At 41.9% G+C, this 71,614-nt stretch overlaps 3 protein-coding genes across 3 annotated transcripts in view; all 3 read right to left on the bottom strand.

The window, feature by feature from the left end:
* SLC16A10 (solute carrier family 16 member 10) overlaps nt 1-4,761 on the bottom strand; it is a 142,794-nt gene extending 138,033 nt beyond the window's left edge. Inside the window, exon 1 of the mRNA XM_034765862.1 lies at nt 4,383-4,761. Within this exon, the coding sequence (XP_034621753.1) occupies nt 4,383-4,752 (370 nt within the window). The 5' untranslated portion in view covers nt 4,753-4,761. The remainder of the gene's footprint in view (nt 1-4,382) is intronic.
* A 31,543-nt stretch (nt 4,762-36,304) lies between these two features.
* RPF2 (ribosome production factor 2 homolog) lies at nt 36,305-58,820 on the bottom strand. The gene is made up of 10 exons (XM_034765863.1): nt 58,671-58,820; nt 56,564-56,696; nt 52,410-52,447; nt 51,520-51,559; nt 47,637-47,718; nt 47,466-47,542; nt 46,166-46,265; nt 41,221-41,323; nt 40,543-40,687; nt 36,305-36,962 (listed from the first exon to the last, which is right to left on the bottom strand). Exons 1-10 carry the CDS (start codon nt 58,691-58,693, stop codon nt 36,780-36,782), a joined length of 924 nt encoding a protein of 307 aa, XP_034621754.1. The 5' UTR covers nt 58,694-58,820; the 3' UTR covers nt 36,305-36,779.
* An 8,881-nt stretch (nt 58,821-67,701) lies between these two features.
* GTF3C6 (general transcription factor IIIC subunit 6) overlaps nt 67,702-71,614 on the bottom strand; it is a gene marked incomplete in the record, with an annotated part of 19,295 nt that continues 15,382 nt past the window's right edge. Inside the window, 3 exon segments of the mRNA XM_034765864.1 lie at nt 67,702-68,389; nt 71,011-71,124; nt 71,248-71,292. Coding sequence (XP_034621755.1) covers nt 68,085-68,389; nt 71,011-71,124; nt 71,248-71,292 — 464 coding nt within the window.

The raw sequence follows: 71,614 nt of genomic DNA on the forward strand, positions 1-71,614 counted from the left end.
ACGCTTATACAATGTTGTCTTCTTCTGAGACATATTCTGAGGTGGACTTGTTAACACACAGCAGTTGCAAAGAAGTCAATACTATTCATAAATAGTGCACACAGAGATCTAGAGGATGTGCAGAGGTATCTGTATAAGTGAAGGATTTCCCTTGGACCAGAAAATGGACAAGCTGAGCTACAGAAGCAGTGCCCAATACACTGTGGATGGTCACAGAAGGACTAATTAAATCAGTGAAACTCTTATGCCAGTCACTGCTGTCTATGCTGGCACTGAACCTGCCAGTGCTGATCAACATGGTGACAGATGTCACTGTTGGTCTTTTCAGAGCAAGTACAGCACACCCGTGCAGATACATGGTATGTTTCAGGTTCCAACAGTTGTTAGCATGTCAAATATCACTAATGTAGACAAGACCTAGATGTGACTCGGTAATTCACCTTGCAAATCTCTCTATGATGAATGTTAGCACAGGTACCAAATGGTGTTCTCTTATAATGCAAGATGGACTGGTATCCTCCACTCCTTTGACTTACGTCAAGCAACAACCATCAGATAACTGCTTTTTATCACTACAGACCTGCAAAAGATCTGAACTACAGACTAAGCATTAAGAGCCTCCATACTCCATTACCATTCCCCTTTTCCATTCCACATACAGATAACATGCAATTTCCAAGAAGAAGAAAAGGATTTATTTTAAAAGAGCGTTTTAAAGGATACTATCAACTTGAATTTTTAAATGGAATAGTATTTGTAAAATTCCTGTCTGATAGAGTGTCCTTTAAACAGTATGCCCTGATTTTATTTTTAAAAGAAAATGTATAATATTTTTCTGCATCTCGCTGATGCTTATAAAGGATCTTTACACAGAGGGAGAAAGTGACTGGATTATACAAGGAAAACCACAAAAGTGCTGTATGAAAAAAAAAAAATCACTGAATACTAAAAAACCTGAAAGACTTTCACCAGTATCTTTCAAATCATAGTAACAATGGGTATTATTTGAAAGTTATGTACCTAGCATACTTTTAATCAGAAGTGTGAAAGGTTCTTGATCCCTAGAAGCAAGGTGCATGTAAACTGTGGCACAATGGAACAAAATTTTGCAGGTAAGACACCTAAATTCTGGAGGAAAGTTAATCTGTTCATCTTCTTACCTCCTCAGGTCTCAGCTGCTGCTACATTCTCTAGGCAGCCTAACTGGCCAGCCTGCACTATTGGCTCCTTTCACTCCCTGGCTGCAAACTAAACTCAAGCTCTGGCTCCTTGGCACATACATCACCCAACCACCCTTGCCTGGTTCTATGAAACAGTAAGGTAGCACTATAATCCATTTAATTCGACTTTGTGGGAAAAGGTGCAGGTCAACAGCTGCTGCTTGCTATGTCCCAGCGGGGCAGGGAGACAACACAAGATGTTGGGTGCCCAGTAGCAGCAAAAGTGCTTGATTCTGTAGAATCTTGGAAAAATGCTAGATTCTACAGCCACACAATCAGAGTCCATGAGGTACCAAATGAGATGATTTGGGATGTTCACATCTCTTAGAACCATTGTTTCAGGTTCTTTGCAAACTCAGACAGGCATTGGATTGCACAGTTCACATTCTCAAAGTTATCTTCGAAACTATAAGGGCTAGATTTTTTTTTTTTTTTTTTTTTTTTATTAATTAAAGTAAAAGTTGAGATTCTGGAGCACAATTCTGTGGGAAGGGCTGAATTCCATTGCAAATTCCACAGTCACAGAATCCATAAGGACCTAACCATAGGCTCAGCCTCTAAATGCTATCTTAGAATTACACTTTATCTGGTCTCTTATATAGAGTGATTAGATATTGTACACATTTGCATGGTCTTTGAGCATTCTAAATTTTCTCCATCCCTTTAAAAGAGGAACTATTTTTATTCTTTGGTTACTCTTCCCTTTTCCCAAGCTGTCTTTTAAACACCATCTGACTTTCCTGACTCCAGTTCCCTTCTATGGCAATCTGGATGCTGCATCAGCTTGGTTATGCTGACTTCCTCTGAGGCCAGGCCTACACTTAAAAGTTAGGTCAACACAGCTACGTTATGAGGGGTTGGGGGGGGGGGGGAACCCACATCCCTGACCAATCTAGTTATGCTGACCTAATATCCAGTGTAGACACTGCTATTCTGAAGGAAGACGACTTCTGTTGATGTAGCTACCACTGTTTTGGGGAAATGGTATTCCTACACCAAACAAACAAAAAAGTCTTCCATCTGCATAGACTGCATCTACATGGCACTTAAAAAAAAAAAAAAAAAGATTGTGGGCTGGCCCATGCCAGATGACTTGGGCTCACAGGGCTCAGGCTGTGGAGCTGTTTAACTGTGGTGTAGACATTTGGGCTTGGGCTGGAGCCTAGGCTCTAGGACCCTAGGCTCTAAGACCCTGTAAGGTGGGAGGGTCCCAGAGCCTTAGACTGCAGGCCAAGCCCAAACATCTATACTGCAATTAAACCGCCCTACAGCCCAAGCCCTGCAAGTCCCAGTCAGTTGGCACAGGCTAGCAGCAAGTGTCTAACTGCAGTGTAAACATACCAGCGTAAGGGGTTATCCTTTGTGTAGTCATATCTTGATATCCAGAATTCTTCCTATTCTCACACCCTACTACTGCTGGCCTGAGAAGTAGGAGACTAGGCTTCAATTCTAAAACTCACATTTCACTGCTGGCACTTTTCTAATTGGACTCCCCAAGCCTTTCCTACTCACTTCAGACTATGCTAAGAAAATTGAGGCAAATGAGTTTTAGCACAAAGCTTTCTTCTTTTAAATGCTGAAATCAGGAAGAAAAAAGAGGAAGGGAGGGTATACAAGCGTGTCTCTCCCCCCATCCCAGTTTTGGTCCCAAATAATCCTAAAGTCAAGAGCCAGACCACTGCCAATTCTTTCAGCCAGAGATCCATAGGGTCTCTCTACCCAGCAAGAATATTCTGAAGGGCTTGCTCCTCAGTGGGACTCTTACTACATTAGCTAAAACTTATTTTAGTAAAGCAGAGTAACAACATTGGTAATTTAAGCAAGAAACGTTATCACTGATCTCTCTTTTAAAGGACATTCCAAAAACAACTACAGATTTCATTACAGTCAAAATAGAAGACTGTGTGTGTTCAGTTTATGATGTTATAGCACTGGGATTTCTCGGGAACCCAACATTCATTTGAAGCAATTATTCTTTCAAGTATTTTTTAAAGCACATTTCTATATAGAGCATTTCAGTTTAGTAACAGCAGATTTAAGAAATAATGTGATTGGAGGTGTCTGACACTAGCAATTTTAGTAAACACTGAAGAAATAAGTTTACGTTTGGGATTTTAGTAAGACTCATATGAAAATCCTGCATATCTCAGAGTCCAATATCAGGTATATAATTTAAATTTTTTTAAAAATCCTTTACAACCTCTGAGGCCTGGTCTACACACCTAAAATGTAGGTTGACACAGCTATGACACCCAAGGTTGTGAAAAATCTACACCTCCTGAGAACCATAGCTATGCCAACCCAATCCTGGGTGCAGACACAGCAAGGTCAAGGAAATAATGCTTCTGTTGACCTTGCGAGAGGAAATTGCTTGGGAAATTGGTGTTCCTACAGCAAAAAAGTCTACCTCTGATAGCTATGCCACTGTAGTGCCTGCAGTATAGACAAGGCCTAAGCCTAACCTCAAAATACTTCAAATACTGCTATACACTGTTTTGGATTCATTTATCAGTTGGTTTTGCCACTGCTAGATCAGCCAGAGTGAGGGAAATAATTATAACATTCACCTAAGCACAATTTGAAATAGATTTTTTTCCTAACGCAAAAAATCTCCAATAAAGATAATGAGAAGTGTCTAGATTATGATACCTACACCTTTCTCCAGCAATTTTCTCCCTGCCGCCTCTCACACAGACTCCTCCTCTCCCAAGGCTCATTTTATAGAGCCAGGACAGAAGGTACAATCTCTCTCCTTCTAAAGATGGAAGATTTTGCTCCCTGTTGTTTCAAGGGAAGAATATTTTTGGACATTCAAATTGCCAAATTACATCTCTCTGTCTCCACTAAGGAAAAGGTGTGTTTATAATGTGCCAACTAACGAGCCTAGTGTAGACAGGGCAAGTTGCACATTTACCTTATCCTGCCCACACTAGGTTTTTACAACACGTTAAAGAAAGAAGCTTTTTTGCTCAAACACTGTAGACAGACCCACCCTCAGATACTGATGCTCACATAGGTGGTCACTAACCATCACATAACCTGGGGACTGCCAGAGACGTCTCACATGCACACAGGGGTTCGCGTGTAGTGGCGGGGCGCAGCGAGGAGGGGGGTGGCAGTGGCGAGGACGGGGCACGGCGGGAAAGGGGCTTCCCCGCTCACCTGTCTTGAACACCAGCTGCTTGTCGTCCTGCGAGCCGAACTCTCTCAGCATGGAGACGAAGAGGACGCCGCACGAGTTCTGGATGCCGAACACCGCACCGTTGCACCACATGGCGGCCAGCATCACCACCCAGCCCCAGCCGCCCTCAGGGGCCTCGGCCCCCTGCTGCCCTTCCTGCTCCTCCGGGGGACCCGCCATCAGCAGAGCGGACTGGCCGCCGGGACACCCCTCTCGGTTCTCTTGCCTCGGCTCCCCAGCCGCCGCCTGGGCGCCCTGCTGCTCCCGCAGCGCCGGGCAGGGCAAGAGGGTAACAGAAGCGTCGGGAGCGCCCCCAACTCCCTGCGTCTCCAGCTTCTCGCTCAGCGTCATCCCCTCGCCCCGGCTGCGTGCGGCTGAGGGAGCCCGCGGGGACAGGCGACAGCCCCCTCCCACAAGAAGGGGCAGCGGCGGGTTCCCTCCGGCTGCCTGAAGGGGCTGCTGCGCTCCCGCTAGCCCAGCAGGGCGGCTGGGAACATCCCGCGGCGCCGAGCGGGAAGCCCCTTGATTACCGTGCAGCCCCGGCGGTACGAAACCGCTCCCTGCCCAGTCCCCTCACACACGCCGGCCCCTGGCTCGCCAGGTTATTTTGAAGGGGCACCTCTCGGGGGAGGGGGAGTCTGACAGCAGGATATCCCCCCTTACCGCGTCTCCGATTGGATGGGACAGGGGCGCGACCACGCCCCCTCCCCGGACACGGTGGGGGCGGGGCCGCTGCGTGTCACAGGCTCCGGCGGCGGCAGTGCTGAGTGGCCGGGGCGGGGGTGTGCGCGCGGCGAGATGGGGAGTTGGGAGTTAACGGTTGCCGCTCGCGCGTAGCAAGAGGGAGCCCCGAGGCCCTTCCCCCACCCCCGCGAGGAGGCGCTGGATTCACCTCAGGGTGGGAGGGAGAAATCAGGCCAGCAGCCTAACAGGAGGGAGGCTACTCGCCCCCCCCGCCCCCCATGAATTCCCAGGGTCAAGGATGCACCGCCTCTGGGCCGGGAAAATCGCAGCAACAACGCCACGGACACGGCCCCCTTAACACTAACCCAACAACTCCCCTCAGAAAATCAGGAAGTGCCACAGCTGCCTCTGTGACTATGCACGTGCTTCGCTCTGACCCTCCCTCTTGTCCCCAGGAGTTGTATCTCTGCCCGCCATGCTGCTTCCCATCCTCTCTATCTCTGCCTCCCTAGCCTTTCCTACCAGATTCCCGCCTCCTTCACGGCACAGGACTGAGGGCAAATGAGGCAGCCTCTTAGTATTTCCCTCTCTGTTAAAGAGCGGGGCTATGACTCCTCACTACGGTCAGCCACACTGTAGGCACTACTGCCACAATATACTGCGTGGCTGCTGCCTCTGTACTGCAGGGTGCTATACCACCTGCTGCCCACAAGAAAGGAACTGCTAGCGCTGTTTCACGCCCCTCTTTGGCAGGTGCCGCGGCTTCCTTGACCTACAATGACAGCTGGCACTTTTCCCTACTCTGGGGCTGGCCACAGCAAGGCCATCGGTCCCTGCTCTTATGTAAAATGTTGTGACATCACGCCTGGCATGCAATATTTCTCCTTAGTGCAAACGTGTCACTATTTCCTACACAGGGAATTTTCCTACACCTCACTTCCCTCACCCACCTTCCTCCCAGGAAGGGTTGGGGGCAAAAAGAGCAGAAGCCTGCACCTCACAAGAAGGTGGCAGGGCATGGGAGCTAGTGCTGGAGAGAGTTTGGGCTGGGGAGGATGTGAAGTTGTTTGGAGGGGGTTGATGGATTGAACCTGGGGAGGGTTTCTTCTGAGAGGTTAGGAGAACACAGAGTGGCTTCCCCTACTTAAGCCCTATCCCCTTTTGTTTTTCCCTGTCATCCTCTGCTGCCAGTTCTGCTCCCCACACTCTTACCTATGGCAGGTCTACACTTAAAATGCCGCATTGGCGCCGCTGCAGCACTTAAGTAAAGATGCTCTCTTGTCGGTGTAGTTAATCCACCTCCATGAGAGACACTAGCTATGACGACCGGAGAAGGTCTCCCATCAACATAGCACTATCTATACAGGGGGTTAGGTCAGTATAGCTACATTGCTCGGGGTGTGGATTTTTTGCACCCCCAAGCAGCATAGTTACTCATATTTAAGTCTAGTGTAGACCTGGCCCTAGTCTTTGTCCGCCATCCTCTGCCCCTACCTGCTTAACCCAGTCTCTCTTCCCTCCTTCTTACCCTGGACCTTCTTCTCTCACTAACCTCCCTTGCTGGTGGGAGCTGGAGCAGCTGGCTGCAGATGCCTCTGTTAGTTGCTGAATAAAGAGCTGCTAGTGGATGCCGTTTGCAGCACGCGGTAAGTTTTAATCGGTCCTACAACACCCAAGAACTATTGTATGTATTCTTGAGCACCATCCACTGGCACCTTAACTATTTACATATCTACAGATATTGAGCACTCCTGCATCAGCCTCTGGCTCCTCTTTCCAACTGCTGCATGCACAGTTGCCAACTTTCATGCGGTAAATAAGCATCCCGACTTTCACAATAAGCCAAAAATCAAGCTAATCCCATTTCAAAACAAGCCAATCCCTAAGAACCCAAACATTCTATGTGACTAGATCCCCACAGCGTGCAGTCTGGGATTGTGGTGGGCCCGCTATGCACCCCAACTCTCTCACCCCCCTTTGCCCCTTCTTGCCTCCCCTTGCTGGGAGCCGATTTAAAAAAAAAAAAAAAAAAAAAAAAGCAACAAGCTACAAGCCAAACAAGCAACAAGCCAAAAACTAGCCCAATTTCTGCATTTTTTTCATGGGTTTGGCATGTCTGGTTGCATGCTGGCTTGGATTCAGCAGAAGGAGCAGCACCAGTGAAAGAGGCAGCATTTTGCTGCCTGCAGTTCCTCTGTCACAGTGACCACTAATGGCCCATAGAAAAAAATGCTGAAAATTCTATAGCGTGACATTTGAGGGGGTCTGTAGTGAGACATGACCGGGCTGCCAAATGCATAGTTTAATGCAAGATGTGTGATAATTAGCAGGCCTGAAGCCCTACCAGGAGGCCTAGCAGCAAGTAGGCTACTGGCAGCAAAGGGGGCAAGTGCAGAGCAGGGAATACAGGCTTCTGTGATGGTAATTCAAATTAGACCCTTCAAAACAGATTATAACCCCTGCAATATTCCCAGTTTCATCCAGCCAGTCTGTGTCTGCTGCCTCAGCTCCTTGTTCTCTAGGCAAAACATGGATGGGAGGAAGAGAAGTGACTCTGAACTATGGGAGGCTTGGTAAGAGGGAGTGGGGTCCAGGTGTGAGGGAAGGGTTCTTCTGAGTCTGATTTTGGGAAGAGGGGTCAGGAGATTTCAGACTCTAAAGGCAGCGGATTCAGGTGGAAGAGAAAGGGTTCTGATCCTGGGGAATGATTTCCCAAATCTCAAGGTTGGGTGGAAGCAGGAAGGGTTCTGAGCCTGGAGCAGGTTGCTGGTCAAGAGCAAGAGGTTTTGTGGGGCATCTGTCCCAGATGGTTACATGTTGGGTTGACAGGGTTTTGCATGAATGGAGGGAATTGAGGTTGTAAGTGAATTAAGGTATGGAGAAGATAGAGAAGTAACTGAGACTGAGAAAGAACAATAAAGAAATCCTAGAAAGATATCAAGTATCAGGGGGTAGCCGTGTTAGTCTGTATCTACAAAAACAACAAGGAGTCTGGTGGCACCTTAAAGACTAACAGATTTATTTGGGCATAAGCTTTCGTGAGTAAAAACCTCACTTCTTCGGATGCACCCGAAGAAGTGAGGTTTTTACTCACGAAAGCTTATGCCCAAATAAATCTGTTAGTCTTTAAGGTGCCACCAGACTCCTTGTTGTTTTTCTAGAAAGATATGTACTCTTTTCTCCAAACCTGCCCTTTAAAGTAAAGTGTCCTAATTTTTCCATTTTGAAAAGGATGAATGTAGTTGACCAGGAAGAGTGCTTTTCTTCCTCACCTTCATGCCAACTTCTCTCTTCCCCCACCAAAACCCTGTGGATACTGATAGTTAACATCTTGGGAGCCACACTGATGTCCTGTTTTTTAAACTTTGAAAATATGAAAAACCTGTAGTAGGAAGGATAGGGACAAATTTAAAGTTTCTACTGAAAAAACTACTGCAGGTTTAAAGCTGTTCAAAATAATTCATAATACAAAAGGGGCACCTGCATTATGTCTTTGTATACAAGCTGTTTAACAACTTCCCTTCTAAAAAAATTCACTCAGGGATAACATAACTTGGCTCTGAATAGATGAGGCAGGAACAAGTAGAGCATTTTGAAATCCTCCTTTTAGATCAAATTATAGCCTTATTTCCCCCATTTATTTGAATTCAGTTTTGGGTTGCACATGAGTGAGGACAGAATTCTAGATTGGCCTTTAAACTGACTGATTATATAGGCTCTGTTCCACAAACCATTTAAACATATGCCTAACCTTAAGCATGTGGGTAGTCAGATTACCCATGTAATTTAAGTGTTTTGCTGAATTGAAATTGAAATGAACTGAATTCTCCATGTTCAGTTTAATTTGGGGCAAGGACCACAACACATTCTTCTATTTTTGGACAGTGCTCAAATAAAATAATTCACTTTCCAAGCTTTCTTCACATGAATATCAAATACATTTGTCTGGTTATATTTTGGTGTTTCATATTTCTGTTCTCTTAAACAATGTCATTGGTTACACCCATATTTTTCTCTAAAAATAAATTATAAATATTTTCCATAGTAGGCCTTCTAAAACCATGTGTGTGTGATTTTTACTTTGGTTAGTTATTTTAATAACTGAGATTTTCAAGTGGTTAGGTAAATTTGCTCTTCTGATTAATATCAAATAACTTGCTTTCCCTTCCTCACTATATTATGGTGGTTATCGAAGGTGATTTTCCAAAAGCAAGATTCTGTTAACTAAAGAAGAGCTGCTGAGATTAACAATGTAACATCATTTTAACATGTATATTAGAAAACTACATATTAAAAGCATGATCAAGATACGAAAAATATACCTTTCTAATAATTTGTATTGTTCAACCCTGCAATCCTCTATACCTTACTGGGCTGCTGCTATTTGTCTTAGTCTAAAATACTGCATAATTTATAATGTCAGAAGTTAGAATATACAGGCCCTTCCTTAAAATCTGACACAAAGTCATTCTAGAAGTAGTAATATGATCTATGTGGCAACTTTGTACCGGTAGCACAATGTACGCAAGAGCAACTAAGTCTCCTTTCTTCCAAGTCTGAGGATCTCAGGTATTTCTCTAGCAGTCCCAAGTTGGTGAAAAGTGGTCCTCTCTTTGCTCTTCTAGAATTAGACTATTCTTAGTCACTAACTTCAGCTGAAAATTTATTTTGCTTTACTTTGATCTCAGTCATTTTTAAGCTTTTTGTAATTCCGATAACTCAAAATAAAAATATTGGCATTTCAGTTGATTTTCTTGCTATCAAAAAGGCATTTTTTTCCAAGAGTGAAAATGAATGAGATTATTCAGACAAGACAGGAATGGGGAAAGGCCAGCCTTGTTGGAGACCTGGAGCTAATGGTTAATCCAGCCCAAGTAGCAGGTAAAAAGAGGAATTTAAATCTGAACAAAAACCATTACAAAGAACAGCCTTAAGTAGTAGGGACAGAGGCAACTACCTTGTCTACAAAAGAAAATTGTACTGATTTAACTAAATCTGTTTTAATAGTTAGAATTTAAAAGGAGTAAAAATAATTTAGAACCATTTTCGTTAAAGTCAGTACAATTTCCTCCTGCAGACCAGGCCAAGTGAAGGAGAGGTAGAAGAGGAAATCATGTGAGAATAGATAGCCTGAGACCTAAAAAGATATTTTCCAAGGGAGAATATGAGTGGGAAGAGACCACAACCTGGAAAACTAGAATTATTAAAAATAAAAGAAAAACAAAACAAAAAAACTCAAAGTCCGCCAGAAGCTGCATTTAGATCTTTGGGCTGACAAGGTTAAGGCACATCAGTTTCCATATCCGGTGGTACGTAAGGGAGTTATGTAGCTAGCACCACATCCAACTGCCTTTCACTCCCCTAACCCAATGGATCAGGTACCCACTTACAGGTGGGTGGACCGGAAGTAGCGTTATATCAAGCAAGTCTCAACACCATGACTTCTGGGCTTGTAGCCAAGCACCTGAACCATGCCTCACTAGAACTACAAAATTGTTTATTACAATGTAACATGGACAAAATTCAAATCATAAACATGGGCATAAATCACATCTTACAAAAGACTCATTTCCATGTAACTCAAGAAAATAGCTATTTAGTCTTTCCTTCTTCCATACTTAACAGTCCATCCTGTCCAGTTTATGTCTGTCTTGTTTAGATTGTAAACTCTTTGGGGCAGACTGACTGTATTTTGTGTCTTGTACAGCACCAAGTATAATATTGGACTTAATAAGTAGCTACTTATTTATACATTTTAACAGTAATTAAAAACTAGATCTTTCTTAATAATGTTTTGGTAAGATAGGTTTGATTTTTTTAAAATACTTTGATATTCTTGAGTCCACAGGGAGAATGAAATATGTTTTCTATATTATATACGCCCAAACTGTTTATCCCTATCAAATCAGGAAAACGTGGGCTCTCTTTTTTAAACAAGTATACTGAGATGAGGACACCAAAATTTTATCTTGTAAATGGCATTTCCCCAAACCCATCTGAAATTCCAGCCAAGTCACTATTAATGTTCATTAATTTTCCTGTTTGAAAATTTCCTATTTGAAAACAGATCAATAATCTGAAAGCTTTGACATGCAGAATCTCTTCCTGGTGTTAGAAAAGCTTCAGTGAACAGCCAATATACATTATTTAGTAAATATTTACATATCAATATAAGTAAATATAGAAACTGATATTTCAAAACAGGTTTTAGACAAGTCATTTTATGTATAGAGTGTTGTAAGTATGCATGGCACTTTACAAATCTAAAGAATGCAAAGCAATTCTTCAACAAAAAAACTTCAAAAACAGACTTTAATGAGAAACTGCAGAACTGGAATTAATTTGCAAACTGGACACCATCAAATTAGGTCTGAATAAAGATTGGGAGTGGATGGGTCACTACAAAAAGTAATTTTCCCTCTGCTGATACTCACACCTTCTTGTCAATTGTTGAGAATAGGCCACTTCCACCTTAATTGAATTGGCCTCATTAGCACTGACCCCCACACTTGATAAGGCAACTCCCATCTACTGCTTACTGTATTTTTCACTCCATGCATCTGATGAAGTGAGTTTTAACCCACGAAAGCTTATGCCCAAATAAATTTGTTAGTCTCTAAAGTGCCACAAAGACTCTTTGTTGTTTTAACTCTGAAGAGTACACATTTTGAGGACCCAGTTCTACCTTCACATATACACAGAACTACAGGCAATGTGAGGTATATGTATTATTGTTTCACTGAACCCAGAAAAATGTTAGGCTCTTTACAAAACACATAGAAGACTCAGTCGGTGCTGCAAAGTTTACAATCTAAATTTGTATTGTACTTATTGAGGGAAATTTTTGACAAATAGACAAGAAAAAGCAAAGTAAGGGAGGGGGGTGAAAGGAGGACAAGGGGCTACAACAAAATTGTGTCGTTCCTTAGATAGAGTCATGCATCCTCTTAATTTTTAAATTAAGACTTTTTGTAGTTGTTTTTAACTGATAATAATGAACCTATTCAACAGCAAGATTTGGCCCAACTCAGATAGCAAAGGTACACAGGATAACAGTTAATGCACAAAAACATGTGGCGTCACCAACTGTGTGGAGATCAACATTAGATAATGCCTCATTCAGTGAATGGTGTTTATGTATCTCTCTGTGGGAGGGAACATTTTACTGATACTTCAGACTGGGCTCCTGCTGAGAAGTAGCTTGAGGCAGAAGAACTGCAGGTGAGGGCAGCACACAGAGCCCTCTGCTCCCCCTCTCCCACAAGGAGCCAGGACAGGCAGGGAGCCTGCTTTAGCTTTGCTATGCCACGGGGCTGGCAATCCCGCAGGCCGGATCAAACGCCCTGACAGGCTGGATCTGGCCCGCGGGCTGTAGTGTGCCCTCCCCTGAAAGAGACAGTACTAACTGTAAAAGCACTCTTGACCCTACAAATCTTTCATTGTACAAGGCCACTTTTTTGGTTGCAGTCATTTAGAAACCAAGCTGAAGGAAATATTCAACTATTTTTGTTCAAGCCTCTTATAGTAGAAAGTCTTTGTTTTTACCAGACTCCAAAAAGCTGAGATACATCAGTCAACTGGACCTGTACACCCATGGGCAGACTGGAAAAAAAAGTGGTTATTGTCTCTAAAGCTCTTCTCACTTGTGCCATAAAAATGAGATGACCCTATTCTGAATATGTTGTACAGATTATCATAGCATGATAGACCATCTCCTTTTCTCAGCAGTGAAATACCTAAAAATGTTGACAAATGTTCAAAGTTAACATCTCATTCAGATGAATGGGGGCTGTTCATATCTCTCAGAGCTTTTGTTTCAGGCTGTAGATTTGGTTAGACAGCACTTAATTGATTTACATAGATTTCACATTCTGAAGGTCATCTTTGCAACCATAAGAACAACAACAACAACAAAACTTAATTTTGTTTTAAAGGAAAAGTTTAGAGACCAAGATGACAGTCACCAGAGAAGAGGACCAGCTTGTCAAATCATCTCAATGCAACCCTTGTTTAGGTCCACGGGTGTTGGTTCTTTGCCCAGCTGACCTTTCACATCTCAGGAAGTCCAAACAGCACAGAGCAACTAGCACTATTGATACTACCTAAGTGACAAATCAACAATAATAGACATAATCAGTGTTTTTATTCCATTGCTTATTGGTAATATCTAATTTCTCTTTAAAATTAAACTAAACTTTATTTTAATGGTGTATCCATTTCTTCTTTGTCACTTTGAAAGATGGTTCTATTGTAAGTAGGAATCAAGGACTATGCAGATGTTAGTGGCCTCATTTCACTAGACAATTTCCAGCATCAGCACTTTTTACTTAGGGTACATCTACACTACAGCGGGGAGTCGATTTAAGATACGCAAATTCAGCTACGTGAATAGCGTAGCTGAATTCGACGTATTACAGCCGACTTACCCCGTTGTGAGGACGGCGGCAAAATCGACTTCTGCCGCTTTTTGTCGGCGGCGCTTACTACCACCTCCGCTGGTGGAGTTAGAGCGCCGATTCGGGGATCGATTGTCGCGTCCCGACGGGACGCGATAAATCGATCCCCGAGAGGTCGATTTCTACCCGCCGATTCAGGCGGGTAGTATAGACCAGGCCTTAGTAGATGAACATGAGCGCATATCTAAATGAGGGAATACAAATATTAAAACTGTTACTCAAGTCTTTCATGTGGAAAATGTGCTAGGGTCTACAAACTACATATTAGACAGATTTTGTATTTGTTAAAGAAATACTAGTTATTTTTGGAAAAACACAAGAAATTATTTTAAAAAGTTAATGATATTCAATATATCAACCAATACTTCAAGGTTGTAGATGGACATACAACAGTCATATCTAATTTAAATATAAACTATATGTATTATAAACTTGTGGTTGTAATATATAATCTTGGCGCTGGTATGAGTTTCATACCATTAATCGACTCTAAAAATATATGTATTGTACAGGAGTTGGCCGGGGCTCGACCCGCTCCGGGGCGGCGGGGAGCCACACCGACTCACTACCTGCTGGGGCTTGAGTGCTTTGTCTGGCTGCAGGGTCTCGCCCGGCAGCCCCTGCAGTCCTGAAAGATACAGGAAACCCGACCCCAGCTCAGGGCGGGCACCAGCGTTAGACCCTTAGTCAGGGTTGAGCAACAGTAAACAAAGTATTGAGCCCAGGACCTAGGTCAGTGCGGGGCAACAAAAACACCTCCTGAGTTATTTATGACCTGCAAGAGAGTGAAAAATTATGAGTTACAATAATATAAGAGCCTGCTGGATGAGGCACAGGAAACTGTATTCTGTAGTTTTCAACTGAATTATCATCCAGGATAAAATATGATGGACAAGTTAGGTGGCTCTTTGTATTTTATAAAATATTAGAATCTAAGACAACGAGCAACCAAGATGGAGTCTCCTCTCCTTCCACCCCCAAATGTCAGGGTGAAATCAAAAATAATTTCAGAGAACCCATATGAATTCACCACAGTCTAGCAGGGTTAAAAAAAAAAAAGATTTTATTAGTTTTCAACCGTTTTCTAATCTCTCAGTGTAGCATATTTAAAGTCTTAGTCATTCTTCTCGGTAATCCTCCGCACAGAGTATCATCCTGCAGATGAAAGGCTGTGTGGTCAAGTTGTGAGAAATTAAACAGCAAGATATTAAATCAAAGCCACTTAATCTGCATGAATAATCCTTAGAAGCGTACTATACATCAGACTTATCTTGGATAAGCAAAGGATTCCTAGATTTTTTAAATATACTTTTCTAAATGTTAATGTAGATTACTATTGTATGGCAAGGCCATTTATGTTACATTTACATTACTAGGAACTGTAAAGCTATTGGTTGAAGTCCAAAGGCTGTGTACAGAGAATAGCAGGTTGTTCATTATCAGGCCATTTCTCACTCCTAGCTCAAAATCTAATTGCACCCACTATATTAATGATAATGTTAAGACAAATTCACCATTGCTGTAAGAAGATTAAACTACTAAAATCAGTGCAGTTACACCTACATTTGGCCCATTATGTATAATGGCGAGTCTATATTGGGAGATAATGATTTTACAGTAATACCTTTAATCTCAAAGCTTTTTGTAAACTATACCTATGCTACCACAATGAGATGCAGCCACCAGGAGGTGGAGGGTGGCTGCAAAATGGCTAACAGATTGAGGGAGTGAGAGAATACATTTTGGGCCAATACACTAGGGCAAACCCCTACGCTTAAAAAAAAAAAAAAAATCCCATAGAAAGAGTTGACAGGATTTCACTTTACAAAATAAGTCCTACTTTGTAAAGTGACTTATGGCTTCTCTACACATGGAGTTATTTTGGAATGCCTATTCCAGAAGAACTGCATGCACAGACACACTGAACCCAGAAGTAAAGTGCTTTTTTCCAAGTTAGCTTAATCCACTTTGGAAGTGGATTAAGCAAAATCAGACAATGGCACTCTTATTTTTAAATAGGAGTGTCCACACATAGTTATTACAGAATAGCTATTCACAACCTACCAGTACATTATTCTTGAATATTTTTTGTATGTAGACAAGCTCTGAGGCCTGTCTACATAAGAGTAATTTTCACCAGTGTAACTAGATCCTTAATATAGAGTAAACCCTTAATATATAGAAGTACTATACTGCACTGCTTATCTTGGGGCAGTTCATTGGATTAAGATGAACCAGTGAAAACCCCTCTTTAGATCATATAGCCATTTACATTCTGTTTTGTAATAGTGTAGCCAGTGATGAGCTGCCAAAATCATAATAACCGGTTCCCTACCAGGTCTTCAGCGGCACTTCAGCGGCGGGTCCTTCGCTCGCTCTGGGACTTTGGAGGCACTTCAGCAGCGGGTCCTTCAGTGCTGCTGAAGACCCGGAGCGAGTGAAGGACCCGCCGCTGAAGTGCCGCTGAAGACCTGGTAGGGAACCGGTTATTAAGCGCCGCCCGGTGAGTACAAGCCCAAGACCCCCTACCCTAACTGCCCCCCAGGACCCCACCCAACTCTCCCCATTCCCTGGTCTCCCGACTGCCCCGACCCCATCCACCACCACCCTGACAGACTCCTGGAACTCCCATGCCTACCCAACCCCCCCCGTTCCCCATCTCCTGACTGCCCCCTCAGAACCTCCGCCCCCTCCAACTGCTGCCTGCCCCTTATCCAACCCCTCCTTCCAGCCCCGGCCTGGCCCCCTTACCATGCTGCTCAGGGCAGAGTGTATGGATGCCGTGCGGCCCACTGGAGCTCGCAGCCCCACCCCCTTACCATGCCGCTCAAAGCGGCAGGAGCTGCAGAGCTGTCCAGGAGTGGTCCACAGCGCTGGCGAGGGCAGCATGGCACGCTGAGGCTCTGCGAGAGGGGGGAAGGCGGGGGAGGGGCTGGGGAACCCTCCCCAGCTGGGAGCTCAGGCAGGCCGGACAGGATGGGCCCACGGGCCAGAGTTTGCCCACCCCTTTAACAACCAGTTCTAAACCAGCTTCTAAATTTAACAACCGGTTCGCGCAAACCGGCTCCAGCTCACCACTGAGTGTAGCTATATTGATGTATTACATGTTGGTGCAAGTTTCTCAAATGTAGACAGAACCTAAGTAAAAATGGCACCCTTTTAAGATACGTCTCCACTGCAACTAGGAGCACGCCTCCCACCCAGGCAGACAGACTCACACTAGTTCTGCTTGAGCTAATGCACTAAAAATAGCAGTGTGGACATTGTGGCACTGGCAGCTCAGCTCTGGGTCTGAGCTTAGGTGACTAGCCCTTGCTGCCGCTCATGCTGCAATGTCCACACTACTATTTTTAAGCATGCTAGCATGAGCAGAGCTAGCACAAGTCTGTCTATCTGTGCTGGGAGGCATGCTCCCTCCAGCTGCACTGTAGACTACCCTTATTCAACAGATCTGCTTCCCTGCACATATTCAGTCTCCTATCTGCTTTATGGGATAAAATAAATTTTAAAATCACTTTTGACTTATGTTAGCATTGCTGATTCATTTTGATGCATGTATCATTAACAGAATTGTTACCCATGTTTTGATTACAGAATCTTTATTGTTGGTGATATATGAGCCAAGAAGGCAGCCTGGCTGTCAGTTTCCAGACTGAGTTTTCAAGGCTGGCACTTAAAAAAAAACAACTTTTCCACTTGTGAAATGAGTATATTTGATATAGAACCATTGAGATACAAATATGTAACTTCACAATGTAGCTTTTAGTCACTTTTCAGCGAAAAACTGATCCTTTGCAGGTTACCTCTGAAGTATTCTTTAAAACTTGAGTTTGTTCTTCTCTCTCTCTCTCTCTATATATATATATATATCATGAACACAAGGACAAACTGAAAAGGTTGATTTTTTTTCTTTTATAAAAAGCCATTATTTGCTTAGCAATATCAGGAAATATCAAACCTGGTTTTGTTTTGGGACCTCAAGGATATTTATTAAGAGCTCCAACTGTTACAGCCTGGCCAAGTTCTGCTCTCTGGTTAGACACCAGTCTGTGGTGACTGAATCCAACCACTGCATCCCACCTGATTCTAAGCCCCTTGGGCTTGGGTAGAAACTGATCACCATTCCTAGGCCCCTGGTCTCTCAAAAGCAGCCCACAGCCCGTTTGAGTCCTCAGTTGCTTAGACATGTCCCTCTTGCCCCCAGAGTCCACCTGGATGTAGGAGGGCTGGTTTCCTAGTTACATTCTCAGGGACAAAGTGGCAGTAAAGCAAGAGAATTTCTTATCCATAAACACCTAATTCAAAGTCCAAGAGCATTACAGATCCATGGAAAACAACAAACTCCTGAATACAATCGTCTGATCAGATCTCACCAGCCCTGTGAGTCCTGGATTTGGTTTGAGTGCTTAGGCCAGGCAGCCTTTCCAGCCTTGTTGGCCTGGCTACCTTGCTTCTGGGTGTGGAATGGCATCCCTTTCTTAGAGAAGCACCCCTTTTAAAAACCAACTTTGTCATCTGTTTCCCTATGTGCTACAAGATGTGGGGGGGAGGGAGTTCAGGCTCTCTATACATAAGCTCCACCCTCCACTCCACTCCTATCAGCTTCAAAGTCAATGGTCCCACTGATAGAAAACCCATTGTTCCAGTAAGGAAGAGTCCTTCAATGTTGATGGCCCTTGATTAGTCACAAAAAGCTTCTCAGATATAGAGGCTTGATACCCATCATGGATATCAAGCCTCTGCTACAAAAAAAACTCTAATCCACAGTGAAGGTTACAATAATAAACGGCATTCACAAAACAGAATTCATAATTAGGATTCATGTTCTCAAATCTGGAATTAGTTTTGTCATTACATTTTGTTCTACTTAGTTTGGTCATATTGATGTGACAGGAAGACAAAAAACATACTGTAAGCAGTTTGGGAGATTCATCGCCTAACTACAAAACACTATCTTCTTGGAAGGACTCCACATTCCTATCCCTACCACTTTTCCTTCTTTACTCTCTCCACCCCTCAGTCTCATGCCAGGGTCAACTAAACTTCCAGCCAAGCAAAGCAAGATTAAGCTTGCTTCCGATCCTGTTCATGCCTCTCAAGTCAGAAAAGTCACCAGAGTGTGAGGCAAGAAGCTTTTCACCCCTAATATACACATCTGCTACTATACTCTCAGGCTCAGCCAGTATGAGGGCTAAAGACTGAGTTGTAGTCCCAGATTTGGACTTCCCCTATACGTAGGGGGAGCTATTACTAGACCATTAAGCAAGTATTGATTTAAAAATATAATTAAATTCTGGAGGTTGTTAGTTCATCATGCAGACAAGGCACCTTTTTATTCTATTTTAAAACATTTTAGTTGGAAACTTTAAAGTGGGTCCCTTGCATGCTTAATTTTTCATACCTTATGATTTCTACCTTACCAGTACTGATTACAAAATCTTATTGAATTAAATTATATTTTGCACATTTTCACAACTACACAAATTATAATATGCATTCACAGCATTCCTTTAACACCATCATTGCCATACACTCTAAATAGCAGCTCAAGTGCAAGAACAATTAAAAAATAGGCTGAAGAAAGAAATTATCTCAGTATGCCATCCCTTTTATGATTAATCTCATTCCCATTTTACTGCTTTTTCACCATATCCTTGAATCATTCCCCTCATTCAACAACAAATCTAGCTCTCTCTGGGACATGCATTTTGGCAGTCTTCTCTGGCAATCCATTCCATATGTTTACTACAAATTGTGTAATACTGCTTTGCTTGAATGGTATGTTTATTTCTGGAGTTAAATTCTGCCCTCTAAATCAGTGAAGTTAATGGGACACATTCACACGCACCCAAGAGTTCAATATTTATCTTGATTTCAGGTGCTTTTGTTTAAGACTATACTGGGACCCTTCAAGGAGGCAATGGAAATGTACGGCTCCACTCAATACATTCTATAAACACTGTGGCATTATGATGGGAGTGTGAGGAAGCAAAGCAGAAATGACAACATATTGCAAGAGGGCTCGAGATTATAGTCAGTGTGTACCACGCAGTACCACAGCATAGCAAGTTGTGTTAAAGACTGAATGAATAATTGCCTTTTAACCTTGTTATAAGTATTGTAACATAGTTTTCTTTAACGAATAGTGATATTTATTTCAAAGCCTCAGCTATTCGGGAACGATAGGGAAGCTGAATTCAATTTTCAGAAGTGTCTTAATCTAAAAGACACATAAATGATTCTGATCGACTGTACTTATTTTTCCTAGGCTTAAAGCAGGGGTGGGCAAACTACAGCCCAGGGGGTGCATTTGGCCTGTCAGACATTTTAATACAGCCCTCAAGCTCCCACTGGGAAGCAGTGTTTGGGACTTGCCCCGCTCCGGTGCTCCAGCCGGGGAGCAGGGTCGGTGGCTTTCTCCGCTCCACACTGCTCCCGGAAGCAGCAGCACGTTCCCTGACCAGCTCCTACACATAGCAGCAGGCAAGGGGCTCTGCACGCTGTCCTTGCAGCTCCCATTGGCTGGGAACCACAGCCAACGGGAGCTGCAGGGGCAGCACACAGCCGTCCTGACCGTCCTGCCGCATAGGAACCGGAGGTGGGACATGCCACTGCTTCTGGGAGCTGCCTGAGGCAAGAGCTGCCCAGAGCCTGCACCCCTGACCCCCTCCAACACCCCTGCTCCTGCTCCAGCCCTGATCCCCCTCCTGCCCGCCGAACCGCTCAGTCCCAGCCCGGAGCACCCTCCTGCACCTCCAACCCCTCATATCCAGCCCCATCCCAGAGCCCGCACCCCGTCCCACACCCAACCCCCAATTTTGTGAGCATTCATGGTGCACCATACAATTTCCATACCCAGATGTGGCCCTCGGGCCAAAGACTTTGCCCACCCCTGGCTTAAAGTCTGTCTACACAAATCTCTTTCCGTTTCATAACATTGAATAAGAAGAGCAATAACTGCCATCTGCTGGGAGATCTGGGAGTTGTTTCTGACTCAGATTGCTTTGGGGGTTTTTTGTATCTAATTGTACTGGTTAAGCTTAGATGACGACTTCAGCCCAGGGAATAAGGAATTATTTATAGGAAACATTAAATTCTTCTCCATCCCAGGTACAACACGAAAGCAAGACAATGGGACTCAGAGCAACTGAACCACCAACACTGAAGGAGATAGAAGTTGGTCAGTTCTGCTCTGGAAGTGGGCAAAAGAAGTGGAAAGGAGGAAAATAATTTCTAGGATCTGTGACTTTGCCAGGAATTTTGTTGTTTTTTATTCATTTTTTGTTGATGCCATAGGAAACTGATTGGTCTTTTCTCTTCTGGAAATTAACTTCAACTTTTGTACTTTTGAAATATACAACAGTAATACTAGGTAGAAGCAGGAGTAAATTCATTTCAACTGCAACCTAAATTATGTTTGAACCCAAGTTTTCAGGGGTGTAAGAGCTACCATATATACCCTTTGCCTCAGTTAGAACTTGTCTACATAAGAAAACATTATTGTGTTTACAGAACACAGATTAGCTGATATGATGCTAAACACAGCTTGTTCTAGTCTAAACTGACTGCAAAAGGTCATCATTTCAGTTAACTTGAATGTTCTCAGTTCTGTTTAAACACAACAACATTTTCTAATGTAGACAAGTCCTTGGCTTCCAGTAACAGAGCTAACCCATAGGTAGCCTAAATATGTTGACTAGGGATCAAAAAGTGGCCTGAGCTTTCAGTTTCACCATTTAAGCTGCACTTTATTATTAACAATGTAGTCTTCAGCCATGCAAAGTGGAAAGATTTAGAAAGATTCTTTGCATTAAGACACGTAAGAGAATGTTTCTGTAGAAAAAGTAAAAACAGTGGCAACTATCAAATGTTGAAAAATGCTTTAACTTGGGTAGATAAAGAAATGTAACTAGGTGGTACACAAGAGAGATTTTTCCAAGGTTACAGTAACTGCTTTTCCCCCAAAGATAAAATAAAATAAAATAAATAATCTGGAACCATCAAGATGTCCGCATACCAAAGCAACCCTATAATTTTATTGTTTTCTCTCTTATTCTACTTTTGTCCACAGCTGTCTGTTGCTACAACTCACACACCCTGTTTCAATCAATATAGATCATAAACTTTTCAAAACAGAGAATGTATTGTACAGGTTTGTGAAGCATAATGTACCTTTATGGGGCTACAGAAATATCATCACAAATTGTTTCAGTGGAAAGAAGCATCCTTTTCATTTTGTTGTCATAGTCCAAAAATAGTACGATACCACTACAGTCCTAGATTTTTCATTATCTCTACAGGAGAGGTGCTGTTGTGCACAGAATTCCAGAGAAATTTAAAATATTCTGATCCATATGTGCATGCATATATTAACGCATGCACAAAATGTGAATTAATGTTGCCAGATTGCATAGCCCAAATACAGACACACCATGAAAGGGAAGGAAATTAGCAGTTTAATTATTCAAGACCCCTACTACATCTGCACTTCAGCACCCATTTTCAACCTCAACCATGTCCCCTCTACCACTCACAGTCCACATGTCACCACTTTCAACCTGAACCAACAGGCATCCTTGAACGCTGGTCTTTTTTACTGGCTATATACTTATATATGTTTTGATGGTTAATATAGGTGTAAGCAGAGTCAGGATGAGCTCTACCCTGACATCTGGTGGTGAATTATGGTGAGTGTGGAAAAGAACTCCAGGGGCTGATCTTGTTTGCATAGGCACACCCACTCACCTGGCATGAAACAACAGCAACTGAAAGTGGTTACTTTGGCTGGTGTGGGATCCCCAGTTTTCTCTGTTATTGGGGCAGGAAGAATAAAGTTTTGTTACCCTGATTCTGTGAATCAAGGCCAGTGGAACTGTTGTATGACAGAAGGACTGAGTGAGTCCTTCACCATTACCTAAGCAGCACTTGCTTGACAAGGGGCATGGGTTACAAAACCCAGTGAATTGAAAGAGGTTGGGGATAGGTATTTGTAGCTGATAGTATGGCTTCCCTCTGAGGGATTGAAACACCAATTGCACTACTGCCTCTCTCCACTGTTGAATGTCAGAGCTAATTTTGATTCCATTAGGAGTCTAGTTACAGGCTGCTGAGCTGAATTCACTTTGGGCTGATGGTGCACTAGCACTGGGGCTCCCCTACTATGAGCTGAAATTGCTGAGAGCTGAAATCACAAAAGAGCTAAAGTTATTAAGAGCTGAGATCACTGAGTGCTGTGTTAACTAGTGGGGGAGCCTGAAGCTATATTGCTAAGCAGCTGGCGGAGCAATTTGTGGAGACAACTGGAGGAGCAGCGAGCGGTGCGGGGCCGGTTGGAGCGGCCCAAGGAACAGCGAGCGGAGCTGTTTGCGGGGATGGCTGGAGCGGCTCACAGGTCGGTGAGCAGAGTGGAGCAGCTTGTAGAGCGGAGCGGTTTGTGGGAAGGCAGGAAGTGAACTGGCTCGTGGTGAAGGCTGTGGCGGAACCCCATGGAAAGACAGCCAGCCGGCCTCGGATCATGTAAGGTGCCCCTTAGCACCCTGCGTGCCTCCCCCCCCCTTTTTTACTCTGGGTCTGCACTGACTAGGGACAGAGACTTTGGGGTCTGTTGGACTTTTGGGACTTTGGGTGGTTGCTGGAACCAAGAGATTTTGGGGGTGTTGGACTTTGGGGACTCTGGGTGATTTTTGGGTTGCTGGATTCAAGAACCAAAGGGAAAGGTCACAGCCCAATTTGCTGGGGTGGGTTTTTGCTCATGATTTGTGTTATGAATCCTGTTTGTGGTGTTTTTCCAATTTAATGCTGATGTCGTTTACCTCATGTTATTAAACAATTTTCTGTTACACTCAGACTCCGTGCTTGCGAGAGGGGAAGTATTGCCTCTTAGAGGCACCCAGGAGGTGGTATGTAATTGTCCCAGATCACTGGGTGGGGACTCGAGACGGTTTTGCATTGCGTTATTGAAACGGAACCCTTAGATACAGAACCCGGCCCTTGTTGCTGCCAACTTAGATGGGCAGAAGGTTTACATAGGGTTGTTGTAATTCTCAGAAGTTACACCATGCATGGCCTAGGTATGTAATTTCATACTGATGAAAGTCAGATCATGGTGATCAGATTGCAAATAGTGGCCATGAAATATGTTTTTCTGTAACGTTCAGGAAAACTTATGTGAAAGGATGATCCATAGATACAGCCCTTTGGCACACCAAGCAAGAACCATACTCCTCGCAGTTGCAGTGTTTTCAAACTGTGGTGTATGATTCACAATTGGTCTGTAAAGCTGCTTCTGTCACAATGGTGACTCAGTCAGCCCTGAAACAGCTTTATCTAGAGCTGGTCAAAACTGCATTTTGAATAGAAAATTATTGGGAATTTTTAGCTTGCAGGAAAGTGTCAATTTTGATGACATTTTCAATGGGAAAGAGTCCAAATATTTAATTTCAACTTTATCATTTTCATTTTGTTTTGACTTATAATAAAATATTAAAATTAATATTTTATATATTTTGACATCAACATGAAATGTTTTGATGGTCCCAACATTTTTCAGAATTTTTATTGCATGGGAAATTTCAGGTTTTCAGTTCAATTCAGTGAAACAAACATTCAAAATGTTGGAATTTCCTGTATAACAGAAATTGCATTTTCTGACCAGCTCCAGTTTCACTGTAAACCAGCTGCTAACTGTCTGGGGTTATGTCCTTAGAAAGAGGGTTTATATCACTTATGAATGATAATCCTACCTAATGCAACTGCAGATATTCTTATTATTCATATAAATATCTAATTCTTTTTTGAATCCTACTAAGCCTCAATAGTAAGCCAATTGAGGCAGAGAGCTTAGAGGGATTATCTGGATCTAGATTTCTTATACCTGACAAATGAACCATAACTCTAAACCAACAAGCCACTTTGTCACATGAGCACTTCACACTGGAGACTCAGACTATATTAAGTAAACAGAAGCAACAATTCCCACACTTGCTTTCATTAAGAGCTCCTCTGGAATTTGAATCTGCAGGAGCAAAAAAACAACATTTTACTAAAACAAGCTGCATTCTAAAATTCTATGGGGACATTCTTCTATAATATACGATGGCAAGCAAACAGGAACACTCAAAAGTTAAAAGTACAACAAAGCTTGCTGTGAGGCACCTCACCTGAGACACTAAATTTCTGCGGCAAATTCCTTATGTGTCAAATAAATAGGAGTAATTATTTTTTAGACATTCAAAATCTCTTGAGATCCCCAAGATCATAGGACTAACATGCCCTAAGACAGTGTTGCTACAACGTTTTTGTAGCATGGACCACTAAGGTGACCAACAAACGGAGGGTGGGGCAGCTGTGCCCTTCTTTTTATATTGCATATGATGTACGGAGAAGGCCTAAAAGGCCTGTTCTCAGAGTGTTCTTGTTTGTTTGTTTGCTTATTTTTTGAAGCTGTGCTCGATGCAGAACACTGGTAACAACAGTGATACTTTTAATTGCCTATATGTAGCACCTTTTTAAGACCCCAAAGTGCCACGCAGAGACAATCATCATCCAAATTTTAAAGTTGGAGAAAACACGTCAGAAAAGTGAGGTGTCTTGTTCAAGGTCACACTGGCAGAGTCAGGAATGGAACCTAGACCTCCTAAATTAGACCCTTGCTCTAACAACTAAACATCGCCCCGACCCTCCTCAAGTCACATATTAACAATTTGTGTGTCCTTTCTTTGCACTCAGATTTGCTTTCTTGATTGAATTAAGACATATGGAAACTAGCTTTTCTACCCATCAGGTTGAAAAGTTTATCCTGTTCCTCTTTTTCATAGAACAACAAAATCTTCAAGTTTAGTTCCTGGAATCCACTATAAGTCTGGTACAGCTGGCTCTAACCAAATTCTGGCATAGTTGTACACAGTACAAAGTTTGACAAAAAGCTTTGCTTCTTATATACCAACATTTAACATACCTTTTTCCCAAGACTTACTGTTTGCTAGTATAATTCCCGCCCCCCCCCCCACACACACACCAGTGTATATTCCTTTTACAGAGTTGTGTTTACCCTGTATAGAGTATTTCATCTAATAAGGGCATCTTTAGGAACAAGATTCAGTATTTCAGGCTACATCTACACTACGGGGGGGGGTTGATTTAAGATACGCAAATTCAGCTATGCGAATAGCGTAGCTGAATTCGACATATCGCAGCTGACTTACCCCGCTGTGAGGATGGCGGCAAAATCGACCTCTGTGGCTTCCCGTCGACGGCGCTTACTCCCACCTCTGCTGGTGGAGTAAGAGCGTCGATTCGGGGATTGATTGTTGTGTCCCAACGGGACGCAATAAATCGATCCCCGAGAGGTCGATTTCTACCCGCCGATTCAGGCGGGTAGTGTAGACCCAGCCTAAGATAGTTCTTTTATTCCTTTTGCAGTCCTCATGCTGACGGAGCATATCACTTTCACCCTTTCCTATCGTTAAAAATATTTTTCTTTTAGCAGGTGTGGGTGTCTTTATTTTAAACTACCGCTCAATAGTTTTATCAATTAAGCTATATAACAGCTTTTTCATTCAGAAATGAAAAGCAACAAAATAATGAGAAACCAGAACAACCATTATTCCCTTAAAATAATCCATTTCTATTAAATGAAAAAAATACAATATTATTCATAACTGGAAAAAGCACAAATCTTTCTTCAGAAGACTTTAGAAGCATTCTAAGCTATAATGTTAGCTTTCCAAACATAACATATCACACTCAGATTCTAAATGCAATTAGTACCATCTGATTATACTCAGTCTATAGTAAGTACAGCTTAATATTTTATTCAAGTTCATTAAACAAGAACATTCAATTCAGCTTACAAAGCCTTATTCATAAGCTCTGTACGTGTCCCTTTTGTAAACCTACAGCAGCAGAAAAAAAAAGTCCATTCAAAAAGCTTAATAAGAGAAAAGATAATTTCAACTACAATATGAGCCACAAGAAGAGGATTACTCAAAAGAGGATTGCCAAATGGAAACTGGAATAATTTCAAAAGTTATACCCTTATATACAATAGACAGAGCTCTATGTCTAATATAAACTTCAAGGATTTATATCATGCCTATCCTGAATTAACACATTCCAAAGACAGAAATGTACAAATATAGCTAGAGTTCTCTAGTAATTTTTAAAACAGTAAGACATATGTAATAGATGGGTCTGTACTTCTTGAAGCCACATAACAGGCACAGGTGTGGGGAAAGGAAGCTTACCTTTGAGGTCTGTGAAGCCTCTGACAATGGCTTTCCATGTACTTCTACATCCCAAACAATAAAAGTGACTCTCAGCTTTCATATTTTAGAAAGTTTCCAGGACTTTATTTTTAAAAGTTTGCCTTGAAAATATAAATTGAGCACTGGGGACTAAACATGAGTCTTCCTAAAGATCTCATCAGTTAATTATTGTCTCCCTAATTGCCAATCAAGGCTGCATTTAGGGGTCTATGAAAATTAAGTCCATAGGTCCTAAGATTTTTGGGAGGATTAACGATCACAGCACTACAATAGACAGATCTGCTGCTACAAACTCCTTCTTAGCTAGATGCTGGCAGTTTAGCCAGTACCTCTGTTATGTAACTAGTGTAGCTCAAGCTGCAAAGAAGTCAGCATAGTCTAGTGCAGAGGCTCTCAAACTGGGGGTCGGGACCCCTCAGGGGGTCATGAGGTGATTACATGGGGGGGTCACGCTCTGTCAACCTCCACCCCAAACCCTGCTTTGCCTCCAGTATTTATAATGGTGTTAAATATATAAAAAAGTGTTTTTAATGTATAAGGGGGGGTCACACGCAGAGGCTTGCTATGTGAAAGGGATTACCATTAAAAAAGTTTGAGCCACTGGTCTAGTGGACTAAGCACAGGTTTGAGGACATGCAACTACCGCATTCTAGTTTTGACTCTGACACAAATTCCTTCTGTGGCCTTGGTCAAATCACTTAACTTTTGCCTTCACTATCCCATCTGTAAAATGGGGATTATCATCATCTGCCTCTCCAAAAGCTGTGCTGATTAGCTCTTTGAGGTTAAGGGCCATATATCACTAAATTTCACCAGAATGGACTTAAGAATTGATAGTAACCCCCAGACCCACATTCCACCCCACTCTTATGTAAAAATAAATATTTTCCCTGCAAAGGGTAGGGGGAAGTGTCCTTTTATTTTCTTCCTGATGGACAGAGAAGGTTTGAAAGGTTTTATTTAAAAAGGTCTTTATTCTGTGCTTACTTTTGCTGTAGCAATATGAAGAACATCAGAGCTGGGACATTCACTGGTTTTGCAAAGCACTCCTTGGAGTCTCAGGTGTGGGGGTAGATTTTCAAAGGCACCTCCCTGTCATTAAAAGTCAAAGGTGCCTAATTGCCATGCGTGTTTTTGAAAATCTCCCCTATGAGTTTTCTCATCCTTAACTGAAGAAGTACCTGCTTTTAATATTTAACCGAAACAGCCCCCCTCCCTCTCCACCTCCAACAGTTTATCCCCACTACAGAAGTGTCTCTCTCACCCCTGGTGTTTCTCAGGTATTTTAATTAAGCAGATTTGATAAACCACACTTCCCCACCCCACCCCCAAACAAAAAGGTTTTAAACAGCATGAACAAAACTCATTCCTGTCTCACTTAATCCAGTTTCTCTACTGTTCTAAGCCTACTAACTCTCCAGTTATCCACTGTATTGTCAGGGGAAAGCAAGATAGACAGAACTTGAATTTTCAATGTAAGAAATAAGTAGGAATAAACGTTGCAGGTCTTCTTTAAAACATAAAGAAACCAACCTCACACACACACACACACTCACACTCATTTTGTCCTCCTCTGCATGTCACCTTAAAGGGTTAAAAGCCCTCCTAGCATTTCACTCAAGTAGCCCTAATCACTGGAGAATTATTACTGTATGCAAAGTGAGCTAATAGGAGCTGAGCTCAAGCTGGTAGGAATTGAAAACTCATTACTTTTTATTTATGCATCCGAAGAAGTGGGCTGTAGTCCACGAAAGCTTATGCTCTAATAAATTTGTTAGTCTCTAAGGTGCCATAAGTACTCCTGTTCTTTTTGCGGATACAGACTAACACGGCTGCTACTCTGAAACCTACTTTTTATTGGCATACTTACTGCCTGTGCTTTTATCAGAATGTTTCATGGGTTCTTTACATTAACCCAATTTTTTTAAAACTAATGTTGGGAAGATGGGCTGTGAGGGGCACTGCATGGCAGAAAAAGAAAGATTCTTACTATGCTGGTGTTCTTGTATAGAAACATCCAGGAGCAGATCTACTGATATACTAGCATAACAGTTCCAGTCCATGCCCTACAAAGTACTGATCACTCTCAACTCCCCTAGACTCCAGCATGTTGCAGGATCAAGCCTCAAGATGCTGGGGCTGTTTCCCTTACACCACCTTGTAATGCCTTGTTGCACTGGGAATTCTCTGTTGTGTCTGAGAATGTGATATAGACAGCACAACATATTTAACTAGCCCTCATTTTCCTCTAACTCACTGCAGCACTCTCTTCCCAATTGTTCCCCAGAGAAGAAAGGGCTTTATTCCCTTACTTAAGAAAGAAATTGAATAACACAGCTTAGTTAAAACAGAAAGCCATGCTCATTCCATCCCCTTTTCTCCTTATGAAAGCAGAAAGTCTTGCCTGATGGGACAAAAATAGGAACAGTCCCTATCACTTCAGTGTGAGCTAAAGGAAGAGACTAAGTCTGTCATCAATTTCCTCCTGATAACTGCGGTCACTAGGCCTCAGCCTGCTCATCTGTGGCTAATATAAGACACCACAGGTGCAGCAAAAAGCACAGGATGTTATTCTGCTGTAAAACAAACAAAATGGGTTGCAGTAGCAGCCTGTGATTTACTTCAGGCAGTAGATTCAAGGAGACAGGATGGTTGAAATAACACCCTAGTAAAAAAGTACAGTTCCTGAAGTAATGTTATAATTTAATATTTAACCAGTCAGAATTATAGCCCCACTGTATTAAGTGCTGTGCATATGTAGAAGTCATGGTCCCTGCCCCAAAGAGTTTATAATCTAAGTCACGGAGCATATGAAGGGTGAGGAGAGGGAGATAATACATACATGCACTTTATATATACTATATAGACATTTAATATTATTAATTTGTTTTGTAATTACATAACTAAATACAGACTGACCACCAGCCTACCTGCTGTACACTGTCTGTTACTTTGTAGGTATCATGGCAAAAATAAGAATTGAATAAATATCTGAAAGGAGAAGGTTGTGGTATTACCGATCCCTTGAAGGAAGGCATTCAGTAAACAAGGGAACATGTAGAAGAAAGCATAAAGACATTTGTGAAGAAGTACTCAATCCAGGCTGGCATCGTGGGCAAAGTGGAAGAGGGGGAGCAATGAAATAAGTAAGATGAGGCAGAAATATTAAGAGCATTGAAGGGCAGATGTATTGAGTGTAGTAGGCTAAATGTGATATTTTGCCGCTGCATTTGGTAGAGATTGGAGATGAATGATGTGGAAGGTAGGGAGATCACAGAAGAAAAGATTGCAGTAATCAAGACAGGAGATAAGGGCCTGTCCAAAAATGTTAGCATTGTGGACCAAAAAAAAAAAAAAAAGGGCTGGACCTTAGAAATGTTATGGAGGAAGAAGCAACAAGATTTGGACATATCCTAGATGAGTGGTGTGAGAGAGAGAGGGAGTCGTCAAATGCAACTCCCAGTTTATGGGACTGATTGATCAGAAGGATGGTGGTAGCATAAATAATGACAGAGACTGTTGGGAGTGGAGGATGTACTCTGAATGTTGGGAAAATTATAATCAACCATAATTTTGTTGTTTTTCTATTAAGTTCTGGTCAGTATTTTACCTCCATTTTCTGAGTTATTTTGCAAATCTACCTCTTGGCTGGTGGAAAAGTAATGAAATCAATGCTCAAAGGCTGATAGAATATCACTGAAAGTTAAAGAAAACAGGAGTGAACAAAGAATGGTTGATGTACTAGTTTCTGGATGAGCCTGGACCTGTTCTACAATGCTCACTGCTTGCTCTAATTAGACAGTTCTCAATTTATTGAGTCCACAGATTCCTTAGTAATCTTCTTCAAAATATACATCCAAGTCAAAAAATTTCACCCCCCACCTTCAGTCTTGCTTAGGCTGTTGCAGGGGCACAGCTAAGCTATTTTCAGTGGTGGAGTAGCTGACACAAAGTGGGCCAGGACAAAATATCTCTAGGATTTTTTTCCCCAAAGACCTAACTTTTGATACAAACCCCTCCTCTTCAGAAATATCTTTGGGATACAGGGATATATCAGCATTGGTTGAGATATTTAGCAGTATCTGAACAAGAAGATAAGGCCCAGTGGAGACAGGGAAATCATCCACCCATCCATTATATATTATGCACATGTATACAAGCATATACTAATACGTATTTTGTACTATATATCTAATGCTTTCCATTCATCTCTATTTAATCATGTTTGAAATGCTAATTTATTAGAGCTTTTATTTACTTTTCCTACACTCTACTTTTTCCTTTCTGTTCTATAGATTGCAGCACTTGGAGTATTTGAATGAATGCACCAAGACCACATTGTCTTTAAAACTATTTAATGCAGCCAAAGCCCTGACACAGAAGTGCCTGTCTTCCCTGGGGCTAGCTACAGCCAACACTACACCCAAGGTGCCTTTCATAGTCACTTTCCAATTCTCCAGCTCCTCTCTAGCTCCACCCATCTGCAACCCAGCTAGTAGGGGCGATGAGGAAACCATTACATTCAAACATAGAAACACCTTGTGAAAACAAGCTAAGGTTGCTGAGAAACAATAAAACCAAACTCAAAGCCACAAAATCCAGGAAATATAGAACAAAGCCACCTATTATTTTTTCTGCCACATATACCATCCACATACCTTCCATTCCCCTAGCAAATCACCCTTAGTCAACCAGTCAACGGAGTGAACTTTCTGACTTTGGTCTGGAACTCAGTTAAAACTGGTAATGTACCGGGCTTCAGTAAACCTACTCAGGACAGGTCCCCAAAACACATGAATCCCAGAAAACTGGGTCATGTAGACACCCAACAATATCTGTCTCCTTCCTCTCATTGCCTTTTCCAAAATTTCACCTTCCCACTATTTGTCATCTAGTCAGTTTCTTTTCCCTAGAATGCCTGGTCTCCTTTTCAGTACTACCACCTCACTGGTTGTTCTTCATCTTGTAGATGTACATTTGATTTTTTTCCCCTTCTTAAATGAAGGACTTTGCACTTTTTAATTGAATTTTATCTTCTTGATTTCAGACCCATTCTCCAATTTATCAAGGTCATTTTGAATTCTAAACCTGTGCTCCAAAGTACTCACAACCATTCCTATCTTGGTGTCATCTACAAATTTTGTAAGCATAATCTCCACCCTATTATCCAAGTCATTACTGAAAGTATTGAATAATACGGGACCCCAGGGAGACCACTGAAGGAACCCCTTAAATATACCATCCCAGTTTGACAGTGAACCATTGATAACTAGTCTTTGAATTCCCTCTTTCAACCAGTTGTGCACCCACCTTATTGTAATTTCATGTAGACCATATTTCCCCCAATTAATAAAGAAGAACAAAGGAAGGTAATATAATTAATACCAATTGACTTGGCTTTATGGAAGATAGGTCTTATAAAACTCTTTTTCTGATGAGATTACAAGTTTGGTTGATAAAGGGAATAGCGTTGATGTTATATACTTAGATTTTTATATAGCATTTGACTTGGTACCACATAATATTATAATTAAGAAACTGGAATAGTACAAAAAAAATCACCAGGGGACACATTACATAGATTAAAAACTGGCTGATAGGTCCTCAGTGTAATTGTAAATGGGGAACCACCATCAACTGGGTGTGTTTTTAGTGGGATCCTGCAGAGAATGGTTCTTGGCCCTATGCTATTTAACATTTTTATCAATAACCAGGAAGAAAACAAAATTACTGAAAGTTCGCAGATGACAAAGATTGCAGGCGTGATAAATAATGAAGAGGACAGGTCACTGATAGAGAGCAATCTGGATAGTTTGGTAAGCTGGGTACAAGCAAACAATGTGTTTTAATAGGGCCAAATATAAGGTCAAAATATAGGACAAAACATAGCCCTACTTACAGGATAGGGGACTATTCTGGGAAACTATGACTAAAAAAGACTCAGGAGTTGTCACAGATTTGGAGGAGCTCTGCCTGTTTCTCATTCAGATTGCTGTGAGGGGATATCAATAAGCTAATGTGCCAATATTTAAAAATGGGGAACAGGACAACCTGAGTAATTGTAGGTCTGTCATAGACCCCAGCAAAATAATGGGGCAGCTAATATGGGACTTAGAATCAGAGAACTGTAGGATTGGAAGAGGCCTTGAAGTCACCTAGTCCATCCCCTCACACCTAGGGCTGGTCTACACTAGGGGGGTGGATCGATCTAAGATACGCAACTTCAGCCACGAGAATAGCGTAGCTGAAGTCGACGTATCTTAGATCGATTTACCTCTGGTCCTCATGGCGCGGGATCGACAGCCACGGCTCCCCCGTCGACTCCACTTCCGCCTCTCGCTCTGGTGGGGTTCCAGAGTCGACGGGTGTGCGTTCGGGGATCGATTTATCGTGTCTAGATAAGATGCGATAAATCGATCCCCAATAGATCAATTACTAACCGCTGATCCGGCGGGTAGTGACAACGTACCCACAGACAGAACGAAGGATAGATACCTAGACCAGTGTTTGCTTTTTGTTTGCTCCGGATGCAGCTGACGCCTCTTTGTAGAGGGGCCCTTCCCATGCCCCACTCCAATCAGCTAGGTCCCGAAACTACTTCTGTCTTCCCCCACAGCCACTCCAGCAACTTTTGCACATTCCCCAGCATCCCACCAAAGGTGGCAGCCTTTTCTCTTCAGAGGAATGCGGTAGTGAAAGCAAACAGAATCCTATGCCAAGTGGTCTAAGACACGGGTTCTGAACCTTTTTCTTTCTGAGGCCCCACCAACATACTATAAAAATTCCACAGCCCAGTTGTGGCACAACTATTTTTCTGCATATCCAGTAGATTAAAAACCAGGTCTGGCATTAAGGGGTAGCAAGCAGGGTGATTGCCTAGGGTCCCATGCCACAGGGGTCCTTGTGAAGCTAAGTTGCTTAGGCTTTGGCTTCAGCCCTGAGTGGCACGTCTCAGGCTTTGGCTTTCTGTCCTAGGCCCCAGTGAGTCTTAACTGAGGCACTGATCTCTGGTTTAGTGTGGCGGTCTCTCAAGGGACCCCAGGCCCCTGGTTGAGAACCACTGGTCTAACACACCATTACTCTTTGTCCAATAGCACAAGAAAGATTCTTTAGAAAACATTTATCTTGCATGCGATGACCCTTCTAGCGCAACATTAGCCTAGGAGTCTATCTGCATTCGGGTAGGCAGGGTTCACCCCAGGTTCATCAAGCTCCTGCAGCCACTCCCCCAGCTTGAGCTGGTGAAAATGGCCTAAGACCCCAATTAGATCAGCTCTTGTCTTTTTATAACTTTCCAGTACCTGTCTCCCTGATCAGTTTCCTCAGGTGGTCACAGACACTCCCCTCCAAGTGATTGCATTGCTAAGCAATCTTTTGCCTAACCAGTTCCCCTAGGTAGGAGTCATCCTTTTGTCTCAAGATGTTTCTTTTTTAACAGAGTTCCATCAAGATTTAATAACCCTCGATAACCCTTTCACTGGGCCACCCCTTGGAACTTCAGTCTAACATGGAGGTAAAAGGCCCAGAGAAGGCAAAGGGCTGCACATTCCAGCTTGATAAAAATACAGAGATCATAATTTCACACCAAATTCATAAGTTGTACAGATAGATCCCCCAAATCATCCCAGGGGTCATGGTGGATAATCAACTGGAACATGAGCTGCCAGGGTGACATGGTGGCCAAAAGGCCTAATGCAATCCATAAACAGGAATATTCAGGAGGAGTAGGAAGGTTATATTACCTCTGTAATTGGCATTGATTCTAATGCTACTGGAATATTGTGTCTAGTTCTGGTGTCCACAACTCAAAAAAAGATGTTGATAAATTAAACAAGGTTCAGAGACGAGCCATGAGAATGATTAAAGGATTGGAAAACTTGCCCTATAGCAACAGATTCGAAGAACTTGATTGGTTTAGCTTAACCAAAAGATTACGGAGTGATTTGATCAGTCTATAAGTGCCTGCATGTGACAATCAAAACTGTGTGATAATAGGGTTACCATCCATCTGGGTTTCCCTGGACATGTCCGGCTTTTTTACCTTTAAATGGCCGTCCGAGCGGGGGGGGGGGGGGGAAGAGAGGGATTTCTAATAAGGTAGAAATGTCCAGGATTTCCCCCTTCCCCTCATGCAGAGTGCGGTGCAGCTGACTGGACGGCTGTGCCTGATTGAAAGCCGCTCGCAGCCACTGGGGCCTCTAGCAGCTGGAGTCCCTCCCCCTCTCCCGCAGAGCAGCGCCTTATTTGTTTGGCTGCAAGTGGAGTCCGCAGCTCTCCCTCGGCCTGGTGGGGGGGGGCAGGCAAGGGACAGGGAACGGGGGGTTAGATTGGTCGGGGGTTCTGGGGGGGCTGTCAGGAGAAGGGGGTGGAGAGAGCGGTTGCGGCAGTCAGGGGACAGGGAGACTTAAATAGGGGGTGGGGGTCCTGGGGGCAGTTAGGGTGGGGGGGCACAGGTAGTGGGATTCTGAGGGGGGCAGGAAGTGGGAGGGGGCGGGGCTGGGGTGGGGCTAGGGCAGCACCCCGTGTCCTTTTTGATTGTTGAAATATGGTAACTCTATGTGAAAATGGGCTCTTCAATCCAGCAGACAAAGATTGTATAGCAAGAGCCAAATGGCTGGGACTAGAAGCTAGACAAACTCAGGCTAGAAATGAGGTGTAATTTTTTAACCATGGGAATAATTTATGATGGGTACAATGGGTTCTCCATCACTGGGAACTTCTAAATCAAGACAGAATATTCTTCTATAAGTTGTTTTAGTTCAGACAGGAATTAATTCAGGAAAGTCCTATGGCCTGATATACAGTGGATCAGACTAGATGACGATGACGACAGTGGTCCCTTCCAGCCTTATAATCTATGAATGGCTTTCTAAACAAAGAGATAAATTGGGAGGATGAAAAAATAGCTAATTTACCAATTTCCTACATGTTCCAAAATGTAATAAGACAAACTACTTCCTATGAAACAATGAATAAATCTTACTGTACTTTAAAATAGTCTTCCCTTTTAGATCCCAAAGTTTTCCATCTCATTCAGTTCTGAATAGATTTCACTAGCGTGACCCCACTGCAAGACAGCTTTTTAAACTTTGCTTTCTTAGAGTATGAAAAGAAACTTGTCCAAATCAGGAAAGAAAAGATAAATCAAGGTTTTGCTTCTTTAGCAGTGTCTCTATGGCACTCAAATATAGTGAAGAGCATGGTATAAAGACCTAGATTAAACAACACAGTAGACTGAATAAGTTAGTCTTGTCCCTTGCACTCCATATGGAAATCAAGCATAAGGTTCTGTGCTTAAGAGACTCAAAGGTCTCATGTGTACCTATGGTGAGTATCAGATGCTCAGATACTTTAGTGATGAATATAGTATAAGCAGCTTGACAGATCATTCCTAATTCTACGGAGTGTAAGTAATGCTAAAAGCAATAGTTACAAAGAGGACATAGTTCATTAGCACATACTAATATTGATATAGTTTCTCTTTTTTGAAATGCATAGTTAATAAAATAGTCCAAAGTTTATTAAGTTAGCGGTGAGTATTCACAAAATTATGCAACAGTCAAAATACCTTTAACATTAGCTGAAAACAAATCAAGGCCAGCATTTACACGCTAACAGCTTAGTTCCTAGAAAGTTTATATGACAAGACTAGTCTAACAAGAGTCCCCAGGATAAAAACCCTAGAAGGCCATTTGGTAAACTATTAGATAATTGGCTTTCTTCAATAATTAGTTCTACTGATTTCTCCAAATAAGCATATTGAGCTTCAGACAACTGAGGAAATAATGTCACTGTACAGCCCAACACCACTGAAGTTCACTTTTGTAGGACTATGCATTAAAAATAATTACAGGATTACAGCATTTAAAAAAAAAAAAAAAAAAGGCAGCTGACTGGTCCACATCTGCCACATTTATTTTGTGACAAATACAGCAAAAGCTGAAGTTATCAAGAGTCCAAAACTTTTATCCTCTCAGACTGATTTTAATTTCTTTGGACTAATCCCTTCATCTTCTTCAGTCATCTTTGCTGCAGGTCTCTTCTTTAATCCTTTCATCTTCCTCGTCTGTAATTTACTGAGATCCTGTTTCTGCATGTGGATCCGACCATATGACGTACCAAAGACATCGTGAGAGATATTCTTCTTCTTCTTCGGCTGCAAGATAAGAACAATGTTAACATTTCTGTGCACAGAATACCACTCAGTCACTCAGTGACTGTAGGCAAGCACATCTGCCATCACAAGTCACCATATTCACCAGTAATTAAATTTCCATTACAATTTAAGATAACTACACCTAAAATCCAGAGCATACAGATTTATTTTCCTGTCCTTATATGCCACCAGACCAGTTTCTTATCCTGCCCTACCCGTGCGTCCCTCTATAGATCATGCAATGACATCAGTTAGCTTAGCAAAAAGACCTGAACATTGTAAAGATAGTGTGCAATAACAGAAGGTTACTTATTGTCATGGGAGGTTCTTTGAGAGATGTGGTCCCTATCTGGATTCCAAGTGTGCTGGATTCCAAGCCATGCGCTGGAGACGGAACTGTTGATAATAGTGTCCATTGACCTGCGTACAGGAGATCCCAAAGGGGAGGACACAGAACTGATCATGGGCGTTGCCACAATAAAACAAAGATAAGCAGGGTGAATGTCTACATAAAAGTACGCACCTTTCATATCAAGAGCCACAAACCAAACTCCATGGGGGAGGGAAGGGATTGTAAGGGGGAGAGTGACCATCCAGAAGTGAAAGGTGCGGATTAATATGTTTAAGGTACTGAGGTCCAGAATGGGGCATATTCCCCCCGCTGTCTTTTCAGAATAAGGAAATAGGGGGAATAGAAGCCATGATGGTGGTGTGGCACAGGCTCTATGGCACCCTTGTGGACAAGGGCAGTGGTTTTGTTGGGGAGAAGATGGAGTTGGGAAGGGTTGGGGGGGGGGGCGCCTCCTGGGTGGGTAGCATGCGGGGAAGGAAAGAAATTTGATCAGGTATCCTTGACAGATGATGTCTAGCACCCAGCAGTCAGAGATGATGGAACTCCGAGTGTGGACAGAGTGCCAGACAACCCCCGAATATGATGGGAGGTGTGTCCGGAAGGGTTATGGAAGGTTTGCAGGTCTTGATATAAAGAGAGTCAAAACGATTGTTTGGGTCAGTGAGAAGTGGAAGCGGCAGAGGGAGAGTGCCAGGACCGTTGAGAGCAAGGTTGACGCTGAAGCGGTTCAAAGGGTCGCTGGGGGTACGGGTGATAAGTGGTGCGAGAACGAGGATGGAAAGGTGGACGCTACTTTCGGTGGGTGGGGGCTGTGGCATAGATGCCCAGGGAGCAAAGGGTGGCCTGGGAGTCCTTAAAGGAGTGAAGGGACTCGTCCGTCTTGTCGCTAAACAGTTTATTGTTGTCAAAGTAGAGGTCTTTCACCATCATTTGGACCTCCTTTGGAAGACCACTGGACTATAGCCATGACAGAGAATGATTCCGGACATTAAGGAGCAAGAGGCAGTGTCTGCAGCATCTACTGCAGCCTAGAGCATGACTTTGGCCACCAGCTTCCCCTCATTCTACCATGTGTGGGAAATCCTGTTGTCGGTCAGGAAGAAGAGTCCTGGAAGTCTGCCAGTTGGGAATAGGATAGAAAATTGTATTTGGCCAGAATGGCCTGATAACTGGCAATACAGAATTGTAGCCCTGCTAATGAATAAACTTTCCTACTCAGCGAGTCTAGTTTTTTGGCATTGCGATCTGTTGTTGGCATTGTTGATTTAAAATGCTGCTGGTGGGCACGTGAGGTGCAGCATTGATCACCAGGAAATTTGGTGGTGGGTGGTTAAACAGGAAATCTGTGTCCTTAGAGGGGACGGAATAGCGGTTTTCCACTCGCTTTGGTATGGGGCACAAGAGGCTGGCGTATGCCACACCATCTGGGCTGATTGTAAAGAATCCCGGAGATTGAAGCATATCCAGGAATTGGTCATGGGGGTCCTGAACATCCTCTAGTGGAAGGCTGAGGGACGCGGCCATGCGACAGAACAGCGACTGATATTGTGTGTGGTAATCCGGTGGGGAGAAAGAAGCTGGGATCAGGGCATCATCCGGCGATGATGAAGCGTCCATAGGAATGGGCAATTCCAGCGGTGTGATCGGGGCCACCGGTGCCGATGGACCCAGAGGGTCCAGGGGTTCCTCCTGGACAGTGGCTGTATGCGTGGGAAAGATGCGGTGTGGGTGGTGTGCATTGCGATGATGGAAAGAGTCCCGTGAAGCCCAAAATGGCCAAGGAGTTGCCATGCATGGGCGGGGCCCACAGGTACCGGGAATCAAGGGTCAGTGGCATGACTGTAGTCTGGAGGATAGGTGTGGTGCCGAGGGTCCGGACTATAAGAGCAAGAAGGTGAGAGAGCTGTGTCCAGTTCTGAAGACCAGTCGGACTCAGACTGGTCTGGGAAAGAGGGAGTTGATGGTGCAGGTGGTACCGGCAGTAGCGGTGATATCGGATGATGGTCGACCAGGAGAAGGGACTTGGCCATCGTCGTTGGAGCGGGACAGAGGCCACATTAGGGAGCCTGGAACGTGGTGGGGTACCAGCGAAGGGTAATGTAAGCTCTGCCATTGGTGTAAGAGAAGATAAGTGCATGGGACTGGGAGTACTGAGCTTGACGGACCTGGGGGGGAGGGGTCGACGGTGCCAGAAGTGACAGAGGGTCCCGGTGTTGGAATCGACGATGCAGGTGCAGGGTGGCGGTGTTTAGAGCGATGTCCTGTGTGCATTTTCTTGAAAGGCGGTGTTGAAGTTGAAGTTGGACCTTCACGTGTTGTGCACAACTTCTCCCACAACCGATCCCAGCTTGGGGAGGAAACACTGAGTTTTGAGATGGTCCCCCATCGGGGAGCGACCCTTGTGCCCATACTACTTGTGCACGCGGTAAGGTTTTGTCAGTGTTGGCGGTGCTGTACGAGAGGGTCCAGGTGAGGCGGTCACCATCCGTGACTGGCATCCCTCCGGTGGTTCCGCCGGAGCCAGGTCTTGCTGCCCACATGGGCACATGGCTTCTGCCATTAGAAAATTTTGGAACAGAAGCTTTTGTGCCACCTGGATCCACCATGAAAAGGAGCTCCAGATAGAGCAGCGAGAGACTATGTAGGCTTTGCCCAGACAGTTCAGGCAGCGGGTGTGCTCGTTGCTTACTGAAAAGAGTGAGGGCATGAGGTACAGTTTATAATCCTGGTTTGAGAGGGCATAATCCCCGGGCTAGGGAGAGAAGCCCCTGAATGGGAAAGATCCAACGAGTAACGTAACTAGCTATGGACGAAAAACAGACAACTATCTAATTAAAGTAAATAAAGAAACTATATACAGTGAAAAAAAGGTTGAACGCCGTACTCTTTGGTGGCTAAGAGCATGGAGGGACTGGGTTCCAACTCTGGCCATGTGATGGTAAAAGGGAACTGGAGTGGTGTCAACCCACGCAGCCTCTTAATGCCTCGGACACACCACGTGATTGATGCACAACACGTGCGGGTCAACGGACACTACTAGCCACAGTTCCAGCTAAGGCACATGGCGTGCATGCGCACCCCATGCTTGGAATCCACATAGGGACCAGCACTCAAAGAACACCTTCATCCCTTGGACTTTTGCATGGTTTACTTGAAAACTGGTTCTGTATTAAAGACTATGTATGAAGAAGAGTGAAGATTTTTGTATAAAATACAAGGATTATGTACCTTGAGGGCTTTAGGTTGTTTAAGAGATAATTTATAGAGGTCTTCTGAAGCCAAATGTGTTCTCCTCATCACCAGATCTAATGAAGGTCCCATCTCTTCCAGTTCAATCCTCGGAATTTTACATCCCGACTTCTTCAGCAACACTCTGCAGAAGAGAGAGAGTGGGGAAAAAAACGTTGTCCACCTTTGCTGCATTTCGTACTTGTATTTCTACTTATTTTCTGGACCATGGGACAGAATGTGGCCTTTAGAAAACATGTGCCACTGTTGAATTTTATTTTTGGTTCAGAAAACTTATAACCAAGGTGCCAGTGTCTGAACTTGAATGTGTGTGCAACTCCCACTGATTTCAATACAGTTATGTCTCTGTAACCCACACACCTCCTGGGTGTGGTATTCTGTCCCCTCTAGTGGCACCGAGACCACTTAGAGATTAATGAGTCTGCACTACAGCCTTAGGTAGGGGCCATGGGGCTTTTAGCTCATGCAGTAGAGGCTCATGCTAAGCTTCAGAGGTCACAGGTTCGATACCGCTCACCCACGACCGGGATCTGTTGGTGTTACATGTGCACAGAACCATGGGCTGAATCTGGCCCTGGAAGGGCACAAAATGGCTACAGATAGAAATGAAATCTAAGCTCCTGTTAGACGGGGGGGCGGGGGGAGAACAACACTTACTTGTAGCTTCGCATATAAATTTTGCCATCCATAGCTGTGAAATGCAGAACATACTCTAACCCTGCCAGGCGAATAGTGGGCACAGTAGGACCTCGAAAGAAATCTGAAAGAATATTTCAGGAAGTAAAGAAACCTGACACTTTTTTTTAAATAAAGAAGTTTTTCAAAAAGGAGGTTTAAAATAGATTGGAATCAAAAGTCCTGCTTATTTGATAACAGATCTGTGTTATAGTGAATGAATCTCAGATTAACTTGAAACAGATTTGGCCTTTTTAGAGGCAACCCCAGTAATGCTAAACAGGGTCCCTTTCTGACTCACATGCAGGATTATTCACTACTTCAAGCCCCAATCCAAGACTGCACTTGCTTAATTTTGCATGTGAGTACGCTCAATGGGACTACTCATGCATGTATATGCTTAACTTTACATACATGAGTAGTCCCACTGAGCCTACTCACATGTGCAAAGTTAAGCAAGTACAGAAGTCTTGGTAAGAGAACATAACAGACATCTGCTTTCCAGAAATAATTTGGTAACTATACAAGCTCCAGATCTTATTTTAAACATCAACCCTACCCCACCCCACCCCAAAAAATATTGACCAAACAAACATTATCATTGCTTCAATAGCAACAGTAACTTTAGTTTTGTGAAATAATACAAAAAGCAATAGTTATTTCAGTTTATCCACTCTTCTAAACTTTCAGCTATGAACTCGGAAAAAGAAAATGCATCTCACATATGTTTAGCTAAGTATACATTAGTACGGAAATAATATTTAGCTAGGTTAAGAGTTTGTGGGACAAAGTGATGGATTAAAAGTCTCTGGTACCAAAGCTAGCAGTTAGAGGAGGTATAAATAAGTGACCAAGATCAATACAAGATAAACATATACTAAGTAAGAAGGAGATAGTGTTTAGTGTTATCTTGATTGCTTTTACTCCCCATTGTTTATACCACCATCTTGGAAACTTGAGACCCTCATTGCTTTATAAAGCAGTTTTGTCTAAGGTCAAACAGAACACCTTTGCTCTTTTTTAAAGGAGCTAATACTTGCTATTGCACTGCAATGAATATTTTTACTATTGCAGATATACACATTTAGCAGACAAACGCAACATGGTCAGTTACATTAGAAAGAAGCTTACAGTTTGCTCCCTGTAAAACTGTGAGCACAAATTCAGATACCAGTTAACTATCAGTTAGTTGTCTAACATAATTCTCATATCAGGGCCATTAAAATAGTGTATGAGCAAAGAGCACACAACCATGCAAATCTGTCAACCCTTTGCAGAGAGTGGAGGAAGGATGTGACCTTGTCCTAGGGAACAAGGTACGTTAATAAAAAACAAAAGACTAATTAATACCCAGAAGCAGAACTGCTGAATGGGGGGAGGGGGACGGCTTGCTTCCCTTTAAGTTTCATTTTCAGATTCTTCAGCCAGTGTTTTCCTCAGTGACCTTTTTCTGGGAAAATCAGTGATGAAGCTATGTTGAAAACAAAGTCTGGTGGACACTACCTGGAGTTTAGCCAGAAAAATACTCTGGGTCACTTAATATTTTCTCCCTCCTCCTTTGTTGGGTTACTGGATTTGTATCTAGAGAAAAAGTCTACAATATTTTCTTCTATTTTAGAGTCTATTTTCCCAGGCTGTAGCTAAGACTCTGTCTCTTCTGGCATGTGAAACTGTATCTACATTGCTTTTATTGGCAGATTATCCTTTAGTATGTTTTTGTGGTATAGCTTTCCACTCACAGGATGATCTTTGTAAGCAAATACAGGTAGTCAGGAATTTAAGTGTCTATGACATCCACCATCTATAGACAGTGTGTTTCCACTCTGGAACATTAGGGATTTGAAAATGTTGGTTTATTCATAGTTTTTGAGACAGTCCACTGTGGCTGGATTAGAGACAGTGTTTTCCTTATCTTTTTAATTCCTGCCACCAGTTTACCTCTTGTTTTTCTCAATGGGTTTAATGTATTTCAAGGATGTCTGGTTTAGTAACCACAGCAAAAGAGCTTTTGAGAACTTCCATTTTGTCTTCAAGGACTTGATGTGTGTGTTCCAAAGTAATTTATAATTTGGCCATTTATTAGGAAGATGCAACAGTTCTTGTCTGAACAGCACAAATACTGCTGGACTTTGCAGCAGCATGATCGGTGCAGCAGGACGTGGAACAGTTGTTTTATGCTGCTCTTTGTCCCCTTTGTATCACCTCTACCTTCTCTTTTTCAAGAGAATCTAAATGACCCCTCCATATCACTGTCTTGGACTCCAAATAATTTGTGCAAACAGGGTGATAGGATGAAGGAGAAACTTAAGTGCTATCTCAAAACAAACCGGTCTTCTCCTATTCAGTCTAAGCCTGCATTTTAAGAAGAGTGACCCAACATCTGCCAATTTTTAATACACAAGTGGGTCCAATAAAGGAATGAGTGAGTGGGGAAGTGTTTCACAAATATGTGCACAGGAGGCTATTAGAACCAGGGGTGCAGCAACTACATCTCACAGGGACCAACAGACTCCTAACACTGGCACCAGAAACCAATGGCAGTAAAACCACTACTACAATTTTAAGACAATGTTTGTATGGAAACGGGATGGGGAAGAAAGTGACAAATCTTTGTCTGGTTGGTCTATGTACAGGGTAAAGAGAAGCTGCTATTTACATATCCAAACCATTATGAGATGTCCTCAGTTTTTTAAAAACGGATTTAAAAGCTTAGTTTAATTTGGGTACTATATAATATGCGAGTTCATCCCTCTACCCCCACTGATTGCTATAATGTGGGATTGCTGGCATAGGACTTCCCAAAAATGTACAAAATGTCCTTATGGACCACATGTCTATGAAAATCTGGTTGTTTACCACTAACATCAATAACATCACACAGTCTAGTAACAAGGGGTCATTAGATAACAGCCTCCCGGCTCTTGGCAGTAGTGCTGTAGTAACAAGTTCTTATGAAACTGTCACTGCTATTCTAAAGTTTCTTGGCAACAAAATGGTGGATTAAATACATTATCTTTCTCAGGACCAGAAAGAGTTGCTCCCTATCATATAACAGCAATTTCATAGCAGGTCAAATTGTAAATCTAAACTATTTGATGGTATCAACATCTCATTAAATCCTTAATCCGAGGAACCCCACTATTAATTTGAGGAACCCACCTATTGTTTTGTCTTTAGACATTTCACTGAAGCCAACAAAACATCAGGATATTTGGTGTGTACTTGGCATATGTTCTGCAGCAAAAAAATGGATGCGTATTTGACTGACGTATATTTAGGTGTAAACAAAAGCTTAAGGCAAACAAGTGGGATGGGATATGTTACTCAGATGGGCAAAAGAATAAATTCAAAGGGCTAGACTAGTGTCTAGCAAATATCTGTTACTGATTGGCAACACCATCCATTTCAGCAGTAAACCTATATTTCATATAAATCTCAATTGTGTGCACGCATTTCAATCCATTACCCCAACGATGTGAAAATATGCTTAAAGGGATGCACATTAGAACAACAATGTGTGGCGTTACTGGTGTGTAATGATTCTCTTCCAGAAATTTGGGCAAAGTGGCACAGACTCAATCTTTTATGGTTTGCATCCTATATAATCTGGACAGTGATGTAATCATTTAATCATTCACAGGCCACCAGCTCCTAGAACTGACTGAAAAATAGCTTTGCCATAAAATTCATCCTATTTGGTGCTATATCTCTGAAAAATACATAAATGAGCTCTTAAGAATAGAAGCAATGAATTTATTAATGCAGTAGTCACAGAAAGTCGTCTTTTTTAGCATCTCCAATTGTAGTTTAGAAAGATCGTGCAGCTACGAAGCCAAAGGCAGTGGCAATTTTTAAACTAACATAGGCAAAAATGGTTCTTTGGGATTTAACTATAAGTAAAACTTAGAAGTTTGAGTTTCATCTGAATCTCCATGCCTCCATCCACCTTTTCATTCCCTACCAACATTCCCACACATGCCACTTCATAGTCCACATCTTCTCCCCAAAATCCTATTCCAGGTTAAGCACCACCCATTTCTTTTAATGAAGTCTTGCTGCCGGGAGAGAAGTGCAGGAGAAGGGGAGCAGATATCCAGTCATTCTACCTTCTAGTTTCACTCCTAAAACTTACTTCCCAAGAGTACTCAGATTGTGAATAATGCCACAATACCATCTTACTTTTAAGCTCCAAATAGAACAAGTTAAATTATTTTAGACAGAAATAATTGGTCTAGAAAGTACACCCATTTTTGTAGTTGCTCTTAGCACTCCTAATTAAAATTCATAACCTTCTTTATCATCTGCATGTTTTCCGCTTATTCCAATGCCTCCCACCCTGGATGTGCAAAAAAGTTTGTACATTTCTGTTTAATGGAAATCTGTGCCTAGCTTGAAGTTAACATACACATTTAATTGTATATGTTTCTGCCTTATCAACCACTTCTCATTTTCATTGCACATGAATTTTGAACCCCAAAATTCAACCTAGTGAGGTCCTGATCAGAACTGGTTGCAAATTCTCTGATGGAATAGTTTACTATTAGAAAACGCAGTGTTTTGACAAAGTTGTTTCAATATTTCCAAAAAATGTTTTGCGAGGAATTTTTCACAGGAGATTGACTTTTTGTTCAGATTCAGGACTAAATTAACTCTTGAAATGTCAATTTTCCCACTTCAACCACCTCTAGTCTTCATGTTTTTCCCAAGCTGATCTACTTTCTTCCGTCCTAGGAAACGGACTTGGTAATTACAGCTTTAACTTCACTTTTATGGTACGCTGTAAATCCTAATACCACTTCCTTAATGTTATCTTGCATTCTTGAACATGGACAAACATTAACAGGCAAACCAACATTTCTCAACATTTAGCATTGCAACAGATTTATGAAGTCCAACTGCTCACAAGGTCTTATTTCAAAATACTCACCAATGAGAAGACTTTTCAATCTTCTGTATTCTTCATTTAAATCAAATGTGTCACCAGCAAATATCAACATGGGCTTTGTTCCTTCCGGACACTTGCTGTTCTATTGGACAAATATCAAACTAAGTTATAGAGCATCTTATTTATGCAAGTGACCAGGCACATGCCATTCTGAGCTGTTCTGGTCTCTGATAAACACAAAAAGGAAGGCATTTTTTAAAAAGAAATCTATACATGTTACTTGTACTTGGAAGTGTTTGGGTTTTGAGTGTTTTTAAAACAGTAAGTGAGTGTTGTTCTCATTTAGGTTGAATAAGGAAAAGCTTCCTCATAATAAAATGTGTTAGACTGTGGAAAAGACCCTACAATGGAAGTTCATTTGTTTGGGACTATTTAGAACTAGACTGCATGAAATACAAGCAAGCATCCTGTATTTCTTGCATTGGGAAGGAGAGGGAAAAGACTTGCTAGATCATTCAGTCCATTTCCAACTTCTGATACACCTTTATACAGCCAATTGATCACAACTCCCTACTGTGCAATTGTTGTGAAAATTATCAAGCTTAAGGGGAGGAATCACTTTTCAAAGTTAAATTTCTTGCTACCTAAAAGATCTTTTTCATCCGTACTACTTGTTCTGAATCTGCAAACTATGTAGTTGCTAATCTGTGTAGTTTCTTAATTATAATTGTGTAAAAAGGCATATAAAATAGCTAACTTATTTTTTGGCAAAACCAAAACTTAAAATGATCACACCAAAGTGGGTTTGCTGTTAGGTTTGGGGATTTTAAGTCTGTAGAATTCAAAATGTTGGCCCTCATACTGAGCCAGATACAGTTCCTGAAAACCAGGGTTTGTGTATAATTGATGGCCTGAGAAGGTCTCGGAAGTATCTCACACTGATAACAGAAATATCCTGAGCTACAGTGAGATGAATTCTGCCTTTGGAAACCTATACGTGGTTTCCCCCAATAACTTTGAAGGCCTCCCATGAGCAGAATCCAACCTAGTAGCTTTGTAAATTGAATTATTTTTGTTTGCAGCTAAAAAAACTGTAGACTTGGTTTGGTCCCAACTAAAACTCTGCAAAGGAATTCACTGGTAAACATGTAAAAATGTTATTAAAATTTGCTATAAAGCACAAAAATAAGATTCTGATGTGAATGCACATGTTAATCATGGAAGTCTAAAAGAGGTAATAGTGAAATGGTTTTGTTTTCTTTAGTGAAAGTACACTAGATTCACTACAAGTGCTCACCAATAGATGTCACTAGAGCTCCTGCATTGTTTAAGAGTATCTTACCTTAATATCTTTTAGTGACACAAATTTCTCAATGCCTAGCTCAATCATATCCAGGACATGATAATCAAACATACGACCTACAAAAGAAAAAACAAAATTTTGGGTTAAACATTTATTCTCAAGAGCCAGTTCTTCGATCCAATTTAAAAAAAAAAAAAGAAAACATTTTACCTATTATTAGATTGTTAGGCCGCTTCTTATTATGCGAACCAAACAGAAACAAAGAACAGTCCGACTTCTTAGAAAAAAACTCCTATAAGATTAAAAAAAGACCACAAACTTCAGTTTGCAAACATGTTAAAGATTTGGTGATGGTTAATGTCACCATTACATCAACTGAACAGCTACAAATTTCAAATTGTAACCCATTCCCTCTTGGGAGGTTAATCCATTGTTTTATATGCATGCCAGATAGTTTAGGTCAAATGCCAGGAAAAACTAGTGATACTCAGACCTCAGTGGTTCAGGAGCCAAATTAACAATCAACATTACCCAAAAGAACCACAGAAGTGTGAATTCATGATTTCATTTACTATAGCACTATTCATATTTAAACAGCATGATGGGAAATATTTATTGCATATTATTCTCACAGCAAATAAGTTGATAACTTAGAGCAAGCCAATACCTTAACTGGTTAATAACATAATAAAAGCATCCTGATTGGTTAATAACTTAGACTGGTTAATAATTAAATCACAGTGTTTTAATATCATGTGCTACAAAGAGCCGCAGGAGACACATTAAAGAGTCACTTGCAGCTTGCAAGCCACAGTCTGAGTGTCACTGAGCTAAATATTCCATTTCCTAATTTTGTCCCATTACTCCTTGTTCTTTACATTTTTGCACTGATCACCCTGAACTCCTCGTCTGCCCTCTTTGATGCAACATCCTGTTAAATACTTGTAAACAGTTATATTTCCTCATTTAGGATATGTCTACACTGAAATCCAAAGTATTATTGTAGCATAGACATTCCTGCACTCCCACGGCTAAAAATAGCAGCGTAGACAGGCTAGCAATGGAAGTGCATACCAAGGATCCCTGGCATGCTTGTGTAGTCCATGATGCTGCATTTACACTGCTATTTTTAGCCATACTAGCGTGGGTATATATATTTGAAATGCCATCATTTTTGGAGCCTAATTTTTGGCGCCTAATTTATGAATGCTTTGGGATGCAGGGTAGCAATACTGCAATTTTTAGTCTAAATGTTCCCAACAGCACTTCTGGAAAATGCTGTGCACTTTTCACAGGATAAGGGACATTTGTCTGAAAGGAAATTTCAAGAGCATGGAGCACAGGACAGGGGCTAACCCCCCTCCTCCCATTTAACTGACTGTACCATCTTGCAGTTCACTGACACTCATCTTCCTCTGAATTCCCACTACTAATTCCCAAAAGGAAAGTAATATAGTATTGCAATTAACTCAAATGTTGGATATTCATCAAAATACTCTGCCTTGCTTAAAACCAAGAAGAGATGGAGGAAAATCCATGAACTAGAAATTTGGACACCAAAGAGAAATCCTCTAAAGCAGAAGTTCCCAAACTTTTCTTATTGCATAATCCCTTCCAGATCTACCAGCTGCCTGCATATCCCTATTCTTCTCGTCACTGATACTGTGTGTTGTTCTTAACATTACCTGTCTTTAGCCATTTGTCCATATTTTACTGTTATATACAAATATAGTTTTAGTGCGACGTATCTGTGTTGTCATAAGTACATCGAAGTACATTAACTACCATATTTTATATAACAAATTCCCACTGAGGTTGAAAGCTTCATATGAGTAGCCTATTATGAAAATGCAATAAATAAAATAATAACTAAAATCCACCATTACACAATTTCTCTGTGTACCCCCAGCGTACACATATCACAGTTTGGGAACCCCTGCTCTAAAGGACACATTCCAAAGTAAGCTCGGTTGACTTGCTAGCAATTTGGCAGAGGAAAAGATACATGGCCTGGCACGCTGTCCTAATTATGTGCAGATATTGAGTCCCTGCCAACAGAACACACACATTTGATATCATATGGATGAACTGAACCTTTCACTTTGAGGTGGACATTAAGAAAGGTCCTCCACTGTTAGTAGATATGGATGCACAATTCTCCATTAAGAGAAAACAATGGCAAAAACAAAGTACAAAACAGGTAAGTCTTAGTGAGGATGACGGCAAAATAACACTTAATCATTATACGGGTCTTTTACTCTTCAAAACACTTTACAGACATTACATAAAGCCTACGATTTGTCAATCTATTCCCTGATGCCTTGTACAAGGTAGAGGACCATAATATTTAAATGTCAGCATATTTTTCACTACAGGAATTGAGCCTGTTTGTTGTGGTTAATGCCTCATATTAACCATACTAACAAATGGCATAAACGACAAAATGATGATAAAATTACAGTTCCGTTTACATGGGGTAATGATGCAATTTGTCATTGTAATGGGGTCTACAGGCCCCACGCTGAACCAGGGCAAGGAATAGTATAATACTGGGCTAGGGAGACTCCGCCCCTCAACAGGTGCAAGGCATGTTCCCAGTGGAAGAACAATTAAGGAGACTGGTAGCTGAGGAGAAGGAGAGACATGAGCTGTACGTGGCACCAGGAAGCAAGGCTGATGCCGAGAGCTGCGCCAGGAATGGCTACAGCTTTGTGAAGGCTGCTCTAGCAACAGGGACTTGAATTCTTCCCTCATTACGCTGTGGGCATTTCTAGGAACTCATAACTGATAATTTTCTCACAATTACCACAAAAATCTGTTTTATTGGACAACTGGCAGTGTAATATCAATGCAAAGAGGACTAGCAGTAAATGAACTGTTTATCCAAAAGTTTATATGGTCTTAGAATGTAGTCAATGAAAAATATGAAAAAAATGTAAATTCTCCATATACTTTTCAAGATGTTTAAAAAAAAAAAAAAAAAAAAAAAAAAATCGAAGGCCCTAATCTTTGTTTTGTACCTGACGGAGCAAAGGTGTGATTAATTCCGAGTCAACAAGAATCCATCTCAAATGAGGTCTGTTCTTAAACAATGAGTGTATATTATCACTTCCCATCTCTTATGGGCAACCAATCACCTGTGACCAGCAGTCTTTGCTCTAAACAAGTACGTTGTTCCATGACTCTCTAAAATAGACAAGCCCTAGGATTTAAGATAATGCTTTGATTAAACTGTAAATGTGGGAGGTGTAATCCAGGGATTAGCCTCTCTATTTTTGTCTTCCTGTTCAGAAACCAACTTGACCTTAAAGCACTGAACTGAGACCAAATCTAGTCCGATGTATATAACAGCCATCACACCCCGGAAAAGTTTGTTTTAATTTTCATTCTTTGTTTTAATTTTTTAAATGGAAAATTCTTGTCTGTGAATTTTGGAATAAAACTTGTAATTCTTGATCTTTGATTTGCACAGCTGAAATCAGGCAGAGCACCTCAGCTTAATACGTGTTACTCTTCCTCTACTCAAATGTAATTAAGAAAAGCAATTTTTACAGGACACCCTAAATTTTTTTTTTTAGTCTTTTTCCCCTATAGATTTTATTTGTGAAGAAACTAAGATGAATATTCACATAAACAATACTTTAATGACCATGAGGTTGATGTGAATTTATAAGAGCTATGTAAAAATATTATCCTTCCCTTCATGACAAACTCCTTTACTTCTAACAATGTTCTATAATCCTAAATCTGTTTTGTCATAATTTCATAGTAACATGCATGCACTTTCAATAGCACCCCAAAATTTTTATTTCCACAATAATACTATGACGGTTCTGCCTTCAGACAAATGAGTATTAATAGAAAATAACCTGGCAACATAAAACCAACAGCAGTATCTATCAGGATCTAGAATTACACAGATAGTCAACTTACTCCAAATTGCACAATAATTCCCTATAATTTAGCTTCTGGGGTATAACTCCAGTGAACCTGGGAGAACTACTTTCCATGGCAGCCCTGCATGACTATGTACAGGATACTGTCAGTCTCTCTTGTTCCATAGCAAGCTAATTAAAATGTGGTTTTTACTTACCAATGATGTTTGATCCTCAAAAGGTCTGGTAATATTTTTTCTAAAGAAAAAAAAAAAAAGAGAAGGATTTGGGATTTTTTGTACAACTTCACACTAGGTAGCATGGTGGCACTTGGGTTATCGTGTTCTTCTGAGAAGATTACTTCATCTTTAGAAGCTGAGTTCCAAAGCAATATTAATTCTGTTAGTCCTTCCTTAGCGTTCCCTATGTCAAAGTCCTTCTGTCATTAGATGCACTCTTCTCCACATTTCCTCGTATTATGATGCGCAAATTGCAAACAACCATAGAGACAGTACTCCAGAAGTGCAATAAGATGCCCTCCACAAAATGAAGGTTTGCCTTCCAGGTATCACATGATACATCTTACAGTTGTCTTTGCCTTTTCATCCATGTCACGTTTAATATTCCTACATTTTCATGAGGTAGTACAGCCAAGCACCAGGATTACAACTTTCCGCCAAATAGCTCCCTCTTTTGTATAAACATATTCAATTATGAACATATTCCCCATTGACACTACTTGCAACTTTACCTTTTATAGATTTAATGTTACTCTTTCAACTTATCTGTGCCAAGCTGAACTGCTGCCATATCTCATTAGCTATTCACACAGATTTGGATCATCTGTGAAGTTGATCAGTAACTTGTCCCTTTTGCGAAGTTTTTACTTCACGTATTTTGATAAATGGGACGGAACTCAGACATTTAAACACCTATGGGCTTTTCCCCAAGTGGTGGTTGTCATTTAGAATCACCCTCAGTTTATTATGTAGCCAGATTTTTTCTTTAAATCCACTTTATTGGCCTACACGGCACCTTTCTAGTTTCTCTCTGAAAATATTAAGCCCAACTTTTTCAAACAATTTTAAAATTGCAAAATGTAACTTACTTTTTGTACAGTACAGCAAAGGGCTTTTTCAGAGCATACTGTAAAACAAAGAATTTGAAGTGAAGGAGAAAGTTATTTTAACACACTGAAATACTAAGCATTGTTCTTTCTAAAATGCTACATGAAAACAGCATCAAAAGAATAAATGAATTACTTGAGAATTAAGCACAGTGGCCATAAGGTGCAATCAATCCCAGAAAGAAATCAACTCTGTAGACATGCTCACAAAAGGGGCAAGAAAGTAGAGATCTAAGACTGGATTACTAATTTTAAAGAGGAGAGGTTTACAGAGCCCAAAAAACACCAGAACAAGGCAGCAGAACACCTCCACTTTCCACTCACAATAATCTCAACATTTGTACTGGAGATATTAAATTTCAAAGAAAACTATACCATTTTTTATTTTATTAAAATATTTATACAAATTGAGGGGAAATGTTGCTTTGCAGTTAGAGCACTGGAAGATGAGTTCAAGGTTATATTCCTAATTATGGCCCTGACACACCGATTTAACAGTGCCTAGCACAATGGGGACCTGGTCCATGACTGGGGGTACATCAACACTGCAACGTAAGCCCAGGGTTTGAACTCAGGCACAAACCTAACCCCCTTTTCATCTTCACACAAATCATGCTAACTCAGGACCTGGACCTAGGGTCCCAGGACCCATGGGGGTGGAGGGTCCAAGACTGAGTCATGCCAGGATCCAGGGTTCAAGCCCTATTGCTTTGCAGTGTAGACTAGCCCCACTGCACTAGTGCTCTGGGAGTTCACCAAAGATATTCCACAATACCACAGACTGACTTTCTTTGTCCTCTTGTTGGAATTATGAATAATATTTAGAATTATTAATATGGGAAATCACCAGACACCAATTTAACCATAAATTGCTTTATTAAATCCAAAGTATCCTTATGCAGTATCCAATACAGTAACAAAGTACTCATAAGCATTTGATCAAGATACTTACAACCAAGAGTGCTTAGACCCATTCTGGTTGGCTCCAACATGGTCAGCCGGGTATTAGCAATGAACCCTTTAAAAGTTTATTTTTTATACTTTTAATGAACAAGTGATGTCATTGCAAATTACTGACTTCAGCTAAAAACATTTCACTCTTATTTCCAGTCTTAATCCAGATAAGATTTACAACCACCTCTCTTTGCAAGGCCTTCCCTCCCCTCCTTCTTGCTGTCAAACAGTCTTCCCATTGCACCTGGGTTCACATAGGCTTTAACATTGGCGTGTGGGTTGGGGAAGGGCCGTGTTGGCTCATTTTAAGACAGATTCTCTTGGTTTTATTTAAAACCATCTGCAGTCATCCCTAGAAGTCAGAGGACTTGAGAAACTTCCCCTTATCTTGTTAGTTATTCTTTGAACCAGACATCCTCCCTACTTTATTCCTTCTGGCCTTATCACTTATTTTTGAGGCCTTCCTTCTACTTGCTAGTCAGGGCCTCTCTTTAAAATACATGTATATTTCCTTAACCAAATTTAAGCTAACTTTAATTCTTTAATTTTATACTTATCCTACACTTCTGAACAGTCAAGTTTTCCCACACTGCACCACGAAAAAAGGGGTAGAGCAGCCACATTTTGGGAGGGCGGTAGTAAGTCTGGGATATGGGTGGTTATACTTAGGCCCACATAATGTAGTGTAGATGGTAGAGCCCCAGGCTGGGAGCCAGGGTTCAACAATTCCTAACCTGGGGTTACAAATGAGTATAGATGCTCAAGCCCTGGGTTAACAAACTCAGGAATTGCTAACTCCAATTCTGCTAACGTTGAGCTCACCTTGCAGTGCAGCCATAGGGATTCCTAGGTGTAACTGCAACACAAATTATACCTATGCAACATTGGGCAAAGCATATCACCTCTCCATACGTCAGTTTTCCATCTGTTAAATGGGGATTAAACCTAAGTGTAACACCTCTAAGTGAAAACAATAGTTTCTTTAAACAGCTTTGAGATCTTGAATGAAATGCATTACAGAAAGGCAGAGCATTACTAAACTCCCATATTAATAAAACACATTAGGCAAAGTTAAAGACACACAAAATATTTTAAACCCAATTAGTCCTAAGGTCAAAGTTTAGCATTTCCCTACAACAGCAGACGTCAAACTCATTCCTATCACAGCATTATTTTTTTTTTTTGCGCTATTTTAGGTGTCTGATGGCATTAACTGTTGCAGGTAAAATATCTGAACACCAAGTCAGGTTTTGGCAAATCAATTTATTTGAAAAGATTTTATTTTGAAGTGTATTTGTATTTGATCCTTGTTAATTATTTAGGACTTTTTACAGACATTTCTAATAAGTTGTTTTTTTTGGTTAGCTCTTAAAGAAGCCTGGACCTAAAGACAGTCAGATCATTACAGAATGTCTCAGTGAATAATGGGATGCATAAATAGAGGACTCTTGAAGAGCAGAGAGATTATTTTACATCTATATTTGGGACTGGTGTGACTGCTGCTTGAATACTGCGTCCAGTTCTGATGCCCACAATTCAAGAAGAGGGTTCTGAGAAGAGCCACAAGAATGATTAAAGGATTAGAAAACATGCCTTACAGTGATTGAGCTCCTTGAGTCTATTTAGTTTAACAAAGAGGAGGATAAGGTGATTGAACAACCAATCTAGTAGAGAGAGATAAAACAATCCAATGACTGGAAGTTGAAACTAAAAAAATTAAGAAATAAGACAAATTTTTGACAGTCAGGGTAATTAACCATGGAATAATTTACCAGGGATAGTGGTGGATTTTCCACCACTTACAATTTTTAAAAGATCTGCTCTAGGAATTGTTTTGGGGAAGTTCTATGGCCTGTGCTATGTAGATGATCACAATGCTTCCTTTTGGCCTTGGAATCTATAAATCTATGACTTAGTCCTTATGATTTGGCATCTTTCATGTTAGCGATAAATCCCATTTCCCCACAGAGATATTGCAGTTCTGGTCCGACATCTACACTACAAACCACTGATGGCGGTGCGTAGGATATGTTCAGTGAAATGCAAGCTGCATCCATACTCCAGTACATAGCTACATCTGTAAGTGAAAGGCTCCGGCAGAGAGTAAGCAGCAAGGAAAAGCTCCAGCAACTCCCCACTGCAGGAGAATCTCTCTGTGGCTAGGCATGACTCCAGCAACAGGAAAGCAGCAGAACACTACAGTGAGTGCTCCAGTGAGTAGGGTGCATACCTGGGTACACCCACAGGGTTCAAGGCATGTCTTTATTCTACTTGCCTAAGGAGTGCCTCACCATCTGCACTGCTATTTATACCCATGCTAGGTGGGCATGTAGTATATGTACTCTACACACTGCTGAAAGGAGTGTGAAGTGTAGACATACTTACAGACTTGCAGTGTTGACAAATCTCTCAATTTCCTTGAGAAAAACATGATTCTGACCTCTGCTGGAGCCAGTCTCACAATGATTTGAGAAACTCCTGCTGTCATACAAATTTCAGCCCTGCTTGAGGGGGTGGGGAGGAAGGGCACAACCCCTCTGATTGTCTGCTTTCCCTGCAAGTGGCAGGGAAATAGGGAAGGCAGCCAATCAGGAGGAGAGCTCTGCCTGCCAACCTCCAACCCCTCAGGAGCTCAGAGGAGTTTTTGGATAGGGGAGAGGGAACAGCTCTCACAGAAGGGGAGGAGGAAATAGGAAGAGCCCAGCAGCTCAGGGAAGCTGTGCTCCCTGTTCCCTTTCCCATCCTGAGAAAAGTGGGTTGCCTCCTCCCCATCTTTGTGACACCAGCCTGGGAAGTGGGAGGGAGGTAAATAACCCTTGGGAGAGGGGAGTACACAGAAGGTGCATAATTAATAGGTGGGGGGACAAACTTCATTAGGATTCTGGGGTTTGGGGAGAAGCTGAAAGCTCTGTACTATGAGGCAGCATTTTAAACATAAGTCTTTGTAATTTCATCTCAGTCCTCTGGCAGTGGGCAAAGTCACCTGACTCTCTAAATTTGGTAGAGTTGGCAATATTGACTGTCACACACACTGGTTGGGGGCAGGAGGAATACAAAACAACTAAGACTGGTAATATTGGATTCGTAGACCCAATTTATTTTAAAAATGTGTGAAATTACTCCTGATACACAGCCCATGTTAAAATTTATTTCAGTACATATATTTCCAACAATATACTTACAATATCTTTAAGCGTTTCAGTCACTGTTAAGTTTGCATTTCCACCTTTTATGAGGATGGCATTTTTTGTATTTTCAGTGAGCTTGGGTTCTCTCTTCTCAAGAAACCTTTTGGCCCTCTTTGTTTTAGGCTTTCTACAATAAATTAATTACAAAATTAACTTGCACAAAACATATTAGACTATGCTTGAAACAATCACTGCTGGTTGATGTTCAATCAATAAAACAAAAATATGAACAAGTACCATACAAAATAAACTCCACACAAAAGAGTTAATGAAAATGCTTTACTTGATTTGTAAACATTCCCCCCCACCAAAAAAACCCTACTGAAATTGAAGGTAAAATCTTGACCTTAAGTTTTAATTTCCTGAATTCTGCTGACTTGAAATTTAATGTGTGGCAATATTTCCACATCTTTACTGAAGTCCTGATGGTTTCCCTTCACACCAAAACCCTGCATCATGGCCTCACATACTATGGCTCATGAGGACTAGAGAAGATCCTCTTAAGAGCCCATCAATGGCAGCCTAAAGGCAAATTAAAAAGCCCAAGTTACGCTTGGCACTCCTCTGCTATTTCATGATGTATCATCATGTACAAATACAGAGTTAGAAGAAAAATTGCCAATGAACAATTGCTACCATGACCAATCTGAATTCGGGTCCTTAGAACACAATTAACAAGGGGGGGGGGGGGGGAAGCTTTTGGTGTAGGGGCCACATCGGGGGGGGAAATTGTATGCAGGGCCCTGAATGTAGGGCTTGGCAAGAGGTTGGGCTTCAGAGGGAGTGCGGGGTATGGGAGGGGATGTGGTGTGCAGGAAGGGGCTCAGGGCAAGGGGTTGGGGTGCAGGCTCCAACCCAGCACTGCTTACCTCGAACGGCTCCAGGGTGGCAGCGATGCACAGCGGAGCTAAGGCAGGCTCCCTGCCTGCCTTGGCCCTGCACTGCTCCCAGTTCCTAGCCAATGGGAGGTGGGGGGGGTGATGCCTGCAGGTGAGGGCAGCGCACTGAGCCCTCTGGCCCCCTCCCCCAGGGACCACAGGGATGTGGTGCCGTCCGCTTCCGGGAATGGCGCGTGGCCAGGGCAGGCAGGAAGCCCGCCTTAGCCCTGCAACGCCACGGGGCTGGCAATTCTGTGGGCTGGATTGAAAGTCCTGACTGGTCAGATCCGGCCCGCAGGCCATAGTTTGCCCTCCCCTGCAATTAGCCTCTATTAAGATAGATGTTCCAGTTCAGTTTCACCAGTGACCACTGCACCACATTTATAGATTATCTGTGAACAAAATTTTGCCTGCACCTAGACAAGAATGATCTACTAAGCCTGAAGAGTTTGCTTCTGAAATGCTAAACAGGACCAGAAAGTAGGAGACTACCTCTAGATCAGAGATACTCAGATCTCTGGTTCAGGAGCCAAATTAGTGACCAATATTACCCAAGAGAGCCACAGCAGTGTGTATTCATTGTTTCATTTACTATTTTTATATTATATATATTATTCTCACAGCAAAATGACTGACCAAGTATTCTACAATTGGTTAATGACATAGTAAAAACATCCTAATTCGTGAATAACTTAGATTGGTTAATAATTAAATCACAAAGTGTTTCAATATCACCCTGGTTGCAGTGGGGCGGGATAGGGAGGTTATTTTGGAGGACGAACTGAAGCAAGAGAATCCCCCCTACAGCAAATCCCACAGCCACAGGGCCCTGCCCCAATACAGCACCCTACAGAGCACTCCTCCCTCCTTCGCGTTTACACCTCTGGAGGCCCCGCGAAGGAGCCTCTCGTCCCCTCGCGGCTGGCCGGCCGCGGGCAGAGCCGGGGAGATAGGTGTTAATACTCCGTAAAGGAGCAGAATCGGTGCCACCCCTGGGGCAGCTGGACGGGGGAGGACGGGGCCCTGGGGGACGCTGTTCTCCTCCCCCCTGCGCTAGCTCGGGAGTCCAGCTCCTGGCCAGGGGCCCGCCTGGGGGCACAGCCCACTCCGCGGACAGCAACCCCCGCCCCACTGAGCTGCGCGGCCGCCGCCTAGAGCGAAAGGCGGGGCCGTGTGAGCAGCCGGCGCTATCGGGCCCTCCCAGCCCCGGAGCCGCCACTTACACCACCCGGTTCAGCGCCTCCATCTCGCCGGCAAGAGAGACTGACGCACCCCGCCCACACACACACACACGGGCGTGCAGGACCCACAACGGACCAGTCCAGGGACGTCCCTTCACTGCGTCATGACATCACATCCGCCGTCAGAAATCCAAGCTTCGACGCAGAGGGACTGGGACTCGGAAGCCGCAGAGTGCGTGCGACTTTTCTGTTACTGAGCATGCGCAGTAAAAATTGCGGCGGTCACCGCCCTCAGATCGAAACAGGTAAAAGGAACTACCGTGGGGAAATGGCTACGGAGACGCAGTAGGGGCAAAATTCTCAAAAATGAGAGGCTGGGTGGGGGGATTTTGTTCCTGGCTGGCTGGCGTCTTTCCACTGCACCCCCTAGCCAGGGCAGTGGCAGTGCAGGCCAAGGTGGGGGAGGTAATATATTATATTAGACCAGCTTCTGGGGGTGAAAGAAACAAGTTCCTGAGCTACCCCGGAGCTCTTCTTCCGGTTAGAGTAGCTCGAACACTTGTCTCTCTCACCAACAGAAGTTGGTCCAATAAAAATATTGCCAAACCCCCTTGTCTCTATAATATCCTGGGACCAACAGGGCTACACTAACTAGGGTGACCAGATGTCCCGATTTTATAGGGACACAGTGGCATAGCCAGGAGGAGGGAACAGGGGGAGCAATAAAAAAAAAAAGGCAGCACCCGCTGCGGCGCTTTTACTCACCCGGTGGCGCTCCGGGTCGGGTCTTCGGCAGCAGGCCCTTCACTCGCTCAGTGTTTCTTCAGCAGCACTGAAGGTCCTACCACCAAAGACCCAGAGGGTCTGGGAGGCAGGAGCTGTGGGGGGCACTTTTGGGGGCCCTGCAGGCCCAGAGTGGCCCAGGGAATTAGCGGGAGACAGGGAGCAGCCCGCTCTGCTTCCCTCGCCCCAGCCCCTGCTGTGTAGCTCAGATGACCCTGATATCTGCTGGGAGAGCAATACAGCGGTGCACGACAATCCAGGAAGTTTTTGGAAAGTGTAGGGGACAATTTCCCAGTGCAAGTGCTGGAGGAACCAACTAGGGGCAGAGCTTTTCTTGACCTGCTGCTCACAAAGAGGGAAGTAGTAGTAGGGGAAGCAAAAGTGGACGGGAACCTGGGAGGCAGTGACCATGAAATGGTCGAGTTCAGAATCCTGACAAAAGGAAGAAAGGAGAGCAGCAGAATACGGACCCTGGACTTCAGAAAAGCAGACTTTGACATGCATCGATGAAGTGGGCTGTAGCCCATGAAAGCTTATGCTCAAATAAATGTTAGTCTCTAAAGCTCCATTAGTGTTCATTAACAGTTCTTTCATCTTTCTTTGGAAAAATTCAGGTGCACTGGTAATCCTAAAAGGTAATCTGAGAAAGCAAAACTGCCAAAAGGTGTGAAAATAGTCAGTTTAGAACTCTCTTTGGCTAAAGGAGTTATCCAGAATCCACTCTAGACATCCAGCTTGGTGAATACTGTAGCTCTTTTCACTTGCTTTAGGAAGGAAGTCATCCAGTTTGGGTAAATATATTTTTTTCCTCACAACTGCTTCATTAAGTCTTTTAAGAGCCACACAGATTTGTATTGTTCCACTTTTCTCTACAACCAGTACCGTTGGGACACGCTGGCCTGCTGGCAATATCGAGAAAATCTCTGAGCCAATCTGTTCCATTCTCTTAAACTCAATTTCCACTTTATGAAGCAACGCGATAGGAATCCTGCAACGTGTAGGTACACTGCATGGTTCAGCATTGTCTCCGAAGGTTATTTGTACTGGATCTCAATTGAGTTCTTCCACTTTTCTCACTAGGCCCATCATGGCTGCCACGCTGCAGCTAAGAAGTTGTTGGTCTTTGATCACATGCATTCTGAATGCAAAGCTTTTGTCTTTGTAAATTGTTTCTGTTGTGAACTGGCCCATTCAATTCAGAATATCTCCGGGGCTAGTCAGAGCTGTGGGTGATTTCAGTACTGGGAGGGGCTGAAGGTGACTGTAAATCACTTCTGAGAGGACAGTCCCCTCTGCTCCGGAGTCAATTTTAAAGTCTGTAGTCTTCCAATGAATATTCAGTATCATCACATGTGATAGATCCCAGAAACAATGCTCTTGGCTGTAATTATAGTCAGCTCCATGACTACCTTAGTATTTTGTGCATTTATTACATATTTCACCACACATGAGCTATGGAACTTTCCACATCATGTGCATTTAGTCTAAAATGTTTTGTAGTTAGCTTGGAACTCACTCAGAGCTCAGAACTGTTATGGTAATGACTTTTAGCACTCATACAGTGTCTGTTTACAGTGTGTAAGCTAGTTTCAAGTTGTTCTGCCTGTTGTTCTTCTGTTTGACTAGTTCAGACAGTCACACTGTCTGGAGTGGCTCACAACTGTGAATGCCTCCCTCAGGACAGTCAAAAGCAGGGCAGACACCCCAAACGTTGGTCTGTTCCATAATTAGATTTCACCAAGCCAATAACAAATATGAACTCTTGCATCACTATAACAGTCTTACTATGGAGTCACACAGATAGTCCCCTTACACCAGTGGTGGGCAACCGCGGCCTGTCAGGGTAATCCGCTGGTGGGTGAAGACAGTTTGTTTACATTGACCGTCCACAGACACGGCTGCCTGCAGCTCCCAGTGGCTGCGGTTTGCTGTTCCTGACCAATGGGAGCTGTGGGAAGCGGCCCGTGCCGCTTCCTGCAGCTCCCATTGGCCAGGAATGGCAAACCGTGGCCACTGAGTGGGAGCTGTGGGCGGCAATGCCTGTGGATGGTCATGTAAACCAACTGTCTCGCAGCCTGCCAGTGGATTACCCTGACGGGCCACATGCGGCCCATGGGCCGCAGGTTGCCCACCACTGCCTTAGACTCTCCAGTCTATCTTGCCACCCAAACTGGACTTATAATGTGATAAATGATCACATACACATAAAAATCACAAAATATTCAGGTTGCTTCGAGTCCCACAAGACCAGTCACTTACCCTAGATCAACTGGTACTCTAGGTCTCACACCAAAGAGACTCCTTTAGCCATCCTGTAATAAACTACCTAAAGATTTATTAACAAGGAAAAAGATATAAAAGTAGTTATTTAAAGGTTAAAGCAAGCAAACATATACGCAGAGTTATCTAAATCCTAAGAGTGACAGAGTTGTACTGAAGAGTCCTGTGGCACCTTATAGACTAACAGATAGACTCATAGACTTTAAGGTCAGAAGGGACCATTATGATCATCTAGTCTGACCTCCCGCATGATGCAGGCCACAAAGCCATCCCAACCCTTTCCCTTGACTCTGCTGTTGAAGTCCCCAAATCCTGGTTTAGAGACTTCAAGTAGCAGAGAATCCTCCAGCTAGTGACCCCTGCCCCATGCTGCGGAGGAAGGCAAAAAACCTCCAGGGCCTCTGCCAATCTTCCCTGGATGAGAATTCCTTCCCGACCCCAAATATGGCGATCAGTAGAACCCCGAGCATGTAGGCAAGATTCTCCAGCCAGACCCTCATTGGCCATTGATACTATTTACCAGCGATGGCACACTGTTCGTTTGACTAAAATCATGTTATCCCATTAAACCATTCCCTCCATAAACTTATCTAGCTTAATCTTAAAACCAGACAGGTCCTTAGCCCCCACAGTTTCCCTCGGAAGGCTGTTCCAATATTTCACCCCTCTGACGGTCAGAAACCTTCGTCTAATTTCAAGCCTAAACTTCCCCACGGCCAGTTTGTATCCATTCGTTCTCGTGTCCACATTAGTACTGAGCTGAAATAATTCCTCTCCCTCCCTGGTATTTATTCCTCTAATATATTTAAAGAGAGCAATCATATCCCCCCTCAGCCTTCGTTTGGTTAGGCTAAACAATCCGAGCTCCTCGAGTCTAAATACCCACTTAGTCAGATGCAAGCTTATGCTCCAATACATCTAATAGTCTATAAGATGCCACAGGACTCTGTTGCTTTTTACAGATCCTGACTAACATGGCTACCCCTCTGATAGTTGAGAGTTGTACTGATCTGTCAATTCAAAATGTTTTTCAGGGCAGATCCAGGAGGCAGCCCCTGAGGCTCTCTGGCCCTTCAGAGTTCAAACAGTCAAAAAGATGGAAAATTTTCCCGTGGCTTTATTTTATTTCCTTCATTCAGTTTCCAAGCCCACAGGCTGGGCTTCCTTGCAGGTAACATTTTCCAGGTGCATTAGGGCCATTAATCAATCCTTAGTATTGTGATGTTCCTTAATGGCCCACCTGATTTTGATAGTCCTTCTGGATGGTGCAGGGGGTTGTAGCAATTCCCTTGCCTGAGTTCAAAAGGTCAGAGCAAACATTTTCAAAGTTATAAATTAACATATTATCTTACCGCATGGAATTCTGGAAGTGAGATTAATGCATGCAGCAACTTACAAGCATTTCATAGAGTCTAAACACTAAATAGATTCTTATAGGACTAATACCTATTTTGAGCAAAACTAACATACAGGTGGAACTGGTCTGTTCTCCAGCTATAAGTTTGTCAGTTCTTAACTAATGCTTGCAGCCTGGGCAAGAGCTGGCAACTGGCCTGCTAGCAGCACACAGACAACATTGCTATCTGGATAAGTGTGAATAGATTTAAGTCTGTTTTTAACTGTAGTTGCTATGAGAGGCTTTCATCTGTTACCCAATAACAATCCTGCATCTGATATTTTCATGTTTTGCAGTCCCAAAAATCACAGTTTTAGCGAAAGGATGTAGAGCTCTTATAAAAGAGCTCATATAAAGAGCTCTTATTTTCTCCTGGTTCTTGAATTCACTGGTAAAAACATGCTTTTTCATCAATCACATTTCTTGAGGTATAAAGTGTGCATCAGTCAGAACCATTTCATAGTCCTCTTTGTGACTGTCTTCAGTAAAGGCAAAAGATTTAAAGATATGTGTTGCCTGCTTCCCCACAGCATAAAATAAAGAAGATACCTAAATATCTCCAGGTGCCTAGTGCAGTTTTGTAGCAATGCAAAATTTTGTAAAATACTGCTTCCAGTCTGTCCATGCTGAAGGTGTATCAAAGTTGAAGTTCCCTGAAGCACTGAAGGGCAGCATGTTTTAAAGCTTGCAACCTTTGTTTCAGCCTTCTCTGGCATCAGTTAGGCTACCTTGACTTCTGACACTGTATAAAGTACTCCTTGTACATGTAGACTGCAGGACTGCTACTAGTAGGCTAGGCTTCTGTACCAGATATAGACTGGCTACAGAGCTTCCTTCACAGACATACACCAGATGTGTTCACTATAGGATCCTTGAATGTGCAGCCACTGCTGAGAGGTATAGCTATTGTACACTCAAGTATGGTATGATACACATCGCCACCTAGTGGCTGAACTGTATGATACAGTTTAGCATTCTATTACATTTGCTTACATGGTTTGAGGGTTTTAAAGAATCCCCTGTCAATTTAGAGGAAACAAAAAAATCAAAATCCCAAATAGCCTGTCAACAGCTGAGAAGAGGACGCTGCTGGGTGTCGCACAGAGCACAGAAAAGTTCTCTTAACAACTGTGTGTGTGTGTGTGTGTGTGTGTGTGTGTGTGTGTGTGTGTGTGTGTGAGAGAGAGAGAGAGAGAGAATATGAATGTGCGTGAGCACAAATGCCCTCCCCCTATAGAGCCCTCAAAAAGATTAGTCAATTTGCCAAGATTAATGAAAACATTTAGACCCCAAATCCTTCAAGACAAGGAAGGTGGACCCCTTAGGCTAGATTAGACCCTAAATATTTTGGTCCATCTAACCTGACTATTCATTTGTGATTGTTCTCGCCCTATGTAGATGTGTGATCCATAAAGTTCAGATTTTTATTTAATTAGTTTTTCCTCAAGAAAACCTTTATTATTTAAAAACAATACTATTTTTTTAACAATTATATAACTTCTTAATAGCTTTCAAGGTATGTCAAATGTCACCCAAAAGTAATAGATCTAACAACTTAATATTTGGGTAGACAAGCCTTAGACATTAAGGAGAGAGTACTGCTGCAATAGTGTATTTAATAATAAAAATGAACATTTAAAATTATATGTAAATAAAGTACCCAATCTTGAAGTTTAATAACTGTTATGATAAGGTTAGTATTTTTAAATGTAGAAAAATAAAAATGTTTATGATAAGATATATTAACAAATTAATTCAAATGTATCACATTTGCCAAATTATTTCCACGTTTTAAACTGTTTGTACCCTTTTGAAATAAAGGGGGGATGAGGAAAGGTGAAAGGAAGCCAATTCTGATAGGGTCAATCTTGTGCATGAGAAGAAAAGAAAGCATCTTTTGATGAGGAACCAATACATGATACATACTCAGTGTCAGATTTTGCTGCCAGTAACAAAATCTGACAAGGAGGCCACATATAGCACATCAACTACATCTCCATGGCAGGAGGTGCAGCTGTCATTTTGAATCAAGGCCCAAACCTGTTAGCTGCTCCAGTGCAAGGCAGAGGCTCCCATTGCAACAGTTACAGCACATTTACCCCTGAGAACAAGTAACAATTCAGACAGAAGTTAGGCTGGCATAATGCTTTGCAGATAAATTTATGCATTTTTGGGTCTGCAACCAGAGTTAGCCCAGAACAGAGGAGTAACAGCTTCCCCCTAAAGACCTGTGTGCTAGCATTTCAACAGAAGATCTAAGTCCATAAGGTGGAAAGAATTCAGAAAGAGAAATAAAAACTACTGAGACCTAATTGTCACTCCCCCATTGAAGAACAGACAGTGGGGTTGGGGAATAAGGAAATAAGGTCCCATTTGACTGGCTATCCCAGCCTCTGGACTGTACTCAGAAAGTTGGGGATGAATTACTCAATCTACATTTCATAATGACTAGATTATTACATAGTTGTGCTGGTATTAGGAATAAATACCTATTTTATTGGTAAACGTAATGTATTCTGACATACACCTTTGTCCACATACAATAGGAACTGTAGCATAACATAATCCTATTAAGAAAGTGATTAGAGAATACTACCGGGGAAAAGCAGAGCCTGGAAATATTTGAAAACCTTGACTCCTCTTTCTGCATCACAGACACATTTATACATAATCAAAAACATTTTCTAGTAGACCATAAAAATGTGTTTATATCAAAGCTGAGAACAAAAGGAAGTGGAGGATGCTAAGCTAGGAGGCTACCATTGAAACAGTTTATCTTAAATGTAAGCAAAAAGTTACGATATTTCTACCATGAACCATATTACTCAGGAACAAGATGAACTGGTTTTTTTTTCTTTCATGTTTTCCCTTGTAGCTAAAACTTCATTGCTAACTCTGATTTATATCTGAATTTGTCCTTGAGTATTTCACATGTAGTGATCACTAGACCAAATTATGTTTAAAAAACTACTAATCTATGCTTTATGATATTGTCCTTCTGGTGTGAGAACCAGAAAGCTTGCTTAACACTAGGAAATATTAGATTCAACTTTCCACCAGTGGTTGCTACAGTGGAAGTTGTAGTGTAGAAAGGGCAAAAGTTCTCTTGCTATCACTGGTAGAGCTGCATTTTCTTGCTGTTGCCAGTGGAGATTTAGACCTGGTCTACATTCAGAGGTTAACTAAAGATGTGATTTTATACTCAGTTAAACCAATGCTATTGTGTGTTTGGATATTCATCGCCATTTAAACCTGGTTTGTTGTTGTTGTTGGTAAGCGTACTGAGGTGCAAGCCAAACCAATAACTTGTTTTAAGTCTAGATTAGAGTTGTGATCCTGTTGTAACTTTAGCTATTTGGCAATCGATTAACACCTTTCTAAATGCTAATTTAGAAACTCCACAATAAATTTATTCCAGGAACCAAACATTTTTGTTAGTTACTCTAGGCTGGGATGGAAGTCGTCAATAGAGCTACTCCAATTACACCAGACGAAGATCTGGCCCTGTATCTCTAATGCTGGGCCAGCAAGCCTTACTCACTTCTCCATCCTATCCTTTGTTCACCTTCCACCAATTTTTCCACTGTGCAGCAGCCAAAATGACCAATGTCATATTCTACATAACATTTAGAAATGTAAAAATCTGTTTTGTGCTGTTACTTTAAACACTGAAAACGACGGAAAGGTGAGCACAATGGGCTAGTGGAGAACAGAGGACACCACAAATGCCACATTGCTTCACTTTATTCCACAACAGTTTTCCATAGAGAACACACACTAATTTAGAGAAAAAACACTGTCAATGTGAAAGTCACATTTTTGTTTGAAAATGTTGTACTTATTATAGTTAAAAACATCTAAGATTATTATGACTGTCTGAAACAAGCTGGCAAAACAATGCAAGGTTTACTTTGTACATAACATGCTATGAAATGTCAGTTTCACTATTTACCCCAAACAAACAGTATGCAAGGGAGAAACTGATTATAATGGTTAGTCAAATAGGGGAGCAAAAAAAAAAAAAATCCTGAAAGTGTTTTTAAAGGAATTATTTCAAAAATATTCAGAACATGGTTTAAAGTTGTTCTTTTTTAATTTTCAACTTGAAAGTTTTGAAACTAACTAGTGTCCCTTTAGCAACATTATATATAAAGTCAAGTCTATATCAATGAATGACAGGTGCAAGCTGGACAAAACAGGGTTAAGCGAGGTTCTCGTAAACTCAATGAGATGTTACAATAAAATTAAGTAAAGAATAAGTTTTGCCTTTTGTTGACAGAACAAAATTAAACCCCTGGATCACTCACAGACTTCAACTGCTGATTGAAACGTTCTGACCAGAAGTGGTCTCCTATTGGGGACCATATGGAGTGAAGGGAGGAAAGAAACAGGCTACCAAAAACAACTCAGATGTGTTTCGTATGGTGCCTACCAATCTTACCAAATAGGTCACTTGTATAGCATTTCCTGAGAGGAATGTCCACATGGGTAAGGGTGACCAGATAGCAAGTATGAAAATCGGGACAGAGGATGGGGGTAATAGGAGCCTATATAAGAAAAAGCCCCAAATATCAGGACATCTGGTCACCCTAGTAATGACATGAAATCCCAAGCTGAAATTATAACTGAAAATGTCAAGGCTTTATTTTGCAACAGATATCTTACAAAGAAAATATTTACTTTTACTGATATTTATGGATGTGCAATGCATCAGAGTTTTTTTATGGTGTCTCCTTCTCATTTAGTCATTTGTTCCTGGTCTTCAACTCAGAGGTAAAGATGCTAGCTTGAAATGCATGTATATTTAACACAGAGACAGATACTATAATCATCACGTTCAAGACCTTAAAATGGCTTCCAAATTTGTGGGTGCAGTTTTGCACTCACTATTAATTACTCACATAAAGTGGAGGTCAGGTTGAGGTGACTTTAAAAATTTGGTTCATAGTATTAACTAACTCCATTAATCCTCACTTCTGGACGCTACAGACTTGACATCACCTAGGAGCATCATCTAAGGTAATGTCCTGGGCACTTCCTCTAGGAGAGTTCTCTGCTTCAGAGGCAGGGCTATCAATGAGAGGGATAGAGTCATCCATTTCCATGCTATTTTGCATCTTCAGTTCGTAATTTAGGTCAGAGTTCCCTTTGTCATTGACCTCTCCCTCCAACTCATCTGCCAATTTGTCCTGGGCCTGAGTTGCCTCCTCAGAATCTTCCTTTTGGTGCAGAAAACTACAAATCGTATTAGGTCTGCTGTATGAGAAATCTTTGTCTTTAATCTGTAACCACTCCACACCACCTGGTCAGAAAAAAAAGATAAACTAGTGAAACGGGGAGGAGAGATTTTAACAGCAAGACGATATATTTTCTTAGTTTCATGAGTTTATTGTTTTAGCCTTAAAAAATAACTAGAAATATGCAACAAAGGTAATGTTATGTTTGAGGAAAACCATCATTACGTCTGAGGTGGTGTTTGCCGTAAGCTTCTGCTACAAAAAGACTTGAGGAAAGGGAACTGCCTGTGACCCATTTTCCAAACTGGAGACAGTAAAATCCCTCCCAAATGTCCTTACTTCCTTCTGCTGCATAAGACAGACCTGTTTTCACTATGATCCTCATGTGCTGAAGTGAGGAGAAAAATTCTTAGTTAAGACAAATAGCAGCTTAATTTCACTGTCCTGAAGCAATACAGCATAAAACTCTGCGGGGTAGAAGGTTTGTTTGCTTGCTTATGTCTCCAATATAACATTTTTTCTAAGAACTGAGAGAGGGTCTTCAGAATCCCCATCATATAGATGATTTCTAATTAGCCATTTTCATTTGCTTTGCACTTGAGAGCTACATATCAGAACTATTGTTCTTCTAGCTGAGCAGTGCCCCCAACAAACCCTTAGCTCCACTGCTTCTTCACATCAGCCAGTGTTTCCTATTAGATGACTCAACACCTGTCCACCTCCAGCACACCAACTACTACTGCCGACTCCTAAGTATTTTCAACCTACAAAGGTACCAAGAATCGAGATGTGGTCTCCCATGTGCTGTGTAAAATGTAACTATTGCACCACCAGCTAAGCCCATTACATTTTTAAAATTTGGTAATATATGAATTTTTATGGTACCTATTGCTGTCACAAATGGGGCCACTCAATTACAGTACACTCCAAGAGATTACAACCAATAATACATCAAAGCAATGAGGGCTGCTTAATGGGGATGGTATTTCCCCCTTAATGGGGATGCCTTCTGTTGATTTACTGGCATTTGAGTTTTGTGTGTCTCTCTCATGCTGGTTCTGTTTGTTCATCTAACAGCTTTCCATTCTTCCACAGCAGTGATACAAAAAAAAAAAAAAAAAAAAAAAATGGTACAAAGTTGTAAAGGTCAACATTTCCTTGCCTAATCCAAAAGAAGAATGACTGGGATGGGAATAACATCTTTCAAGAATGTAGATCTTTATTTTTGGGCTGAGTCCCACCATACATTCAGGAGTTGAGGCCACTAGTTTTTGTGGTTGTTGAAGGTTCCCTGAAAGTTAGAGCTGTGTCTTGGTTAACTATGTCTAAGTGTGTCTGGGATAACTAAAAACTATTATTTAATAGGATAATCCTTTTCCAATTCCTATTTATCTTAGAATCAGTGCATTTATATGATGACAGAAAATCCCACTTGCATTATAAATACTGGGAGGGGGAAATCCTTTTCATCCAAAGGTTGGTTTTCCAATTATTTATAATACCAGCGAAATAGTGGATCACACAGACATTAGTTTACCATTCTTCAGTATTTATTTTGTACTGTGCCAACACTGTTGCATCTAGGTGCCAAACAGCACCTATGCAAGTTCCAAAACTGTTTCCATATGATTCAAGATGCTGAGAATATATTTTATTGATGCAGAATGAAGACTATCATGTTAATTTAAGTTTAGAATATCAAATAACTTGATGGAACATGGCACCTGAGAACGTCTAAGAATGACTACTAATGAAAAGCGGTACAGCAGGTCTGTAGACCAGTTTATTAAAAACAAGTACTGTACTGCAAATACAGATTACTAATGGAACTGGTATTTCTTCCCTCATGTAAGTATGCTCTTCAGAAGTCACACCATCTCAATATACAGTAATCAAAATGTGTCAAGTGGCAAATGTATGAGTATTGAGTGTTTGTCATGTGCAAACATTGAATTGCTTGTGAGGAAGCTTGAGAGTTCAATTAGAACATTTCCTACAGTGGCATTGTTTTAATTAAGCAACTATATTACACTAACTTTTAAAATGAATGATTTCTTAATAAATCAATAGGTAGTATTAGGTGGGGAGAGGAAATGTTACATCTTATGGGTAAAAGTCATCCCATCTGTGATCAAATCGTCACATCTAGATCGCTCACAAGATGACTTTTAATTACCATAAAATGTAATCTTCCAGCTGAATATGTATAAATTTAGCATAAAATGGCTCTTTATTCCTAACCCTGTGAATGAGCAAAATAGCAGGAACAACTGGGATTAAGAAATTGCTAGGAGCAGTATTACTGTAAATATCTTAATACAGAAACAGCATTGACTTCCGGCCTAAAGATAAAAGGCAAAATTTAATCATGTTGTGAAATGGTACAACACCATTGAAGCAAGTGCACCAGAACTTAATTTGCCTACAGAATGCATATCAAAATGGAAAGTAGTATGGCCAAAATCACAGGAAGCTTTACAAATAGCTATAATTTATTTTTAGTTCAGTTAATTTGTTTATATATCATTTGCTGTTTAAGAACAGAAAGCTTGTATCCTTTAATTCCGTGGATGTTTACTGGCACTAAATTGTCAAACTAATTTCTGTCTTCAGCCTCGTATCAAGGATAAGGTTTAGTCCTAGCATGACCTCACATGTTCCCACGTATAAGACCAGGTGCACTAACCTACACTCTCTTCTCCTTCCTTCTTTTCAGTCAGAAGCGTCCGTGTCATGTTCAGCTTCTTCACCGTGTGGCACTTATATTTCAGCTGTAGTTTTTGGTTTCCTTCAGCATCCACTATAAATAAAAAGTAATTGATTCATTTTAGTGAACATCCACATCATCTGAAGCATGAAAATTATCTGAACCTTACAGCTTCAGCTCAGATACAAACCAGAACATACAAGATGTATCATTTACCATGCTCTGCATTTTCTTCAAACACCACACAGGTTCCAAGGGTATCTATGGAGAACAAAGGACATTTAGCTGAGAAATAACAGAGGTTATTTGCCAAGGGCCCAGTACTTCAAAAAGCTGAGTGCTCTCCACCTCCACTGAAGTCAATGGAAGTTGAGGATGATCAGTATCTGTCATCAGGGCCGGCTCTAGGATTTTTGCCGCCCAAAGCAAAAACAATTTTGGCCGCCCCCCCGCTTATTTAATTACCCCATCCCCGGCCCCGCCTCAACTCCGCCCCTTCCCCAAATCCCCAGCCCTGCCTCTTCCCCCCAGGCTCTCAAGCCTAGGAGGGAGGGAGGGGGAGCAGCAGCGCACGAAACAGCTG

Source organism: Trachemys scripta, chromosome 3 (assembly GCF_013100865.1).
Source record: "Trachemys scripta elegans isolate TJP31775 chromosome 3, CAS_Tse_1.0, whole genome shotgun sequence".
Taxonomy (NCBI): Eukaryota; Metazoa; Chordata; order Testudines; family Emydidae; genus Trachemys; species Trachemys scripta.

Excerpts from the sequence above, each read along its gene's own strand:
- RPF2 (XM_034765863.1), bottom strand. The coding sequence starts at position 58,693 with ATGGAGGCGCTGAACCGGGTGGT. Across the intron at positions 52,448-56,563 it reads CTGAAACGCTTAAAGATATT|TATGCTCTGAAAAAGCCCTT; the intron begins GTAAGTATATTG and ends TTTGTTTTACAG. Across the intron at positions 46,266-47,465 it reads TGTCACTAAAAGATATTAAG|AACAGCAAGTGTCCGGAAGG; the intron begins GTAAGATACTCT and ends TTTGTCCAATAG.